The sequence below is a fragment of the Salvia hispanica genome, chromosome 1 (genome assembly GCF_029641045.1).
Source record: "Salvia hispanica isolate PSC_SH4W2 chromosome 1, Shi_PSC_v1, whole genome shotgun sequence".
NCBI classification, from domain to species: domain Eukaryota; kingdom Viridiplantae; phylum Streptophyta; class Magnoliopsida; order Lamiales; family Lamiaceae; genus Salvia; species Salvia hispanica.
Window position 1 is genome coordinate 12,818,445 of NC_142692.1, and position 72,089 is coordinate 12,890,533.

The 72,089-nt window shown below is 33.1% G+C and overlaps 2 protein-coding genes, 3 long non-coding RNA genes and 1 pseudogene across 5 annotated transcripts; 4 read left to right on the top strand and 2 right to left on the bottom strand.

The window, feature by feature from the left end:
* The first annotated feature begins 7,285 nt into the window (after nt 1–7,285).
* Nucleotides 7,286–8,918, top strand: LOC125223128 (arogenate dehydratase 3-like). Its single transcript, XM_048126119.2, has one exon. It carries the CDS (start codon nt 7,389–7,391, stop codon nt 8,637–8,639), a length of 1,251 nt encoding a protein of 416 aa, XP_047982076.1. The 5' UTR covers nt 7,286–7,388; the 3' UTR covers nt 8,640–8,918.
* A 15,935-nt stretch (nt 8,919–24,853) lies between these two features.
* On the top strand, nt 24,854–25,523 carry LOC148933279 (uncharacterized). Its single transcript, XR_016136273.1, has 2 exons — nt 24,854–25,034; nt 25,181–25,523. It is a non-coding gene; the product is annotated as an uncharacterized LOC148933279 (long non-coding RNA).
* A 1,190-nt stretch (nt 25,524–26,713) lies between these two features.
* Nucleotides 26,714–27,483, bottom strand: LOC125218615 (uncharacterized). The gene is made up of 3 exons (XR_016135032.1): nt 27,346–27,483; nt 26,984–27,237; nt 26,714–26,874 (listed from the first exon to the last, which is right to left on the bottom strand). It is a non-coding gene; the product is annotated as an uncharacterized LOC125218615 (long non-coding RNA).
* A 12,399-nt stretch (nt 27,484–39,882) lies between these two features.
* Nucleotides 39,883–41,870, top strand: LOC125224429 (uncharacterized). The gene is made up of 2 exons (XR_007176875.2): nt 39,883–41,385; nt 41,617–41,870. It is a non-coding gene; the product is annotated as an uncharacterized LOC125224429 (long non-coding RNA).
* A 337-nt stretch (nt 41,871–42,207) lies between these two features.
* On the bottom strand, nt 42,208–43,569 carry LOC148933280 (uncharacterized). Its single transcript, XM_089059801.1, has 4 exons — nt 43,287–43,569; nt 42,989–43,188; nt 42,684–42,832; nt 42,208–42,586 (listed from the first exon to the last, which is right to left on the bottom strand). Exons 1-4 carry the CDS (start codon nt 43,567–43,569, stop codon nt 42,208–42,210), a joined length of 1,011 nt encoding a protein of 336 aa, XP_088915927.1.
* A 15,151-nt stretch (nt 43,570–58,720) lies between these two features.
* LOC125221224 (uncharacterized) lies at nt 58,721–63,372 on the top strand (annotated as a pseudogene).
* The last annotated feature ends 8,717 nt before the right edge of the window (nt 63,373–72,089 follow it).

Here is a 72,089-nt window from a genome sequence, read left to right on the forward strand (position 1 = left end):
TGTAATTAGTGCATACTTTAATTCAAAATTTAAAAATAATAGAAAGGAAATTCAAATATAAAAATAAAAAATAAGGTTAAAGGCTAATAAGTCTTTTTAATTTGTCCACTTACTACACTTACTATTTTAATATATAATTAATTCATCAAATTATTAGACCATAAAGTCAATCTTAACTTTAACTATAACGAATTTTGGTTATATATAAATATATAGTACATGTGAACATTCTGCCATGTGAATGACAAGTACAATCTGCGAACTTGGTGTGTCTGCATCATTAAATTAAAAATGTGTGAACTTCAAACCCAACCTACAACACCATAATTCTTTTTGTCTAAACTTGAGAAAGCAGGAATAAGTGCAGCTGAAGACTAACAAATAACAGAATGAATGTAGTATCCGGCCGATTGATTAATTGAAGAATTGCACTCCTGCTTGCAAAGAGAAGCAATAATGATCGTTAGTCATTTTTCTTTATTCATCTACTACACAAGTTTCTTATCTAATGAGTCAATAATCTAACAAGCTATGCAATAACGTTCATGACTAGGTTGAATACCTGGTTTAGACGATTAAGGCATATGTGTTGCTCGTCCAACACACTCACACCCCAATTGCTCTCAAGTCCAACTATAGACAATCATACTTTGATGCATATATTAATTACAGTAGAAAAGGCTAAGCACATTCATGTTTGGCTCCACCCAGAGTAGACAACATAGTAGCAATAGCTGTGGCAACTACAAGTATCGATCAAGGATCTTACTCCCCGTAGTTCCCTCACCGGATACTGTGTTGAAATTTGGTGCAACTATTACCCATTGACGAAATCCTGCACCGTACCTAGCTAGCTTTTACTTCGTTCTTCAATAAGCAACATTAATACTTGATTGTATAGTATATTTCAATCTATACCTACATGCCAAATGAAAAACATCATCAATGCTACTAAGTTGAAATAAGTAAAGATCAATATCCCCCCAAGATGGAGGCAACTCCATATGATATCTGTAGCTCTCTCTCATCTAATTAGCGAGCAGGCTCCAATGTTTAAAGCCACAAATATAAAACTCATACGGACGGATGGACTAAACAGATACAAGAATGCAACCTAACCATCTCCAACCATACACCAAAACTTATTTTGTGTAGAATACTTTTCCAACCATACACCAAACCCAAATCCATTTTGGGTTTTTCTTTGGAACAACCCCAAATATGGTGCTAAAACAAAAAAATTTGTAAGTCAAATACTTAAAAATAGTTTAAAATTTGAATTTGGTGTAAATGATCAGAGTAAAACTACTTTTTGGCCTGACGTCAAAAATAGGTTCGAGTTTGGTCTAAATGGTTGGAAATGACCTTGAATTGTACAGCATCCGTTGGCATTTATTAGATCTCTATTAATCATCTACAACTAATCACAAGAAATGGCCAAAGCTTTTGACAAACAAACAATGTTCTAAGGAAAAAAGTAGCAGCCATAAACCATAAATTATTCGACCAATTTTCTTCATTTCTTGCAATCGGAACATTAATTCAGACAATTATTAGTAACCACTTAAAGAAACAACCATCCACATTAAATATCCAAACCAAACTAACATAAAATAAACCACAATATTAATCCAATAACAATTATTCCACATTGCTGTCTAATAACTGATCAAGTGAAAACACACACACAGTTAAGAGACCTTCAAAAGCGCGATGTCTCGGCCTGAGAATCCACCTTTTTTCTCGAGAAATATTGCGCCTTGCTAAAGACAGATGTATTCTATGCCTTCAGGCGTGAGCCCAGTTCACAATTCACTTTGAGGCCCAAACTGAAGTTAGGCCTACGCATATGGGCCTCATATTAGATACAGTAATAAATATCCAATCATTTTCAAACTCAGGCTCACCTAAAGCCCATCAAAAACCTAGCTCAGGCCCATGACCAGCCTGCCTGCCCAGGATTATTTTAGATAAGCCCGACAATTACTAATCCTATGTTTTAATTCTTTATACTATAATCAAAGCTAGGGGAGTGTTATATTGCTAACTCAATACCTAATTGCTAACTATAATTAAATAATAGCCATTAGATATTCAAATTAAGGGCCTAGATCATCAACCAAGAAATATCAATACGATTAACAAAAAACGTCAATAAAGTCATAGGATTAATTCCATAAAATATCAATAGGGGTATTAATGTCAATTAACTACATGTTTAGTTATAACTAACTTTTAAAAGAAATCCCAAAACTTTAAATTCATATAACATATATCAAATTAAAGATAATTTTGTAAGGATTCCAACGATATCATATATGCATATGTTCCGACGTTGAATTTGAAAAAAAAAGTCGAAAATTTTTCAATTTTTTCGTAAACCAGAAATGTCAACATACTATATAAAATATGTCAATATAATACATGTAGAATGTCAATATAAGCAATGGGTTAACATTCTTAAAGCATCGTGTTGACATTATCAAAGCATTGTGTTGATATTTCCGAAACACTATATTGACATTTTCATCTAAAACCCTAATTTGGCGTTTGTTTTTAATCTTTTTTTATTTTATTAATAAAAACGAAAATTACACGTGGCAAATTGTAGACCACACGTTTTCTAAAATCCTATGGCCTTAAATTAGTTGTAGTTAGCAATTAAATGATGAGTTAGCAATTGATCACTCCCCATCAAAGCTAATGCTATAAAATCTAAACTCTTGTTAAGAGTACTAGCTTATAATTCACACTTCAAAAAGTTGCACGTTAAACCGACAAAATTTACCGATGAATTACTTCTGTCGGTACTAACAGTCAAATGTACGTTGGAAAATTTACCAGCAAATTACCGTCCATTGGAAAATTTACCAGCAAATTACCGTCGGATTTGTTGTGGAATTTGGCAATTCGGTTGCGTGCCAATATTCGCATCGGAATTACTGGCAAATTTTAATCCGCCATTATTATGTCAATTAAATCCACTGTTAAACATTATTTTTCCAATAAAACAAATAAAAATAGTAAATAAATTAAATGCTAAAAGTATATTTCTTTCTGCCACTACTGCTAGAAGACTCTATGGTTCGTATGGTTGCATAATCTGCTACCTAACTTTGCATGAATTACCAAAACACTAATCTTTAGTTTGTGTAGTATAGAATGTGATTTAGAAAACGAACATTTGCTCCTAAATTTTGTCTTCCAAAAATGCTACATTGCTCTATTATTAAGTAGAGTGTGATAATTTAATTTGTTGTCTTTGGAAATGAAATAGTACGATTGTTGATTACAAGTATGTGGTCTCACTTTTGTGCAAGGTACTACTGATCAATCACTATATATGGTCTATGAGAATGATATAAAAAATTGGACTAGTGTAGGATAGGGACTGATAGTTGTCTTGTAGGTCTTTTTTATACTTCATACGTCCACAAAAAATAGTTACATTTCTAGATGACACGAATTTTAATGAGAAATTGATAAAATAAGAGAAAAAGTAGGAAAAGTAAGAGAGATATATAGAAAAAGTAAGTAAAGTATGGGGGAGAGGAAAAAGAGTAGGCAAAATATAAGAGAGAAACTTTCTATTTTTAGAAATAAGACTATTTTTTTATAATCTAAGATGATAGAATAAGACTATTTCTATGGACGGGGAAGTAGTATATTTCTTGTTGCTGATTGCAGTTGTATATTACTCCATAGGGTATTTTTTATGTAAAAAAAGAATTTAGGGCTTAAAGTTAGAATGAAGAGTTAGCTATAAGCCTACAAGGGGGTGAATATTTTGTACCAATTATTTTTCCTTTTTTTTTACCAGGACTCAAATGGTGCTTAAAATTAGAATAAAGAGTAAGGTAGAAGGGTATTCATTTTGTACCAATTTTATTTTTCCATTTTATTACCATAAACCAAATAGTGGCCATTACATTGAGCATGTTGTGCTATATAAGCTTGCTATAGAGTGTATTTGGTTACTAGGCTTCGGGTGGGATGACTAAGAGCTTGCATAAATTTGGAAGTAATAGTCAAATTAGAAACTGTACCGAAGGGTCATGCCTTTATATATAGTCAACTGGACCTGACATTGAATATAATAGAAATTATGAAAGCTCGACATACTTACCATTAGATCTCAGAAGATGATAAGTGTTATATAAGAGTATATTGGAGTGAACTAATATATTTACTCCCTGAGGTTTTGGTTTCTCACACTGATACGATCATGAAAGTCGTGCGTCAAAGTTTACAACTACAGCCAGTTTCAATGAGTGCTCGGCCTATCTAGATGATGTTCAAATGCTCTGAAAAGAGCACCAATGTCTTCATCTTCAAAAGAGTTTCGCGTGAGTATCTTAAACGCTTCAATCAGAGTCCGGTGGAGGGAGTTGTGGCCATTTTATGAAAGCCGCGCATTGCAGAAAAGTTCCACGCGGCCAGGTGAATTTCAAGGGGATAAGTCACCCAGCCGGGTGTTCGAACCCCATTCTGCTTCAGCGGGTCAACCAAGCTATAAATAGTATTTTTTTTTTCCTAATTTTTCCATGAGAGTTGATGATTGAATTATAAGCTTGAGAGATTTGTTTCTCCGTTGAGGGTTTGTATCCAATTCCTAGTTTTCTAGGTTGTTTTTCCCATCAATTGCTAGTTTAAGTATGAAATTTCCATCAATTGCTAGTTCATGCATGGATCAAGTAAATGCATATTTTGAGGCTTATAAATTCCTTGAAGGTTTAGCTATGGATGCATGTTAGTATGATGTGAGTGTCTATTGCTTATTCCATCAATGACATTTATCTTCATGTCCATATTCTTCATCTCTTGATCTTCCATCATTTTAGCTTAGATTCAATATATTTTTGTTGGATCTACTTTATATCTTTTATGTGTTTTTGGAAAACTGAAAATCACCACAAAAATTAGTAAGATTAAACATCAACTTGGATTTTCTTTGGAAAATGGAACTCACAATACTTGATTCTTATCCCTTTTAGCCAAAAAAGGACACAGTTACTCTCTTGCATTTGAAATATTAATGTAGTACTTATGAGATTTTCTTAGGCGAAAATGCCCCTCAGCACATGAATGGCATTTTTTACCATTTATAATCTCATCTCACCTGCTGCCTAACATCCTACAGATTATAGTTATTACTCGTTATTTTTTTTTTTTTATTATTATTATTATTATTATTATTGTTCTAATTATGCATACTTTTGTTAATAGTTTTAGAATATCATCTAATTTCATTTTTTATTCTATAAATAAAATTATTATTTGTGTTTTAATTATAAATTAAAATTAAATTGATATGAGAAATTATAAGAAAGTGTTTTCTTTAAAATTATGTAAAATGAAATGCATAATAATCAAAACAAAGTACCAGTAGATAGAATCGAATCCATACCCCTCTTCTTCCTTCTCCGATATATCTTCCATAATTATACTAGCTTTTTTTCGTCCTTCAAATTATTCTTCACTTAATTTATAGTATATCATTTGTACTTTGTAATCTACTATCACTCCTCATTGTGTAGTATTTTTCAAAACTTGGGGAGTATCGTAACATGCGTAAATGCTTCAACAATCAGCATTGTCCAAACGGCAGAGCAATCTTCAAGAAAGAAATTTGTTGAATTAAGATGATTAATAAATTCTAATTCAAAACTTGAATAAAAATGATTTACAATTTAAAAATGAGTGCTAAATAAATTGATCCGAGGGGACATGAAAAAATCTACAAAATTAATTCGAAGTGTGAAAAGTATTTAGAACTTAATTAGGACGTTAGAGAAAATAAATAAGCGACATATAAAGGGCAAATATATGTAATAAAAAAAAAACTAAAGAAGAGTAATTGATGGAAATAAATACCTTGTCAGAATTCATATAATGACGTAAAAGGAGATGCCCAATGTTTAAATTAGTTTATTTTAAAGAAATTCAATGTGAACTTAAGGAAATTACGATGAGGGCCGGGTTTTAATTTTATTTATTTGGTTGTTGAATATTGTCACAATGTGTTTAAATAGTACTCCTACTACTAGTATTTATTTTAAAGAAATTCAATGTAAGCTTCAGAAAATTACTATGAGGGACCGGTTTTAATTTCATTTAATTGGTTGTTGTTGAATATTACTACTAATATATCTGATTTACATTAATGCTCAATCTATTTTTGATCTCAATATATATAGATAGATAGATAGCAATGTTTTGAAAATAATATTCATAGAGAAGAAAAATATTCTTTGAAACAAATAACATCAAAGATCTTGATTTTGGAAGAGGGAGTATTATTTTTTTTTCCGGGAAAACTAATTACAAAAGGCGAGTTTGTTGTTTATGCAAATTGTAATGATAAATAACCGTTTCTTTAATAGAAAGTGCAAGTGAATTGATTTTTTGGAAATGTGACAAAATCAACTACGTTTAAAAAAAATAAAATTCAAATCAACTAATACTCATTCGACGCGTATTTACGCAGAAGACTTCTGTGCAACTAGTTCCTTTTTCTATGGGAGCAAATTTAAAATTTGGTGGCAACAACATTTTGAAGGGACAAAGTGATGATTAATTTAAATGAAGTTTTCATGATGCTGCTAATTGTTGGATTAAGCACTTAATATAGCAATGAAAATGAAATTACCATTGAGTTAACTTGTAATTAGGAAATAAACCCATCTCACCAAACCCATCTTTACCGACAAATCATTGAAAATTTGAATTCTGGTCAAGTCCTAACAATCAAATCGCAATAAAAAAATATATTAATGAAAATGAAATTACCATTGAGTTAACTTGTAATTAGGAAATAAACCCATCTCACCAAACTCCACGTTTGACAAAAATGGCACTTACTTTCAGCAATAGACGTGTGTTCAATTTTGCTTGCCGTGGCATAAAGCAGGATCTACAAATTGTAAGAATGAATAACTAAAATTATGCTAATCACGAGTCATTAACATAACTAAATCACCTCACAATTATTATAAAGAAAAATCACATTAACCAACAATAGTAGTAGATTCCGAAGCTATATTTTCATCAAAAAATGCATACGACGGGTATCTAATTACGATTATGAAATGACCAGATGAATCACAATCAACCTAATGTAAACTGTAATGTGAATGAGCTTCAACATAAAAAAAATTGCAGTGAATTTCGTAATTTTAAAACAAAATAAAAATAGGAAAGAGTAAAAGGAAAATTGGGCGGGGGTAGGTGTGCGATTTGACCAAACCTACTTGACGCACAATATATAAACCCCATTTCCCAATCCATTTTTCTCAGCTTGGACGTTCCCTTCTCACGGAGAACTACAAGCTTTACAATTAACTCCAATAGCATTTCATTTTCCTATTATTCCACTCTCATCTCTAACAATGCGGTCCCTTAATTCCCCCGCCGCCGTGGACCTCAAATCCCTTATCCGTACAGCGGGCACAACCCGGGTCGGGTCGGGTCATCGGTCCATCCAGTGCAACGTCAATTCCAGCACTAATCAGGCGACCGGCGTTAGCTTCGGGTCGGGCCGGGCCCGATACGAGTGGCAGAGCGCCTGCGCAATCCTGGCCAGCAAAGTGGAATCGCAGCAGCAGGACACTCAGAAGAGCGGCGCCGACGTCGTCAACGGCCACGCCACGCTCGACCTCGTCCCCGTCAAGGACCAATCCACCTTGAAGAAGCCGCTCAGCATCGCCGATTTCTCGCCGGCGCCGCTGCACGGCGCGCAGCTCCGCGTCGCCTACCAAGGCGTCCCCGGCGCCTACAGCGAGGCCGCCGCCGGGAAAGCCTACCCTAACTGCGAGGCCATTCCTTGTGACCAATTCGAGGTGGCTTTCCAAGCCGTGGAGCTCTGGCTCGCCGATCGCGCCGTGCTGCCGGTGGAGAACTCCCTCGGCGGCTCGATCCACCGGAATTACGACCTCCTCCTCCGCCACCGCCTCCACATCGTCGGCGAGGTGCAGCTCCCCGTCCACCACTGCCTCCTCGCCCTCCCCGGCGTCAGGAAGGAGTACCTCACGCGCGTGATTAGCCATCCGCAGGCGCTCTCCCAATGCGAGCACACGCTCACCAAATTGGGGCTGAATGTCGTCCGCGAGGCCGTCGACGACACCGCCGGCGCCGCGGAGTACATCGCCACCAACAACCTCCGCGACACGGCGGCGATCGCGTCGGCGCGCGCGGCGGAGCTGTACGGGATGCAGATCCTCGCCGACGGGATCCAGGACGACAGCGGCAACGTCACCAGATTCGTGATGCTGGCGCGCGAGCCGATCATTCCGCGGACAGATCGGCCGTTCAAAACGAGCATCGTGTTCGCGCACGAGAAGGGGACCAGCGTGCTTTTCAAGGTGCTCTCCGCCTTCGCCTTCCGCAACATCAGCCTCACGAAGATCGAGTCGCGGCCGCACCGCCACCGCCCGATCCGCCTCGTCGACGACGCCAACGTCGGCACCGCCAAGCACTTCGAGTACATGTTCTACATCGATTTCGAGGCCTCCATGGCCGACGTGAGGGCGCAGAATGCCCTCGCCGAGGTACAGGAGTTCACCTCCTTCCTCAGAGTGCTCGGCAGCTACCCTATGGACATGACGCCGTGGTCGCCGTCGTCGTCCGCCGCCGATGATTAGGACATTCCCGATTTGCCCTTCGTGCATCTGTTTTCGTTTTTTTTATTTCTGTGTCATTGTTGATTGGAACTCTTACTTTTGCCAAATTACGGAAATGCCCCTGGAGAAGGACCCAAATTGTTAGATACGTACGTATAAGTCATAACGACCATTCAAATTGCATTGGGTAGGTAAAGATTGTATATTTTGGTTGGCCTGCTGGTTAAATATGTAATTTCGGCCCCTTGAAGTTGTGGGACCTTACTTGTATTAATAATTTTATGAAATTAGTTTGTGTAATCTACCTACCTAGTCCTTTTTTCATGTTGAATGGTAGGTCACGATATTCTTGTAATTTACCTATTTCTTTTCCTTCAATTTCAATACAATGAAAATTCAAGAAATATAGAGTCGGTAAGAATTTGTATTCTTTGTATTTTCTTTTGAAGTTTTTTACTATTTATTTGTGCATGCCATTAAGTTTTTTACTATTTAAAATGAATTTTTTAGTTTTTGTATATATTTCAATAAGTAATCATTTTTATCTGTTACATTTTCATAGTCCATGATTATATAAAAGATTTGGTTAGATATGTCATTACATTTGTCACTGTATTATAAGGTCTAGTTTATTTTAACATAACGGTGTATATGATTAAACATTGTGAAATCGCGCATGATTTATTTTAGTTCCATACAATTTAAATGATTATGGTCCAAGATCCATAATTATTTTAAAATTAGTATTCAAGTATTCAATTATCAAAAAATCAATACAGATCCTCAAAAGTATACAAAATCTAATTGAAAGAATATAGTAGTACTCCATAGCCATATATGTCCAGACCAAGAAGATTAGACAACAATTAATTTAGTCTTTTTTTAGGCAGACTATTAAGTTAGTGATTAGATGCGAAGTTAGTGTTTAACCCTAAAGGGGCCCACCACATTGGATCAGGCATTATTGATGATATCCAACTAAATACCTCTCACCCGCAGACTGTGTACCTTTCTTTTGCATTTATTTGGTATTTTTATTTATATTATTAATGTAACCGCTGTATGAATTCTGTTTTTAACATGTTTTTTTTCTCTTTTTATATACTCCATTGGTTTCATAATAGATGATAAAATTGGATAAATGTACCAGGTTTTAGAAAATACTCTCTCATTTCATGTTAAAAGAATTATTTTTCTATTTTGGGAAGTTCCAAGTTAATTGAGTCATTTCTATTTTTGCAAAAAATGTAATTTCTTCATTTCTCTTACTTTTTTCATCATCCATTTAACACAATATTCTTAAACTCCGTGCTGAAAGGAAATGCATCTATTAACAAAGAATGGAGAGAGTATTGTATTGTGTGTTAAGTGAAGATATTGTTTATATTAATATGAGAGAGAATTTTTTTCCTAAATATGAAATACAATGAAACAAATTAAAAAGGAAAGTGTGACATTTATTATGAGACGAAGAGTATAATTGTAAGCATATGTATACAAAGGGATATTGACATCTAATATCATGAAACTTTCAAAAAGTTGGATTTTTTCCACGAACTTTAAAATTAGCAAATAATATCACGAACTTTACCCCTGGTTTGTTTTTTCCCACGAATAAAAAAATTTCCACAAATAATATTATGATATGGATTTTTTTTTCGTAATTTCTTGACATTAATTTTGAGAGCTTCAAGTTTTTCAATCTTTGAATATAGTTTTTTTTAAGCACACTCTCCAAAATTGTTCCTCAATCAATTAAAATAATATGAATTTTTTCATTCGTGGAAAAAAATAAATCCAAAGTTAAATTCATGATATTATTTGCCAATTTTAAAGTTCGTGAAAATTTAATTTTTTAAAAGTTTTATGATATTAGAACCGAATATCCCAAATTCAAACGACAATGCATTCATGTTGAATGTGCCACATATTACAATGAATATATTACTCTATTCGTAATATATATATGATGTGTTATATGGAGTATATAGACAATCCATTCATCATTCATGTTGAATGTGCCCACTTATATTAACTAGTACTCCCTCCGTCCCGGAGTATTAGACTCACTTCTTTTGGGCACATGATTTAAGGAATTGATATTTAAATAATTAAAGTGGAGAGAGTAAAGTATGAGAGAGGGAAAAAGTAGGGGAGAGAAGAGAGAAAAAAGTAGGTGGAGAATAAAATAAGATAGATGCTTTTTGCTAAAAAAGGAAATGAGTCTAATATGTTGGGACATCCCAAAAAGGAAAGTTGGTCTAATACCTTGGGACGGAGGGAGTATCATCTAGTGCGAGCTATACACGACCCATTCTTTTTTATCTAAACTTATTTTATACTGTAACTAATTTTATAAATTTATAAAAATATCATTATATGAAATCTGAAATCATAAATATATAAAATATAAAACAATTATTAAAAAATATAAAATCAATCAAAGAAAAAAAAATAACACATATGCCGAATAAGAAATGGTATTATTATTTCAAGTTCTAAACTCATATAACCAAATAAGTTTATAAACTAAAAATTGCACACAAATCACAAATCATTTAAATCATTTTCAGATCTATACTACAAAAGATCAATCACGAACACATGTCAATTAAAATAATGTATAAATATATATTAGAAGATAGTCAAATCGATCAAGATCATCGACAAAAATACAGCAAAATAGCATGGAATATACAACCGATATGCATGCATTTAGCCGGAAAAAAAAAACTGGTTGCATATCCTAATAGTATTCCGGCATCGCCTACTTCCCGTGTAGCTGCTACCACCCATATCACATCCAGGAAAGACAAATGAATAAGAGCCGCCACCAACCTAATATTCATATAGAGCACTACATGAAAAAATTATACATTCTACACTTCACAATAGTACATGAAGAAAAGGAAAAAAATCACATAATTAAGCTCGACACTTCAAAATATAAATCACTTCCACCATAAAGACCTGCAAAGAGAACAACATAAACAACACGAAGAAGAATTTGAAAAGGTCGTGTTCTGCACGGCCGCATCAAAGAGGATCACCCCGTTAGCTACAAAGTACGAAATTATTTGCTCTTTCTCTAGCATCTCTAGCACTCAAAACAGTATTTGGGAGCACGGCTGAAGAGTATAAATTGTAACCCTCCAATCTTGAACTCCTACGTCATTATAAAGCATGAAACATATTTAAGAGTTAAAAAGCCAATTAGGTTTTGTTTTCAAGTCTTGCTTTTCTTTGGCTATATATTGTTGTGCAACATTACGACTAACTATACCACTAATCCACTAACTATGGAAATTAAATAACCAACTAACACTTAATCACACGTTTTATATATTTTTAATTTATTTAATATATATTTTAAATGGCCATTTTCCTAAATACCCCTAAAATTCCTCTTATTTTCCTAAACACCTCTAAAACTCCCCTTTTATATATTGTATAGATTACTCCATCCGATGTAAAGAGTATGAATTATTTCATTTTTCGTCCATCCCTAAATAGTATTCGCTCTGTTCCATAGTAGATATCACACTTGAGATATGGCATCGGATTTTAAGAAATGTTATTTTGTGGTTAAGTGGTGAGCAAAAATATAATTTTATAATTGATGTGAGAATGAACTTTTTCCAAAAAGAGGAAATGTAACATCTTTTGTTGGACAAACTAAAAAGGAAAGTGTGACATCTACTATGGGACGTAGGGATTATGAACTTTCTAATTTTAAAAAATTCAAACAACATACTATCCACACATCATTTTATTTACAACTTATATCATTACCATTAACACTTTAGTCTTGTACCTTTATAATAATGTGGACCTCACTCTCCACTAACATTATTTCCACCGCTATTTCTCTCTCTCTCTCTTACTTTTCCCCTTATTTATTAAATCTTGTGCCGAATCCAAAGTTTATACTCTTTGGGGACGGAGGGAGTATATTTTACTTCATCTGCTTCACAATAAAAGTCACATTTGGTATGAGTACGATTTTTAAAAACCATAAAGAATAATGGGCTACAAAAGTTAGTGGAATATGAAATCTATTTGTTATATTGGTTTTATAATAAAATGTGAATGCGGTGATATAGTGGAATATGAGACCTACTTACTATTTATGGTAAAAATAAAATATGACTCTTATTGTGGGACGAATCGAAATGCAAAATGTGACTTTTAGTATGGGTCGAAAGGAGTAAATGATTGAACAAAATAATATTGTACTCCTTCATTGTAGACAGATTCGAAAAAAATGTTCTAATACGCACAAAAATTGTGCCACATTCAAAACTAATTAATTAATCCTCTTTCTAAAAGTTAAATTATTTTTTATTTCTTTAATGTGAAAATTGAATATTTTTTAGTAATAAAATTATGAAATGATTATATGATTAATTTAGGCAAAAGGGGTTTGGTGAGATATGGGGTTTATATGTGGTAGTTGAGGTGAGATAGAGAGGATTAGTTCTTTTGTTTGTGGTGGTTGAACTGAAAGCTACTCCTCTTTTCCTACACATATTCAATGACCTCTTCATGACGTATAATGTTTATTTTTTGGGTTATTAATCTTTAATTCTTTTAATAACTAGTTAATTTAATTAATTAATCAAGGATCCCTCTCCACCAGAATAATGCATACGAGATAATGATTTTAATCATTTGCCATGATTTATAATTCTCCAGTCACATTGATCCCAATGTATCTACACGTATGTGATATATGGTTTACAAAATTGAGAATAATGTGTTTCATTATTTGCAAGATATGACTCCAACTACTTCTGTTCTGTGTATGATAAATTCACTAAGGCTTGATTTAGACTTTTCTTGCACGATAAATTTCGTCATCAACTCTCAAACGAAAGCCATAAGTATATTAGTTCATTACTTAAAAATTTACTTTTTTTTTTATCTTAGAACTTAGAAAAGTAGTATTTCATTAAACTACCATAATATAGCATGAGTTTTACCTTTCTTTTTTGTATAAGCTACCATCTTGAACTTCTTTCTTTAACAACGCATGTGCATGACTTAACTATGATATCAAACATTGTAAATAATGCATTAAATAAAATTTTAAAATTCACCAAATAGTTCGAGCTGTCATAAATAAGGCTTGAAGTGATTAAACAATACCGAACGATTGAAGGTTAATATTTTTTCTAGATTCATGAATCAATGGTCCAACTCCTAATGTTAATGTTATATATGTAATACGACAATATTAGTATTTTAATTTTTAACTATAATAGTATCAAACATTGTAAACGATGTAATAAATGAAATTTTAAAATTCACCAAGTAGTTCGAGCTGTTATAAATAAGGCTTGAAGTGATTAAACAATGCCGAACTATTGAAGATTAATGTTTTTCCTAGATTCATGAATCAATAGTCCAACTCCTAATATTAATGCTATATATGTAATAAGTACAATATTAGTATTTTAATTTTTAACTATAATAGTATCAAACATTGTAAACGATGTAATAAATGAAATTTTAAAATTCACCAAGTAGTTCAAGCTGTCATAAATAAGGCTTGAAGTGATTAAACATTGCCGAACTATTGAAGGTTAATGTTTTTACTAGATTTATGAATCAATGCTCCAACTCCTAATATTAATACTATATATGTAATAAGTACAATATTATATTTTTATTTTTAACTATAATAGTATCAAACATTGTAAACGATGTAATAAATGAAATTTTAAAATTCACCAAGTAGTTCGAGTTGTCATAAATAAGGCATGAAGTGATTAAACAAAGCCGAACTATTGAAGGTTAACGTATTTCCTAGATTCATGAATCAATGGTCCAACTCCTAATATTAATGTTATATATGTAATAAGTACAATATTAGTATTTTTATTTTTAACTATAATAGTATCAAACATTGTAAATTTGTAAACGATGTAATAAATGAAATTTTAAAATTCACCAAGTAGTTCGAGCTGTTATAAATAAGGCTTGAAGTGATTAAACAATGCCGAACTATTGAAGGTTAATGTTTTTCCTCGATTCATGAATCAATGGGCCAACGCCTAATATTAATGCTATATATGTAATAAGTACAATATTAGTATTTTAATTTTTAACTATAATAGTATCAAACATTGTAAACGATGTAATAAATGAAATTTTAAAATTCACCAAGTAGTTCGAGTTGTCATAATTAAGGCTTGAAGTGATTAAACATTGCCAAACTATTGAAGGTTAACGTTTTTCGTAGAGTCATGAATCAATGGTCCAACTCCTAATATTAATGCTATATATGTAATAAGTACAATATTAGTATTTTAATTTTTAACTATAATAGTATCAAACATTGCAAACGATGAAATAAATGATATTTTAAAATTCACCATGTAGTTCGAGTTGTCGTAAATAAGGCTTGAAGTGATTAAACAATGCCGAACTATTGAAGGTTAATGGTTCTCCTATATTCATGAATCAATGGTCCAACTCCTAATATTAATGCTATATATGTAATAAGTACAATATTAGTATTTTAATTTTTAACTATAATAGTATCAAACATTGTAAACGATGTGATAAATGAAATTTTAAAATTCACCATGTAGTTCGAGCTATCATAAATAAGGCTTGAAGTGATTAAACATTGCCGAACTATTGAAGGTTAATGTTGTTACTAGATTTATGAATCAATGGTCCAACTCCTAATATTAATGCTATATATATAATAAGTACAATATTAGTATTTTAATTTTTAACTATAATAGTATCAAATATTGTAAACGATGTAATAAATGAAATTTTAAAATTCACCAAGTGGTTCGAGCTTTCATAAATAAGGCTTGAAGTGATTAAACAATGCCGAACTATTGAAGGTTAATGTTTTTCCTAGATTCATGAATCAATGGGCCAACTCCTAATATTAATGCTATATAGTAATAAGTACAATATTAGTATTTTAATTTTTAACTATAATAGTATCAAACATTGTAAACGATGTAATAAATGAAAATTTTAAAATTCACCAAGTAGTTCAAGCTGTCATAAATAGGCTTGAAGTGATTAAACAGTGACGAACTATTGTAGGTTAATGTTTTTCCTAGATTCATGAATCAATGGTCCAATTCCTAATATTAATGCTATATATGTTATACAGAGGAAGAGAATGGTAGCTAAAGTAGTATTAGTAGATAATAGGACTTATATTATTAAATTGATATAACTTTCTAAAAATGGAATACACATATTTTTATGGGACGGACGAAAATGAAAAGTGGACATATTTTTATTAAACGAATGTAGTATTATTTTTATAAAACAAGTGCACAAAGGTGACTGAGAATGCTAAAGCGGGACGGGGAGCAGTACCTAGGGGTGGGTCGATACGATATATCGTATCGAAAACGTTGTATCGTGTATCGTATCGAAAATATCGATATGAAAGAATTCCATATCGTTACCGTATCGAAAGTTTCGATATATCGAAATTCGATATATCGAACTTTCGATATAAAAAAATTTCATATCGTTATCGTATCGATATTTCGATATATTGTACCGAAATTCGATATATGGTTAAATATCGGAATATATATCGAAAATTTCGATATATATCGATATATATCGAAAATAAAATATCGATATATATCGAAAATATCGATATATCGAAAATTTTCGATATATATCGTATTTTCGATATAAAACGATATATCGCGATATAAGGAAATTCATATCGTTATCGTATCGAAAACTTACGATACAATATCGTATCGTATCGAAAATTCGATAAATTTTCGATATTTTTTAATACGATACGAGCGATATATCATTTTTTCGGTATTTTTCCCCAGCCCTAGCAGTACCTAACAACCAACGTAATAGTTGGTGAAGCTCAAGAACTAGTATTTTCCTAGAAACTAGTTTTTTTAGTTTAGAATTACTATGATAAATGTAAGTAGACCAAGTCACCTGTCTCGTTTGTAGAAGGGTCAAAATAGATATAAAAATGGTAGGTAACCAAGACATTAACTTTCTAGTCTTAATTTGACTTCAGATGCGATGGGGAATATAACCACCCAAATATTCCATACACATTTGTCCAAATACACGATTTAAAATCTAAATATGACACGAAAAATTCGAATAATATTGTCACGTTTAAAACTCTAGATGAATAGTATTGTATTTATACTAAGAAAGTCCAAATCATAGGAAAATGATACAGATAGCTCAGTTTTGATATTTCAGGTCGCATTATAATTTTTCACTTTGATTAAAAGGCCCTAAATTGTATTGGACTAGGCTTTGAAATTGATGAGCCCAGAAATTTCTGACGTATTTTGGGCCCCGATTCCAGCCGCAAAGAGATCCATTCAATTCAAAAGCAGGGAGCAAACATATTTGTATGCTATCTTTCGTATAGTAGTAGTAGTAGTACATTTTATAAAATACTTTGGTAGTAAAAAAAATGAAAATTAATTGATATTTAAAAATAAAATTGAATGGGTAAGATTTTTTTTTTGTTACTTTTATAAAATTAAATGGGTAAGATACGGGGAAATGTATAACCTAATGTAGGAGTCGTGGTATAACGCAGAAATGAAAGAGAATGATAAAATAAATATGGCTAGAAGTATGATGGAAGTAGCCATTGTGAATGGCCTTACAACTTACATGCTTGACTAAAGGATAAAACATGCCGCATGCGTATATCTGAATTGACAACAATACTGAATATGGTTGCTTAAGAAGAATTTGACAAGCCAAATTTCTTTAATAGTATATCAAATGAATTTTGTTCTATGGCTTTACTGTGGAGAATAATTGTATAATTCCTAAACTTAAACTTATGGTAAATTACATTTATAATCAACCGTAACGTTTAATATATGTAATTTTAGAGTAATATTTACCATATGTTAATTTAATTGATTGTGCTATACTAAGATTTTTTGTTATCGGGACTGAACTATTAATGTTGGGCCAAACGGTTTACTGTCAGCCCGTTGCAGCTGTACCGCGCATGGGCTGTCAAGCTGATTTAATATAATCCATCCGTCACATTTTAATGTATAATGCCTCCGGTTCGTTTTAAGTGGAGTATTTTTATTCAATTTAAGATTTTATGTAGTGTTGTTTTATAAGTAATAAAGTACAGAAAATAAAATAGACAGGATGAAGATTCTATGTTAAAAAATGTGTCATTTAGAATAAGACATTTTAAAAGGAAAATATGTCAGTTAGGAATTATACACTTGTTATTTAGAGTGAGATATGCAAGACTTAGGAATTTTATGCTTGTTAGGTGTGTTTTCAGTTGTTGGATCTTGATCTTACAACAAGTGTTTTCTAACTCGTTTTATACGTCACACACATAAGTTTCATTAATTGTTTTGTAGTCGATGTTTTAAGAATGGAAGTTAATGGAGTTTCATTAATTGTTTTGTTTATTAATTTGGAGCCGAAGAAGGGATTTTAAATTGTTAACTATACTTGTTTGTTTGTTAAATCTAAAATATTGTGAAATCTAAAATATGCTTTTCACCTTAAGTACTTGCATTTTATTCTACTTTTTCAATTTTGGGGTTACTTAAGTTAGTTAGTAAAGTAGACCAAGTTAATTTTGGCTTTTGTTTCCTTTTCCGTGTTTGATTGCTGAATGTAATGAGAAAAAATTCCATGGACTTGACATACCAAGGTGGAAATATTATGTGGTGTGTCCTACCACTAATACATTGATACATGGAAATTTAGAGGTCTCAATTTCCAGCTGGGATATTACGTATTCACACTGTCATATAACAAAATTTCTATTATGGAAATTATAAATTATCCCATAATTACCATACGTAACCATATATACACTATGCATAAGGGGTGTGTTAGGATCCTTACAACATCTTAGTGTAAAACACAGCACTAATCACAGCCCTTGGATCATTAGATTGGATGGTTGTGATTAGTTACATTATCATACTAAAAATCTACATTATTAGCCGAGGTACATTATTAGACTAGAAATGTACATTGTAAGACTAAAACTGTACATTATTAAACTAAAATGCTACATTATTATCCGAGCTACATTATTAGTCTAAAATTCTACATCATTAGATGACACGTGGCATTAATCTAACCGTTAGATCATAAGATCCAATGGACTGCAAGTGTTTTGAGTTTTACTTATACTTAGCGTTCTGACCTGAATACATCCCCTATGCATAATATTTAAATCTGCCACAGTCCCACTATATCTTTTACATAACAGAAAAATTATTGCTAAAATTATAAACTAACTATTTCATTATTTACGTATAATATATACTCAATATAAAAACATAATAGAGTATAATCACATTCCATGTTAAACCTTCTTTTTTATTAATGGCATTGAACACAATAAATTATGATTATATAGCTTAATAGTAATTTATATTACTTGTGTATATTAATCACTATTATATAATGTTCTTATGCTATATTAAACTATAATGCTGGTAGCTAATAATATCAAGATGGTAAAAAAATAGTTAATTACTATATTAATTTTTCATCAATAGACCATAAAAAATATAAAACAAAATACAGTAAATTATTGTCATGGTAATAGAAATTGAATTTTAGAGAAACAACCATAGGCAAAGTGACCACCAATCAAAAAGTTTAATCCTATCAAAATTATTCGATAGTTACTACAATTTCTTTTTCGTAAATAAAAGAAACAAAAACTAGTTCAAACTTAAAATGATCACAATACTCTCTTCCAAAGTGCATTCTAAATATTATAGCAACATGATCCAACTCAAATTTCTCCAATTCAAATCACTTTTCTGACTTGAGAAAATCATGACGGGCAATCACTCGGAAACGTATTTTCAGGTACACTTGCCACACTTTGATAGTCCTATAAAACCAAAAAAAGAAAAGAAGGTATATAAAAAGACAAACTAAAATATATAGAATATATCAACCTATAAACACAAAACTATACCTGAGTCATTAATGAAGTAAAGGAGATAGGTTGGGCATAACCAGGTTGAATTGAGGTCATATAAAATGGTGTACCCTATGAAATTATATGACAACAAATCAATAAAAATGTGATGCATACATATACATATTAAGTTGACAAGCATAAACCACGAACATACCGTATATTGGTGGCTTGGATTCATGGTAAAATTCCTATTCCACACGGGTGGATGGTTTGTAGGATTTACACCATGAAATTGTTGCAAAGGTCCTTTACCTTTCAATGATTTGCCCTTCTTTCGCTTCTCTATGGCGCTCTCCATTCTAGAATTTGTCATTCCCTTCGACTTTTTCTTAAGAGGGTCAAGAATCTGTGTTGGACTAACTTGAGGAACATCATTATCCTCAGTTCTCATGGTGTTGTTATCACTTGATGAGACATAATTCCTGATCTCAACATCAAGCTCTTGGAGTCTCTTTTTTGCAATTTTGACGGTTTCAACGTCATGAACACTTAAGCTCATGACATCAAAAGATTGACGCATCAACTCCTTTAGGTGATAAGTTCTTGTCGACGTCAAATCTAAGGAGCATGAACCACTGTCATCATTTTGCACTTTTAGTCTTGCACTTTTCGTCCACCTCTTCAATATGTATTGCACAGGAATAGTAGTCACATTGAGATGATTATTCATTACCGTTAATGCATGACAACATAACTACCCTAATAAATCAAACAACTTGCATGTACACGAGATGGTAGTATTATCTATACTATCAATAAAAGCTCGGTTGGTTTTGGGGGGAAATCAAAGGGAATTCCCCCCTTTTTTCAAATTTGCTATTTGGGGGGAAATTTAGTAATGCCAACCGCCCACACCCACTCCCATGTATTAACCAATAGTTTAATTGAAAGCACACACTTTTTGCATTAAACTCTATGGTCAAAACCATTTTACTGATTAAACCCTATGGTCAAAACCATTTTACTGATTTTTAATATAATTTTTTTACACTTTGAAATTGAGTTTTTTTCCCTAAAAAAAAAAGGGTGGGTTTTTCCCCCAAAAAAAGAGAGGGTTTTCCCCCCCAAAAAAAGAGAGGGTTTTCCCCCATTCATAATAGAAATTCTCTATAAATATCAGTTGTCATTGCTAACAATACTCTTGCTGCAGGTTTTTATTTCTCTCTCTATTCCCTTAGTGTTGCTTTTATGTGTCTTTTATGATTCATATTTTCTTTTAATCTGAATAACGCTGTTTGTTTAAGTATTTCTTTTGTTGCAGATAGCAAAGGTAATGTTTGTGTGTTTTCACGTTTTTGTTTTATTGTTTTCTTATTTTGTTTTAATGCTTCCTTAAACGCTGATGGTTTTTTGTTGGTTTTTTGTTTTGCAGATTATAAAGGTGAAATCATTGTTGTTTCATTGTTTCTGTTTTAGTATCGATTCGTTTTTATTTTTTTTCATTAGTTTGTTATTTTCTGATGGTGTCTTATTTTGCAGATTGTAAAGGTGAAATCTTTGTTGTTTCATCGTTTGTGTTTTAGTATTTTGATTAGTTCATTTTACGCTGATGATATTTTATTTTGCAGATTATAAAGTTGAGATCTTTGTTGTTCCATTGTTTGTATTTTATTATTGTTTCCTCTTCGTTTTTTTTAAAATTTTTATTTTATTGTTGTAACAATATCTTCACTTCTTCTGCAGTAATCGTCTTCAAGTTTGAAAATAGGGGGTTCGCTATTTTTCAGTCTGGTTTTTGTATGAAGAACTGAGAACGATTTTGATGGAGAGACAGTTTGGAGAGTGAAGGTGGAAATGGTTGAAGATGGTGATGGTTGATGGAGATGGTTGAATATTTCAAAAACGTAGTTTGAGTTTGGAAGATGTTTTTGACAGTTGATTGATGTTCAGATATTAAAATAACATTGTTTTTGTCATGCAGATTATTTTAGGGTTTAGTATTGAGTGATTAGTATCTGTGTCTTTGTGTAATAAAGTATTTTGGATAATACTTGGAATGTTGAATAATCAGTGGATGTTCAAATAATATTATTCGAGTAACATAGAAATTGTTATCCATATTTGTGTTTGTGAATAATCAGTGGATGTTCAAATAATATTATTCGAGTAACATAGAAATTGTTATCCATATTTATGTTTGTTAATACATACAAAACTGTGGGGTTTTGTAGTCTTGGATTGTAGTGTGTAGCATCCACTCATTGTTGTGAGTTATAATCTTATGTTAGTGTTTACTAATTGATCGGAGTTAAATCCTTCCCCTAAGGGTTTAGTAATCCATAGGGCTAGGGTCTATCACCTAATTAGCGAATTTTGTTTATAGTTTTATACATTATTTTTTTTATGTAATTTTATGGATATAATATTACATTAACTAATACTTATAATTCAAATGTTATCAGACTTTATTTTGATTGTAGTTATTATGTTTTTTCGTCGATATTTTTATAGTGTTTAATGTTGATCATTTAGAGGTGATTGTATGTATTAAATTGAAATTCCCACAAAACTGTATGGTTTTTTGAGCTTATTTATGTAATGAAATTAGTTATCGTGTTATTTGGGAATGATAAGTTATGTTGGATTTTTGTAATTTTTGTTGTTGTACCTTATTGTTTTGAATTATAACCTTATGATAGTGTTAACTAATTGATCGAAGTTAAATCCTTCCCCTAAGGGTTTAGTAATCTATAGGGGTAGGGTCTAGCACCTAATTAGCTAATGTGGTGTACAGTTTTATACATTATTATTTTTATTTAATTTTATGCATAAAATATACATTAACTAATATTTATAATTAATATGTTATTAAAATTTGTTATATAATTTATATTTATAAAATATACATTAATTAATATTTTTATTTAATTTTATGCATAAAATATGTTATTAAAACCTAATATTTTTATTAGGTTTTCGTGTCGATGTTTTCATAGTGTTTTATGTTAATTAGTTAGATGTATTTTTATGTGTTAGAGTTTAATTTCCCCGATAGTAGATGGAATTACATGTGTGTTGTTTGTTTTTGGAAGTTCATTTATTTAATTTTAATAATTGTTAATTAGTTGTTGATGTATTTCATTTATCGTTGATCGACGTGTTATTCAAGTTTGTATGTATGCAGTGAACATTGACATGTGCGAATTATATTTTTTGTCTCTTAATACATTCAGAACTCTAGGGTTTAGTGTTGCATGGGTGTAGGGTGTAGTACCTACTTTTCATAGTCGTAATCATATCATGGTGTATGTCTATATCCATAGGGTTTGCTAATGCATACGGTTAGTATATAGTAGTATTTTATTCTGATTTGCGATATTTCTTTGATTGATTATACTGCTTCGTCGAGATTTATAATACGTCAAGATTTATAATACAGTAAGTTTGACTATTTATTGCAGTATTAGTTCATAGATAATCTAAATCACGTGGTTTCATTTGTTGTTGATTGACGTGTTGTCCAAGATTTTGCTTAATTTAAAATTTATGATAGAATGTTAGATGTGTATATGCATTCATTAGTTTATCAATAAGTATTGGTTAAATTTGTAATAGTTAGCTTTGCTCAGAAAGTTGATATATGTATTTGTTAAATTTGTAATAATTAGCTTTGCTTAGAAAGTTGATATTGTCAAGATTTTGCATAGATTATCTAAATCATTGTTTTTGAGGTGGATTCATTTATTGTTGATTGACATGTTGTTCAAGATTTGTTATGTGTGTATGTATACATTAGTTTATATGTATATGTTAAATTTGTAATAATTATCTTTGTGCAGAAAAGTTGATATTGCCAATTAATGCAAAACTGATATTCTTTGCAGTAATGGGTATTTGATGTTGGTAGTTTCGATGTAAAAATTGGAATTGTCAATCGGTAGTTGTCTAATAATGATTCGAATATTTGTCATTAAAATTTGTTGATAGATTATATTAGCTATTTTGATGTGTTAATTAAATATTAAAATAATAAATATAGTTAGTTAACAAATTAAAAACAATTTATTAGTCTTTGGCCTCATTTTCAATTTTTTATTTTTATATTTGAATTATTTCTCTATTATTTTTTAAATTTGAATTAAAGTATGCATTAATTACATTTTATGGTTCAAAAAAAAATTAAAAATTATACACAAATACCGTAATATTTTGCACGTTCCCTATACTATATGTATGTCTATACTTTTTAATTAAATGTATATATACATTACTTTTTCTCCCAAATAAACCAATTTTTGGTTGTACAAAATTTGGTTGCATAGACTTATTGTTTATATTTTGTTATGTTTTCAATGTGGTGCAGTTGTTTTATTTTAGAGTAATATATGTATATTTTTGTAGATTTTTGTATGCATTGATTGTTATGAAAAAAAGTTGTATTCTTGCCTACCAAATATCAATTTTTGGTTGATTCTTTAATCAATTGATTTTAGATATGAAAAAAGCTGGTTTTTTGAAACGGTGATGCAGATGGATTGGATGTGATTGTCAATAATGTTATTTGTTGATGTGATGGTTCCGTCATATTCTTTATTGTTTTGTAAATATTGTTTTTGTTATGTGTTTATAATTAATGTTGCAGGAGTATTGCAGAATGATGTAGGTATTTTGTAATCTATTATGTGTTATTAGTGGTAATCTATTATGGTTTATTGGTTAATAGAATACATAGTTATTTTTCAAGATATTTGTATATTTTTCTTGATTATTTTAAACAGTAGTTGTTATCATCAATATGTGATTGTTGGTATAGTTTGGCACATTCTTATTCATCAAATATTCTTGCAAAGAATTGATTGCTTGCGATCAAATTAAAAGTCAAGAAATCTGCATAGTTTAATTTGTGATCGTTGTGGAATTGTTTCCATTGTTCATCCAAGCACTTTATTCCATTTGGATGTAATCGTATCTTACTTTGAATTCCAATGTTGTAAAAAAATATTTAGAATAATAATCTTTAATGAATAACTAATTTTTGTGGAGAAAATTATAAATTAAATTTTCACATGCATAATGATGGCATTTCATGTGCTGAGGAATATTTTCAGCTTTTTCAGTTTGAATTATGGTGAGGAATCTTGGCAGGTTTGTTCATGGTTTTTCAAAAGGCTAAATAATGAGATTACTGACGTTTTTTGGAATACATAAATTAAATGAAAAATTGTTAAATTTTTTGAGAAGGCTGCTTATTTAATGAGCCATGCGTTTGTGGTGAGGACACCAAAAAATACAATTTCTTTAGTGTTGTCTTTCTTTTTCTATTGTAATAAATATTGAACCTACTTATAGTAACAATATTTTTTATTTGCTTCAAACTTTTTATGGTTCAATGTTAGATGGAGATGATACGCACGTATTGTTAGGTATCAGAAGGATGAAATTTCAGATGAGAAACATTCACTTTTCGGAATGTGCGGCATTGGAAATTTTAGGTATTTTTAAAATTAATTTAGGCTTCATTTTAGTTTTGGAAGTGGAGTTGGAGGTGGTGTCTTAGCCTTATTATGTATGTGGTGTGTATTTTTAAAATTTTTTTGTATATTTCATGAGGATGATGAAAAGTGGATTGTTTTTGTAGGTCGAAGTTGGTAGACAAGGTCACATAATATTGCGGTGTTATTTAATGTAATTATGCGTGGGAGTGCATCTCGCATTATTAAGATTTTTACTCCCTATTAAATCCCGTTCCGAAATGTGTTGGGAATCCTATTTGCGGACGGGGGGAGTATTAATATAACGTCATATTGATGTAAATCTAAGCATGTATTTACAAAATCTTGCCTCCCATTGATGTAAATCCAAACATTGGATTATAACACCGTATTTTTTTGATACTCTTGGTATCTTTGTATTTATATAGATTGGAATTGGAATTATTATATCATGTATTAGTTGGATGATGTAAGAAAATATATTTTGAAGTTTGTTATTATTTGTTTGAAAGAGTGTCAATCGGTGACAGAGTCATGATTGATTTTAAAATAATATATATGTATGTACAATAGTTTGTAAGCTATGATTTAAATTATTATAAAATACAGTTACTAAAATATGATGTCATTATAATATAGTTATAATAATCAATAGCAAGTTCGATAGAGTAAAGTTGTACAGTCATTCATACGCAATGTCAAAGATATTTGTCATAAGAAGTTTTTTGTGCTACTTTGTATTCTGCTGATGTAACATTTTTCTTCTTTTTTGTTGTTGGTGTTGCATTGCTGGATCTTTCAATTGTTTTAGTTACTTCATACGTTGTTAGTGTAAACCGTGGAAATACAAAGTTGATATTCTATGTTTTGTAGGGGTGATAATTCATCTAGGGATGAAATTTTGTTAACAGTAGAGCTACCTTTGTATATAGTTTGTATATGAAATATTTTTTGTATATGAAATGGAGTATATAGTTTGTATATGAAATATTTTTTGTATATGAAATGGAATATATAGTTTGTAAAGTAAAGCTTTTATAATATTATGTTTGCATATTTGGCAGTATTGAACGTTTTATGGAAAGTTGGTCTTCATTCGCATATATATTACTACTATTGTTTTAGATGAAATTTTGTTTTGCTATCAATTCCTATGTTGTTTTCAAGCAAAAATTTCTCTCAATTCATTGATACATAATGTTATGAAATGGAGTATATATAGTTTGTATATGAAATGGAATATATAGTTTATAAAGTAAACTTTTTATAGTAGTGAGTATAAAAGGATAGATCTACTTGCAATATAAATTTAACAATTACATACACACATATATCTAAATATTTTTATATCATAAATTCTAGAGTAATATAATCTGAACAAGTACTACTATGAATCAATTCATACAAATAGTAAGATACGAGCAAGTAAAATACAATATTAATCTATACATGTAAATTATTACATACATACATGAATCTCAACATTCTCTCATAAATTGTTAATTAATCAAAATTTAATTTAATATATGTTAATATTTGTAATGAATATCATTTTTTCTATAATAGTGTCATGAACATAATACAAAACAGATATTAATTCATATTGATGAGTACATATTTGATTTCAATATTCATAAATATAATGTAATCGATAATTGCATCATAAATATAATTCAGAATAGAATTAACAAAGTTCATATTTGATACCGCTCCAAATGATAGAGTATTCAAAACATAATCAGTTAAAAATACATATTGTTTGTTTCACAGATGATAGTTTCTAAGATTTACTTATCTGCTCAGCAATTCTTCAAAATACTGCATTTGTCATTCGTCATCACTGCAAAGATATATTGCAAGATTGTATTATTTATTTATCTAGCAATGTAATATCGTGTATTGAATTGAATTAATTCATTAATTATGTACTATACTATTTATTACGTTACCTCATTTTTAAACATTGCGTAACACCATCATATATATCCACGTGGAAAGAATTGGATGAAACCAGATGAAAAAACACCACATCTCCGACTTTAATGTTGTTATCTGTTTGAAATTTCTGCCATCCATCATCGAAGCACTTTAATCCGTCGGCAAGTAGTTTGACTTCTACTGTCCAGATTTTTTGATTGTTTTCAAGTTGGCAAGTTGGGCCTAACTCGCCTTGAAATTCTGCTTGAAGTATGTCTTCAAAGACCTGTTGTATTAATTAATATGAATTTTATAGTTTTGTGAATTTAGATGATACAGGCAATGTATTGCAAAACCAAAAAACTAAATTTAATAAATGAGTTTCAGTACGTACCATTTGTGATTGTTGATCTGATGAAATCACCGTGCCAAACTTTGTTTTGTTTTTTTGTGGGGTTCTTTCATTTAGTTGCATAGCCATTTTTTTTAGCAAATTGAATCTTTGATCTTTACAGAGAGAAATATGGAAGACGGATATGGTTTTAAATATGAGAGAAAATTTACAGGAGTAATTGTGGTTGACTGGTAGATGAGGAAATGTTGTTGCTTTTATTGAATGGTAGGTGAGTAGGGTTTTAATATTTTGAACTCAGGATATGTATTCAATTTTTATTTATAATTGAAGAATTAAATAATACTCCCTCCGTCCATGAAAATTCGTCCCGGTTTGACCGGGCACGGGTTTTAAGAAATGTAATGGAAAGTGAGTTGAAAAAGTTGGTGGGATGTGGGTCCTACTTTTAAAGTATTAGTTTTATAATAAAATGTGAGTAAGAATGAGTTAGTGGAGTATGGGGTCCACTACCAAAAATGGTAAAAGTGAAATGGGACAAATTTTGGGGGACGGACGGAAATGGAAAACTGGGACAAATTTTCGTGGACGGAGGGAGTATTATATTTTAAGTAGATAAATACGTAACTAATTAATAATATGATTATATGAATGTGTAAATATGTTGAGTATAATTTTGCGTTTAATACTTTGATTTTTTTTTTATGTTTCAGCGAATTTATCTGTTAATTCGCATGCTGTTTTATATTCTTTCCCAATAATATTTTATGGGAAAATATAATGACAACTATGAATTAATGCTATTGGTGGAAGAGAACAATATAATGACAACTATGAATTAATGCTATTGGTTTCAAGTTTAAAATTTCTTTTAATCAAAATATATTTCCAAGATTTCAGTTTGTGGTTTCAATAAATAATATTTTCATGTTCTTTTCTATGATTTAAGTTTAGGATTTCAATAAATATAATTATTTTCATTTGTTTAATTTCTTTTTCAAGATTTATGTGTTTGTTTCATTGGGTTAATTGGATTGCCATATATTACTACAATATATATATATACACATACGTATATTGATATCATAATATGATAATATTATGCACATAAAAAATCTGATCATATTGCATTACTTTTCATTGTTCAAGTCAAGGAAAAAAATCATACTATGACAATTCTTTAATAGAATTTAAAAAAACACACACACACACACAAACTTGACAACTATGAATTAATGCTATTAGTAGAAGAGAACAATATAATGACAACTATGAATTAATGCTATTGGTTTCAAGTTTTAAATTTCTTTTAATCAAAATATATTTCCAATATTTCAGTTTGTGGTTTCAATAAATAATATTTTCATGTTCTTTTCTATGATTTAAGTTTAGGATTTCAATAAATATAATTATTTTCATTTGTTTAATTTCTTTTTCAAGATTTATGTGTTTGTTTCATTGGGTTAATTGGATTGTCATATATTACTACAATATATATATATATACACATACGTATATTGATATCATAATATGATAATATTATGCACATAAAAAATCTGATCATATTGCATTACTTTTCATTGTTCAAGTCAAGGAAAAAAATCATACTATGACAATTCTTTAATAGAATTTAAAAAAACACACACACATCTAAATCAAAGCCAGGCCGTAGATGTTTTTGTTTCTGTTAGTTGGGGATTAGCTTTTTTTTGTCAGCTGTCTAATGCTATGGATTTTTTGCTAGATGTGTCTATTCACTAATTTAGAGGAACTACCATTTTCATTTTGGAGGCAACATTTACCTGAAATGGAATATTTAGTTTATGAGTACATGCAAGAGTTAGATTGTGAGTATAGGTTTAATGTGAGTATAGGTTTACATTGTGCGTATCTATATGTTTAAATTTTATTTTAAATAGCATGTTTTCTACTGTGGTATAAAATCAATTAGAAGTTAATAGTATATTGCGTTGTAGGAACACCACTTAAGTAAAAGTTTGTATTTCCCAATGAATAAATATATTGTATATTAGTTGAAGTTTTCAAGGTGTAGAAAACTCAGCTCGGAAATGAAGAAAATCTAGAAATCTATCAAGTTGGTAACTGACAAATTGTGCGAAACCATTAATATTTCAGGTATGTATGTAAAATTAACACGGCATGTAAGAATAATTTTTTTTGTTGTTGTTTTGTTATTTTGTTTAGCTATGTATATTATTGAGATTTTTGTGGTATGGTGAAATATAAATTGTAAATATTCTATGTGTCTCTGAATATAAGTATGGAGATCATTTTGTTTATGAGTACATGCAAGAGTTAGTATTAATACTAAAAGTGGTAAATTTTGTAAGAGTTAGTATTTACTTTTTATTTTTCCGCAGTACTATGTATTTAGTTTAACATGATGCATAATATTTAGTTTAACATGATGCATAATATTTAGTTTAACATGATGCATAATACTAACTTGGATTATTATATTGGAGTATTATAGTGTTACACGTGTTTTAATTTGTTATTTTAGGTATCTTCTCTAAGGTTTATTATTAATTAATTAATATTACTATAAATTCAGTTGAGTTACAATATACATACAGTAAGATTTACTTTTTTAATTTTAATTATTGATATAAATAAGGTTGTAAGTTTAATTATTGATATAAAAAGGGTTCTAGGTTTATTGATATACTAATAATTAAACATATGGTCTTGGTAAATGTTTTTTTCAGAGATAAACATCCACTCAACTTGATTTATGTATTGATTGTTGTTTTCAAGGTCGTGTTTTTTTTTGTTATTTTATTCATTATAGATAAATATATAGATGTGTTATTTTAACTTTTGAGCGTTGTAGAATGTGTATGATGTACACGATATTAAGTTCTTCGGTATCTGTTTTTATTTGAATGTTGAGATGCGTGCATGTATTTATTAATTTATATGTATAGGTAAAAGTTATGATTAGTTTGCTGATGGTGTATTATTTTTGTGTAGATTACAAATTGATAATGATTATGTTACTGTGTAAAAAGAATCTAATGAAATTTGATATTGCGAATTGATACAAAACAGAAATAATTTGCAGTGATTTGTTGTGCATTTATTGCCGATTGATCTAAATTAAAAGTTAGATTGTGAGTATAGGTTTACATTGTTTGTATCCATATGTGTAAATTGTAATTTCTATATTTTGTTTTCAATTTGGAATAAATTGTTGTAGAGTATTATTAAATTCAAATTTACCATAGAAGTAGATGATAATTCCATTCTCTGTAATTTGTAATTTTGCAGAAATTGTGTATTGACCATTGATAGAAATCAGGAGCATTTATTTCTGATTCACATTTAGGTTTACATGTTTTGTTTTTATAGTTTGTTTTGGAAGTAGTGTTAATTTGTATTAGTCATTTTTAAGTAAATATATATAATTTTTTTTTTGTAATTGTATGTTTGATTGAGGTTCAAATTATGCCACTTCGATTGAGGTTTAACAATAGTACTATTCTGTGGACATATTATAGGAGTTGTATTTTTTATTATCCAATTATCGAATTACCTAATCCATTTCAAGTTTTTATTTAGATATATAGTAATAGTTAAGCTTATAGTCTTGGTGAATGTATTTTTCAGTCATAAATATCCACTCAACCTGATTTGTTTATTGATTGTTGTTTTCAAGGTCGTGTATGTTTTGTTATTTTATTAAAAGATAAATATAGAGATGTGTTATTTTAACTTGTGAGTGTTGTTGAATTTGTATGATGTACACGATATCAACTTCTTCGGTATTTATATTTTACATGAATGTTGAGATATGTGCATATATTTATTAATTTATATGTATATTTTAAAATTTTGATTAGCTAGCTGATGGTGTATTGTTTTTGTGTAGATTACAAATTGATAATGATTATTTTGCTGTGCAGCAGGAATCAGCAGAAATTTTGATATTGCGATTTGATACAAAACAGAAATAATTTGCAGTGATTTGTTGTGCATTTATTGCCGATTGATATAAATTAAAAGTTAGATTGCATTGATTTGTTGTGTATTTATTGCTGATTGACATAAATTAAGAGTTACATTGTGGGTATATGTTTAAATTGTTTGTATGTATATGTTTAAATAGTAATCTGTATTTTTCGTCTTTATTTTAGAATAAATTGTTCTAGAGATTGTTATATATTTATGTAACATGAATAAATATTGAAATTCTGTTGGCGATAATCATGATAATAAATAAAATAGTTGTTGTATATGAAATATATAATTTATAGAGTAAACGATTTACCATCATTTTTTCATATTTCTGTTGTAATCCTTTAAAGTTTACTCATGTATTTAAGGTAATTGTTGAGTTTTGGTTGTTAATGTCGTAATATTTGTGTGGAAATTGTAAATTGGCGATTATAATTCTACGTTGTGATAGATATTTCTCTGCAGAAATTGGCAATCGATACATAGCATAAATCATTTTCAGTGATTTGTTGTGCATTTATTGTTGATTGACATAAATTAAAGGGAAATTGGTCTCTAAAACCATGAACTTTGCCTAAAATTTGGTATTTCCCATGAACTTTGAAATTGATATATAATATCACAAACTTTGCATTTTGTTTGGTATTTCCCACGGCATGTTTATTACTATATTTGACTAACTTACGAGGCTTTTATCATACTTGACACAATTAAATCAACGTGGTTTTCAACGTGACTTTTTATGCTACATGTTATGAACTTAAAAAGTGGTTTCAAATATTATAAAACATATCACGGTTGCCTATGTTAAATAAGATTTTGATGAAAATATCTTATTTGAGTGAGTTCGGAAAATACCAAACAAAATGCAAAGTTTGTGATATTATATACCAATTTTAAAGTTCATGGAAAATACCAAATTTTAGGCAAAGTTCATGGTTTTAGAGACCAATTTCCCTAAATTAAAAGTTAAACTGTGAGTGTAGGTTTAAATTGTACTAATTTGTATTTAGGGTTTAAATTATAGAGTGAATTTTGAATAAAATTATTTTTGTCAAGTAGACTAGGTTTTGGTTGTACAAAATTTGGTCACATAGATTTGTTGTTTGTGAAAATCGATACGATAATTCGGCTCATTAATTTATAGTGAAAGTATGATAATTCTATTCTCTGTAATTTGTAATTTTGCAGAAATTGTCTATTGGCCATTGATAGAAATCAGGATTGAGTTGCGTTGAGTTGTATTGCATTTATTGTTGATTGACATATCTTTAAAAGTAATTATATATAAGTTTTTTTAAGTAATTATATATAAGTTTTTTTAAGTAATTATATATAAGTTTTTTTTTCCAATAGCATTGTTCTGTGGACATATTATAGGAGTAGTATTTTTGGTTATCCAATTATCCAATTACCCAATACATTTCAAGTTTTTATTTTGCACGAAGTATGCTCAAACAATGTCACTTCCAAGAAAAATCATTTGATATAGATTTATTTTAGCTATAAATTCCAGTTATTGTTAAAAAAATTAACGTTGGTATTTGCTGTTTGAGTTTTTAATTGTTCATGGAGTATATGTTTGTCTAAGTTGTATCCGAAAATAAATTTTGTTCTACATTTGGAGATGTTGTATATAAATGTTTGTTTGGTGGAAATAAATTTATTGTTTGATTCAGAGCAGGTTTTGTTTTGTCAAATGTAGTGTAGTTATTCTTTTGTTTTATTGATATATTCACACTGCAATCATTATTTTTCTGTTTTCAACTAATAATAAACTTTATGGCGTACGTATTTATTGTACATTGATTATATCTTTAGTTTAATTGTTGTATTTGTTATGTTTCTCATGTAATTAGAACGATTATTGAGTTAGTGGTGAGTGGTTTGTTTGTATGTCTTGAATGTTGTGTTTTTAAACAGACTGTATTATTATTGTTTTATCATTGTGTTTATTTTTGTTTGACAAATTTTTAAAGTTTTGATCTTTTGATCAAATATTGAGGTGCTTGTATACATGTATTAATTTATATGTATATTTTAAATGTTAAATTTTTTGCATTAATATTTCTGATATTTGTGTGAAAATCAAAGGGATAGTTCTATTCCTAAATTGATATGTTAATTGTACTCCCTGAATTTGTATCTGCAGAAATTCTCTCATGTCTATTGATAGGAATACAAATCAGAATTCTTTTGCAGTGAGTTGTAGTTCATTTATTGATGATTGACATAAATTTAAAAGGTCTATTCCGATGTAGATTTACATTGTGTGTATTTATAGGTTTTTTATTAAATTTTATTCGTATATAGATTTACATTGTTTGTTTAATATGGGAAGTTATTCCAGAGTCTTCATTTATCTACAATTTTATTAATTTTATTAATTTGCTTCTTTTTTTCAGTATGTTATATTAAAGCTAAGCAATAAAAAAATATTAACATATACAGTTATAATTGAAGAATATACAGCAATTAAATGTTGATATACTTCAGTTTTGAGATTGACAATGGTTAGTATTTACAGATGAACAGTTTTTGCAGAATGTATTTTAATTATGCTTTATTTTGCTGCCGTATGTATATATTTAATAAAGGGAGTATAAATTTAGAAGTTGATGTGTAATATTTTATTAGTGTTACACCTGTTGTTGATATGTGATTTTATGCATGTAATGTTTAATAAATGAAATTTAATTCAAAAGTTAGAGTATACACACGTGTTTTCTATTTGTTATTTTATGCATATATCTCGATTTGTGTCAGTATTTAGATATTTAGATATCTTCGTTTTAGTTTATCTAGAGGTATTATGGGTATTAGTTTAGATTTGGTTTATAACCACTGTGTAATTTTTTGGAGCCAATTTTTCGATTCAAAATCGTCTTTAAATTTTCTCTATAAATAGGGTCATTTGTGGCTTTGTTAATTGCTAAGTCTGATTTCAGGTTAAAAAAAAATTTGTGTTCTATTTTTTTCTTGTGCTTTGCGATTGCTATATCTAATAATATTTTTTATTATTTAATGATCAGTTTATCTAAGTGAATTCGTAATGGCGCAAGGTGTTACATTGCTAGCAAATTTGACGAGGGCAAGTGTCACACAGCTCATTAAAGTGCGTTGTGTTTATAAGTATAACAATTATTGGGCTGGTAGGGAGGATGTTGTTTCTTCGCTTGAGTGTATAATGCATGATGAGGAGGTATTATTATAATATATTTTATTTGTATAAAAATTGTTTGGCATTTACGAGCATAATTATATATATTCTGACAAATGGTTTTTATTACATGTAGTCAAAATACATGTCACATTTCCTAAGAGTATGATAGAGAGAAAAGGCCGTGTTATCAATGAAGGCGAAATATATTATATCAAGAATTTTTTCGTGAAGGATACTCCCAAAAAATACAAAACCACATCACATGCATTCAAAATCCATATTTATGAAAAGTCTGTTATCACAAAAGTTGAAGCATCTGGGTTTTGCGTTTGCATGTATAATACAATGAGTATCAATGGTATTCGCAGTATTGATGATGTTAATAACTGTGGTTTGTTTGGTATGTTTACGTTAAATTTTTTTGGGGTTTTCACTTAATTTTATTATTATATATTTTTCATTTTAGTTTCATTTTAAATTCCAGATTTGGTGGGAGTTGTTCAAGATTGTGTTAGGGTTTCTAATGAAAAGCATTCTAAATTGCTGGAATTGGTTATTGAGGATGAGCAGTAAAATTCTATTTTTAAGCTTATATTTTAATTATGTGTTTTGAGTACTATAATTTTTAACTAACTTGTATATTTTTTTTATAGTCATGTATCTGTTCATTGCACTCTGTGGGGGCAATACGTTGATTCTTTTTTGAGTCAACGTGATTTTGATCTGAAGATTGTACCAATTGTTTTAGTACAATTTTGCAAGGCTACTACTTTCAATGGTATGTTTTTTTTAATTATTTTTTTATATATGTCTGTTTTACTAATGCTAATATTTATTTGTTTTTTGCTCTTTTAGGTCAAATTCGTTGTGGGACTGTTTATAATGCTTCAAGAGTATTGTTCAACAAAGATATTGAGGAGATCAATCGACTTAGAGAAAGGTGTGATTTTGTAAAATGATCTTCCTTTTTATAAATTTTATTTTATTTTGTGTTTAACATGTTTTTGTTATTTCTATAGGATTAAGGATGATGAGTCATTCTCAGTTGGTTTACCATTGGCGTTAAAGTCTTACGAGCCTAAAGTTGTTGATGAAATTGCCGGAAATTTGAAGTCGATTGAAACATTATTTTGCCTTGAAGTATGAAATAATTTAAATGTTTTCTTATTTTGTTCTGTTATACTTATGATACATTAAAATATTTTATAGTTATTGGATGTACAGGATGGAAGTTATTGGATTTGTGCAAGAGTAGAATCAGTTAGTTGCTATGGCGATCGGTACTATATTTCTTGCAAGAAATGTGGAAAAAAGGTTCTTAAGGATGGTAATCAGTTTTTCTGCTCTGGATGTGGATTGTTTGATGGCTCTGGTTTTATGAGGTATTATAATTTAAATAATTATTTTAATTTTGATATCTTTGGTGTATTTTTTAATATATATAAAGTTGATTTTTATATTGTATTTAATTGTTTTATAGGTATATGTTGAAGATTTCAGTCTTTGATGGTACAAGTACTGCACAATTGGTGGTTTGGGACAAGGAATGTGTCAATATAATGAACAAAAAGGCTTCTGAAGTTGATACCCGGGAGGTATGGTTAGAAAAATAAATACAGTGTATAATTTTTTCGTTTTAGTTTAATTAATTTGATATTTTTTTTTATTTATATTAGGTTGTTCCAGTAAACTGCGTGCCGAAGGATGTTAAAAGTTTTATCACTGGGAAAGTATTCCTCTTCAAGGTTTCTATCAGGAAAGAGGATGATTTCTTAAGCTTGAAACCCTATAATGTCAAAAAAGTTGTTACTAATGAGGATTTGATTCGTCAATATTCTGCAAATATTCTTCCAAATTTGGACATAGGGAATTGTTCGCAATCATTAGATGATCTTTTCTTAGAAGAGTGCGATAGGCTGTCTCCCATTGTGAATTTGGGTGATGATCAAGATTCTCTGCAGGTAGTTTAGAGTAGTATTAATTAATTTTTTGTAGTAATTAATGATAACTATTAGATTTTATTATTAATTAATTAATTAATTAATTTTGCATATTAGGTGTATGGTGAGAAGTTGTTTTCTCCTGGCTCGAGTGGTATAAAAACTGATTTGGAGATTCTTCCCGATGATGGCCTTGTGAGTCTTGATGGCTTGTGCAGAGTTCCTGGAGTGATGAATGAAGATTTTGTCATTGATGTTGATGCTGTAGTTGATGTTTGTCCATCCTTGGATCGCAAGAAAAGTGTTGTTTTGAAGAGTGAAGGTGATGTTACTCCGGGTCTCAAGAGAAAGCTGGTTGAAGAGTTCGATGGATCTATTAAGTATTCCAAGAAGAAGCATAAGCTGGTACCGGTTAAGATTGAGCCCAAGGATTGAAGGTGTTTTTGTTGACAATGTGATAGGCTTATGGGGGTGGTTATTTTGTCGTTTGTCTAAGTATTATTATATTAGTATTATGTTGGTTTGTATGATTGCTCATCTTTAATTTTCATTTTGTTGTTGACTCTGATTCTTTCGGACTCAAGAAAGATGAGCAAATATGTATTTCTACGAATTTCTCCTGCTTTAATCATATAATATTGGCAGTTGAGGTTTAATTATCAGTGTCTCTTTTAATTGTTGTAATGTGTTTAATTATTTCATGTAAATATTTGCAGATGTTATTTGTTTTGATATTTGAATTATTATATTTCTATTTTTAATCTTTAATAGAATAACTTCAAAATTATAAATTGTAAGTCCACAGTGGGTTTGAACTTTTGGATATTGTTTTATGTAATTAGAGAATTAGTTTTGCGTTTCTAAATCATTTATTTATTCGAACTTCAAGAAAATGATTTATTAATGTTTTGATACTTTAAATTGTTGTCATTAGAATGAGTCTGCAGTTATTAACATAAGGAAATTATGAAAACAATTAAAAAGTCTCTCAAGTTTTGAAGAAAAGGTTCTCCATAAGTTGTTATCTTATCATGTGTTTATGTTTTATTATTACTCATTTTAATTTTAAATATTACCATTAGTTTCGAAAATGTACACCCACTCTTATTTTTGTTGTGTTTTTGTTGGTATATTACTATTTTGTGAATTTTTGGTGTTTTCATATGTATATTGAGAAGAAATTTTTGGTATTTAACCTTAAGAATTAGTTGCAGAGTGAATTTTTGGTATTTTGTGAATTTTGTGAATTTTGTGAATTTTTGGTATTTTGTGAATTTTTGGTATTTTGTGAATTTTGTGAATTTTGAGAAATTTTTTTTGGTATTTTGTGAGTTTTTGGTATTTTGATTGTCTGTTTAGATTTTGGAAGTTATTGATTCTTTGTTGTTGTTCTTGTGTATTTTGCATATTTTAGGAGAGCTATATTTTTTTCAGTTATTACTAAGTTCGTAAGAAATATTGTAGTTTTAACATGAGTTACTTTGAATTCAAAAAGGGATTTGTATTTATATATTTTACTTTTCTTTTGTGTATCTATCTTTGAGAGTGTCAAATCGAATTTTGTTGCATTGAATTTTCTTTTTACGGCATTTTGTTGCATTGAATTTTCTTTTTACGGCATTTTGTTGCATTGAATTTTCTTTTTACGGCATTTTGTTGTTAATCTTCTTTGAAGTTAAAAATTGACTTAAAGCATTACAGGGATGGACTCAATGTATATTTAGACGTGGCAAATGTTTTAGTTGAATTTTCCGTTGATATATAGACATATGTAGTATAATTATACTCCTAGATATATATATTTATATTGATTGCTTCTCTTCGTAAATTTAATAAAAAAAAGGTTTGCTTGTCTCTCCTTTGACATTCACAGTGCCATTATTGTAGTTAATAAAATAGGAAAGGCCCAAGGGTCAAATTTATATATACAAACAAATATATAACTCTAGAAAATAAGCAGAGGTTTCAAGGAGGAAGTAGATCATTTATTTTGATTAATTTTATCACTAATAATTGCTGTTCTATGTTATTTTAGGTTTAAAGAATGTTGATTATTAATTTTGGTAGGAAAGAGAGTATATCTTTATGTATTTTACATGATGTGTTCATTTTTGTTTGTGATGGAGAATTTCCTTTTGTTTTGTATCGATGTTTATTATGATTGTCACGACCACAACTCCCTAGTGCTAGTGAGCGCAGCTATTTCGCGACTAAACAATTCTCAACAATCATAGGACAACATAAGAAGGGTGGAACCACTTAAAGCAATAGTCTCAAAGGCATATGGGTACATAGTCAAAACGTGTTCAGAGTATCAAGACTAGGTTCATAGCTTTCTAGCACATAACTCTAGATTGCAGCGGAAGAGTCCAAGACAAAATAGCACGTATGAAGACATGCTACTTTGGGTTACCTAACTACTTATTTAAAAGTCTTGTCCCAACACCTTCACCTCCTCGTACACGTTCAACCTGCACATTAGAAAAGAAACATGCAGGGCTGAGTATTTGATATACTCAGTGGGCACGTTGCCGAAACATAATTTTCGTAAAAGTTTTGTCAGCCAATTGAGTGATCACAGGGTTTTAACTTAAAAGGCCTGAGTCACTAAAAGTATTTTTGTTCGTAAAATTGATTGCGCAATCACTTAACATACATACCATATCTGAAACGTATGTGAACCGGGAATGTGGCCACATTCCACGACGGTCACTGGATCGGCCAACTTAAAAGCTAGCTCACGATCCCCATATGTGTACACTAGTCCGAGTAGGCTTTACTTCCCTACTGGGACCCGAATTCGATTAAACATAATTGGCATAGCCAAGCAGATAGGTAATCCATAAAACATAAAATGGCATGACAAAACATAAATAGCATAATTTTCACATAATCATGCTTGAAGGCAAGTTTACATTTTGAAAGAAATGCCCACCTCAAAAGCTTAATTCCATAGTCGAAAATTCCTTGACTTGATCTTAAACGATGTGTGAGGACGTCCCTTTAGAAATAAGGTAATACTTTAATTAGACTTTAAGAAGTCAAATAACTTAAACATGAATGCATCCTATGCGTGGTCATTTTATTCTTCTTCTTAGTCTTCTAGAAAAGTTTTAGAAATCTTGAAACATTAATTAAATCGGGAGATTTAATTTATTAGAGAAGCTTAAGACATTATTCATTTAACCTTGAGAGTATTACTTTCCATGTATCTCGTTCGAAATTAAATTATCATCTCGGGATTTAATTAGCGAACCTTCACATAAAAATTTGATCGAGCAACTTAGGAGGGCTCGTGATTTAATTAGGCACAACAAGCCCAACTCCTACTTTATTTAATTAGTGGCCCAAGTTCCATAATAAATTCAATTAACAGGTAGCCCACCTTCTCTATTTAATTTCTTAGTCCATACTTTTAATTAAAGAGGCCCATCAAAACAAAGTAGAATTGGCCCAACACTAATACTCCTAACTCCATCGGTCCTTCTCTCAATTCCCAATTCACACAAAATCCCCAAATTGAAGAAATAAGTCCCTAGATCGTCTCCCTCCTTCCTCTCGGCGAAATCGCCGCTTCACCTGGTCGCCGGAGCACCATAGCCGTCGCGATTCATAATCTCATCCACTAGCTCCATTTCTCGGCGACCTCACGCAATGTCGCCAGCCCCCAGCTCTGGACCGACGACAAGCCGGTGTCGCCGCTATCACGCGGCGAGCTCCGCCGCCACCTCTGCTCCAGCTCTCTCTCCGTTCTTGGACTTCTCAACACAGCGATTCGCCGCCGTCGAGCCCATCTACCGCCCGCTCAGCTGTCGCCGCGTGGGGTGTGGCCTGTCAGCGCGAAGCCAGCGCCGCCGACTTCGTTACGGCGCAGCACCTATCTCTGCCCCCTTTCGGTTAGAGACCTAGGCCGCCGTTACCTCACGCTGCTGCTCCAGCAGCGCCGCCGCTACAGTCAGTTCCCCAGGGCTCCGTCGTCATTCGGCCCTCGCCGAACAGCCCCGTTTGGTCCCACTTCTCGACCCCGAAGCTAAGTTCTATTACTTCCTCTTTACTTTGTTAATTTGAGTCCGGAACTTAAGTGTTCACTCACTGGAATGGGCTTAGTGTTTGGGGCTAGAGTGTTGATCCTTAAATTATTAAAGCTTGCTACTGCTGTGAGGTTCCTAAAGCCATGATTCTATGTTCTTGAGCCTTGCATGATGTCTTGAAACAAAAGCAGAGGGTGTGCTAGTGTTTTTACTGATTTCATTTAGGATTTAGGATTTAGCATGCTATTTAAGATTTCTAAGTTGAGGTGCTTCTACACATGCTTCTGCTTGGTTTCCTACTATTTCTGTGTTGTAGATTTGCTAAGTGATATCCTTGTGCTTAAGCATGATTGTGTAGTGGTGTTCTACATGGATGAAAAGGAGTGACATGGAGGGTGTTGATGATTTACCTGTTGTGGTGAAAGGGACCAAAAGGAGAGAGATGGAGTGCTTTTGATCTTAGCTCGCTCACTGCCCTCTTTCTCTATTGCTGGTTGAAAAGTTGAGTAAAGGGGTGAGGTCAAGGGAAGGCATATATATAGGAGTCTTGAAATTCTGAAATCTGCAGGGTAGATAATGTGCAGGAGTGTATCTACTATTTTGAGCTATGTGTTGGCTTCTCTTTCATAGTCTACTTTAACTTCTATTGTTCATATTGTGTATGGAGTCTTGTCTCATTTATGGGCTGATTGGCAGCTTGTGTGAGGTTGTACATAGGGTGTATCGTGAAAGGTGAACGGGCTGAGCTCATCCTTTGTTTTCTTATTGCAGCAAAATCCTCTTTGATGATTCTTCACCACCTTTAATTTAAGAAAGCTTGGTGTTTTGCCTGTGCATAAGTACTCTTGCATTAATACACTTTGTTTGATTTTTGCAGGTACAAGAGAGAGAATCCAGGGGCTGTTGGGAGTAGAGGAGTTCAATCTGACCTTGCTTCCTTTGGCAAGTCTTTTGGTCTACTCTAAGAAAGGTATTACTGCCATTTTTCCTTAAGTGCAGGCTGCTGACTGTCTTAGTACTTTTAGGTGTTCAAAGTTTTTGTTCTCATATAGCTATTGTCGTGAAAGGGGTATTAGGGAGCTGACTTTGCCATCCTCTAATTTCCTCTTTAATAAAGTCTTGTTGTTTCATTTCTCTTAAAAGGATGTTCCTTTAATTCCTCTTGTCATTAGGAATTTAATGTCTTGTTTGCACATTGCAGACCTTGGAAAAAGAATTGGGCTGCCAAGTGGGCCTACCAAGGCATGGGTCTGCTGCCCTTGGCCCATCGGGCTACTTCTTCAAAACATCGGGCCATGAGACCCTTGGGCTCGAAAGAGAGGCCCAACATTCACATATTTGTATTCTTAAATTCTTTCTCGTCGACTTGTGTGTAATTTATTTTGTAACTAGAGAGTAGCTTGATATGTATTCGGACATTCAAATTCTGAAATGTAACCTCATATTATTTCTTGATATTTATTGTATTTAATACATATAAAAGTAATTGTTTTTTTTCCGGCCGACACCCTTCAATTTAGCAAACAAGCATTGTCATCGACTAATATTTCTGGTTCGAAAATAATTAGAAGAAACGAACGTTTCTCTGGTTTGACCTTAAATGTTAAGAAAAGGTAAATAAAAGAGCGGGTATTACATTCTACCCTCCTTAGCAAAAATTTCGTCCCGAAATTTGCTTGCTGCTTGCCACTCAAATAGTTCTGTGTACTTTTCCTTCATCTTGTCTTCCAACTCCCACGTAGCTTTTGCGTGGCCGTGATGCTTCCAAAGAACTTTCATCATTTTAATAGATTTATTCCTCAACTCTTTCTTTCCGATCCAAGATTGCTTCAGGCTTTTCTTCATGGCTTAAATCTGGTTCTAACATCATTTCTACTTGGTGGACTATGTGTTTGGGGTCGAACACATATTTCTTCAATTGTGACACATGAAAAACATTGTGTACATTCTCGAAACTCGATGGGAGTGCGAATCTGTACGCCATAGGACCGACTTCTTCTAGAATTTTATAGGATCCGGTGAAATGTGGTCTTAGCTTGCCCTTGACGCCGAATCTCGTAATCCCTTTAGACGGGGATACTTTCAGAAACACTTTGTCTCCCGCCTTGAACTGCAGATCGGTTCGGCAAGCATCTGCGTAAGACTTTTGCCTATCTTGAGCTTCCTTGATTCTTCCATGGACATGTCATACCATCTCTATAATCTAATCCACAGAATCCGGTCCAAGAATCTTTCTCTCACCGACTTCATCCCAGAAATGCTTCATACGGGGCCATGTTCATGGTCGCCTGATAACTGTTGTTGTAGGTAAACTCTATAAGTGGTAGTACTAGCTCCCAGTTTCCTCCACGGTCGAGCACTACGGCTCTCAGCATATATTCCAAGGTCTCGATCGTTCTTTCAGTCTGCCCATCAGTCTGTGGGTGGAATGCTTACTGAAATTCAATCTAGTGCCCAGCTCTTGTTATAGGCTTATCCAAAATCTAGAAGTAAATTTTGAATCACGGTCTGAAGTGATCGTCACTAGTATTCCATGTAGGCGTATGATCTCTTGTACATATATCTGAGCTAACTTGTCTGATCCGTAAGTGATACGAATCGGTATAAAGTGAGCGCTTCTGGTGAGGCGATCTATAATCACCCAAATAGCAGTGTTTCCTCGTTGCGACTTTGGAAATCCTGTCACGAAATCCATCGCAATGTGCTTTCATTTCCACTCTGGGATCTCGAGGGATTGCAACTTTCCATTGGGTCGTTGATGCACAGCCTTTACCTGCTGACATGCTAGGTATCTTTCTACAAAAGACGCTATGCCCCTCTTCATGCCATCCCACCAAAACTGTTTCTTCATATCTTGATACATTTTCGTACTCCCTGGGTGAGCAGTGTAAGGTGTCTCATGCGCTTCACTCATGATCTCATTTCTGAGTGCCTCGTCATTGGGCACACACAATCTTCCTTCAAACGTGATGGCGTTATCCGCCTCCTCGCAGTAACTCTCTTCTTTTCCCGTCCTCACTTTTAGAAGAATTTTCTCTAATGCTTCATCATTCTTTTGAGTCTCAACAATTTTGGCCCTTAAGTCTGGCTCAATCACCAAGGTGGTGATCCTACTTTCCACCGTCTCCGTTGCTCTTACTACTTCCAGTCGCATCTTAGCAAACTCACGTAGGAGCTCCTCATTCTGCGTGAGGAAGGTGGCCAATTGGGGTGTAGCCTTTCTGCTTAAGGCATCTGCCACTATATTCGTCTTGCCTGGATGGTAATTTATACCACAGTCATAATCCTTTACTAATTCGAGCCATCGGCGTTGTCGCATGTTCAAATCTTTCTGCTCGAAAAAGTATTTGAGGCTCTTGTGGTCCGTGAAGATCTCACATCGATCTCCGTAGAGGTGATGTCTCCAAATCTTCAAGGCATATACCACTGCCGCTAGTTCCAGATCATGAGTGGGGTAGTTTAACTCGTACGCCTGAGTTGGTAGGAATTTAATGTCTTGTTTGCACATTGCAGACCTTGGAAAAAGAATTGGGCTGCCAAGTGGGCCTACCAAGGCATGGGTCTGCTGCCTGAAGCTTCTCGGGCTACTTCTTCAAAACATCGGGCCATGAGACCCTTGGGCTCGAAAGAGAGGCCCAACATTCACATATTTGTATTCTTATATTCTTTCTCGTCGACTTGTGTGTAATTTATTTTGTAACTAGAGAGTAGCTTGATATGTATTCGGACATTCAAATTCTGAAATGTAACCTCATATTATTTCTTGACATTTATTGTATTTAATACATATAAAAGTAATTGTTTTTTTTCCGGCCGACACCCTTCAATTCGTCTTCTACAACCAAATTCGCATAAAACTTCTTGAGAAAACACATAAGCAAATAAAAAACAGGGCTACTAACTTGAAATCGAATCTATGCATAAATAACGGAGAACTTAACAGATCTGCATACCTAGACGAAGTGAAATAGAAAACAAAGGAAATTAAACAAGTCTATCAACTACTGTTTCTTTCACACGCCAAAACCAACTTCAGACGCTAAATCCACTCCGGATCCAAGCGTCCGACACGGACTCCAAACAGAAGAAATTCTCCATCACGTCAGATTTTCAAATTTAAGCTCCGAACACTCAATCAACCACAGATCTGTCACCCAATTACACATCAAACACCTCAATAACGAAATAAGCAGAGATCGACATAGCAATTTTAAGAATTACGCTAACAGCAGAGAGATCTAAGCAAAATGACTTGAAATTAAACAGCTAAACTCAGATCCATGAGCGATAAGCAGTTAAACATCATCAACATCAAAGTCGACTCCCAAAAGTGAAGTTCGACGGTGGAAACTAGCAAAAAAAACAGCTGAAAGTAAAACAATTGTATGTTCGCCCTCACTAGGACAGCGTTACCAAACTCGAGATCTTTAGAAAATACCCCCCTTATCCCGATTATCCCCAGAATTTTTCCCAAGTGTGTGTGTAAATGTATGAGCTAAGAAGAGTCAAAACTCTCCCTTCTGCGTTGCATGCTCTTCTCTATATATAGGCGTTTTAGGTGGGCCCAGCGAGGTATTGATAATGACTTTGTTGCCCTCAGCTGTAGACTCCTCTGTCACGCCACTTTTCTTTGTAAATTCTGCTCATTTTCACTCCTTTCTCTCGCTAGACCATCTCCTTCCTTACTTCCTTGATCTAGCGCTTTTCTTCACACACCTGGCTTAGGAAACGTGTTAGACCCAGCAAATTATAACATTTTTTTTGCGCATACCGATGCATGAAATTAGCCTTATCAAACTGCTCACACTTAAACCATACTTTTCCTCAAGTATAAAGACAAGAAAAGAAAAAGATTAAGGCAAATTTCAAGCGAGGTTATCTCTGGACCGACTCCTAAACCTAGACACAAGAAAAACTAAGAAATATAAGAAAACCACACAAACACGCAAAACACATATATACATGAGCTAGTTTCAATTTTTAGGCATCTGTCCCCACAAGATTAAGGTCATTCCAATAGTTTGCACTCCTCCAAATAGGCCATTTCCCTTCCTTTACCTAGCCAATCTGTCAGCTTGTCAAGATAGCTCTCTACTTACCCAATTGTTAGGTTCACTCGATCACTCATTCCTTACCAGGGATGTTAGGATCGATTCTCTCTTAAGTTAATGCTACACCACTGAAGCGTTGGGTTATGAGAGTTTTCTCCTTCCTGGGTCAGGCTATCACTATTCCTGTTTTAGATCATTCCCCCCTCTGGACTTCGTCCAGCTTATTCCTCCTCTTTTTTTTTTTTTTTTTTTTTTCTTTATCTGGACTTTGTCCAGCTTGTTCCTCCATTTTTTTCTCCTGGACTTCGTCCAGCTTATACCGCCTTACCCTGGACTTCGTCCAGCTTATGCCTTCATAACCCAATTCCCCCTTTTTTTCTTTCTCCTTCATAGCTCTTCTTCCCTAAGCATTCAGTGGTGGCCCTTAAACATTTGTTAGCTCAAAGTTATCTGAGGTTTATAACTCACTATATAGTAGGGCCTCACAACTAAGTAAGTAGAGGCATTCTCCGTCATTCTCGCTTCATTCAAATTAACTAGGCTCATTTAAGGAAAAAGCTTCTAAGTTGAAATGCCTCCTATCTTCAATTACTTTCACTAAGGGAATCATGCCGTATTAAATCCACTGGCTCATGTGACAATACTTAAAACTAACAGACTCTTAACATGTAATACGGGTAATGCATTGACTCCTCTCCCCCTCCCACTTCACTCAAGCTTGTCCCTAAGCCATCGTCGTGAAGGGGGGAACAGAGAGATCAATACAAAACTAAAATCATAAAACTTCTCACACTTAGACCAAGCAATGGGCTAAGTGGAAGAAAGACACAGAAAAACATAGAAAAACAAATAAAACAACAGAAAACACGAACTTCTCACACTTAGACCACGCAGTGGGCTAAGTGGGAGAAGATATAACAAGCGATAAACACATATATAACAGGTAGACAATAAAAAAAAGAAAAGAACGAAAAATAAAAGTTACTTGGTCAAGAGATGTTTGATCATTTCTGGGGCTGGCTCCCTCGGGAGCCAGACTGGGGTGGGACTCCGGGGCGGGTCACTTTCACCTTCTTCCTAGCTGGCTGCTCCAGCTCTTCTTCCTTCTGCTCTGGGATTTCCGGTACTGACTTTCTCACGATCAATTTTGATTTTGGTGGGGCTGGAACTTGCACGGGAATGGTCGGGGAGATCATCTGAAGCGACTGTTGTGGTCGCTTGACGGAGGGACTGCTACGGGTGGGCTGCCTGACTTCACTGCTGGACCCAGGAGTTGTCCTCAACTGGGTCAAGGGGAGCGTCTGCTGCATCCACTTCAACATTTTCATTGAAAGCTCCACCGCTTCCGTCATCCTATCATTCTGTTTGGCACATTTCACTGCCAAATCAGCAATATTTCCCCTCAGGGTCTGCACTGCCTCCCGATTTCCCATCAATTCGTTCCTTATCCCACCGAGTTCCTTCATCATATCCTTCCGCATTATCTGCATCTCCTTTTTCATGTCCTGGACTTCCTTCCGCAGCTCCTCGATCTCTTCACTTGGCATGGCCTCTTCTACTTCCTCCGGCTCCGCCTTTACCTTGTCTCCTAAAGAATAGAAGAGAGTTTTGGTGCCTTGAGTCTGCAGCAACCCCTTGTTGAAGAAATAATCAACACTGAACACCTCTGGGGGGTCGCACATGACTACAAGTGGAGCAGCCTTGGCAATTCTCATTTCTATATTCCTCTGGAGGTAAGCGCCGATGAGGTGGCAGGTGTACATATGACGTCCTGGGTTGCTTGTCATCTGGTGGCACGCCTGCGCCATCCAATATCCGAGGTGCACCTTAACACCCTCTGCCATGCACCAAGTGAAGTAGAGATCGGTAGTAGTGAGGGCTAAATTCGCACTGCCCATCAAATTGTAACTGATAAATGTTTGAGCAAAACGGAGGATCCGATCTTCGATGTGGGAAGCCTTGGAGTAGCTGGATTTAAACGCCCCTGATTTAGAGTGCGTGACCAGTTCCCATGCTGTCTGGACTTTGAACCCAGGTGTGTTCTTTGGCATCCCCACCATCCTATCGTTCCAAGCCCCATCTTCATCTTCTTCCTTAGTGAACAACCCCATCCGTAGGGACCACTCCCTAATGCTCAACTCGTGTTCCTGATTGAAGAGTCTGAATGTGATGGAATCCGCATCCAGGTCTGAGGTATTCTTCAAACGAAAAGTGGAGAAAAACTCCCTTGCCAAATCCACTGGTACCCTCTCTTGGCTGTGCTGCAACAGCCACTCAAACCCTATTGCCTGGATATAGGCGCGAAATTCTTTGTCACATGCAATCATCTTGAGCTCCCTCTTGCTATACTGTTTTCCCGACATGGCCATCTTTCCTGCGCTGCATCGTTCCTTGTACACCGCGATTCTTTTCTGGTCATCAAACTGTCTCATCTCCTCCAGCAAGCTCTTAGTTAGCCAAATCACGGGGCGTCCGGGAATTGGCTCTTCCTCAACCTCCTCAGAGTTATAGCTTGGCTCAGGGATGGGCTCCTCGTGCTCGTCGACAAGGGTTTCCTCGGTCTCAGGGGAAAGGGTCTCGTCGACCTCCTGGACGGAGGGAGCTTTCCTTGACCGGGTGGATGCAGTCGCCGGCGCCTTTCCTTTTCTTGCTTTCTCCTTGGCCAAGCGCGCCTCTGTCTCTGTCGCTTCAGGCATGAAGTCATCAACTTCGTCAAGGAGGCTTCTCCTGGTGCGCCTCCTTTCGGCCCTTTCATCAATCTTGGGCTCACTTGTTTCCTGGTCATCAACCAGGTCCACGATCAATTTTAGCCCTTCCTCGGGCTCCGGTTCCGCCGTCGAATGTAGATCTGACTCTGCCAACAGCTTTTCTGGGGTTTCCCCCTCTTCAACCATCATCAGGGTTGCCCCCTCGATATAGATGGGGTTCTCCCCCCTGACATCTCCTGGAATAGGGGTTTCCCCCTCAGTAGTTGTTTCAAACATAGGGGTTTCCCCCTCAACAGCCTTCTCAAACACAGGGGTCTCCCCCTCAGCAATTTCAACAGAAACTGGGGTTTCCCCCTCACGAACTTCAAACACAATAGGGGTTTCCCCCTCACATATCTCAACAGCAATAGGGGTTTCCCCCTCTAGAATTTAATCAGCAGTAGGGGTTTCCCCCTCATACATTTCCCTACCCTCAAGATTAGGGTTCAACGGTACATTACCTTTTGTCTCTTTCAAGGTCTCGTCATGCGTCTGTTCACCGTCCTCAGACTCCGCCAATTGCGAAACGCCCCTTGCATGAGGTAGTTCCGCGACTTGCGATCTTGTTTCAGAGAGATTTGCCGGTGTTGCGGCCGAATCCGCCGGAATTGGCAGTGATGGTACAGTCGGCGCAGACGGCATCAGACTGGCGGTGAATAGGGCGTACACCTCCTTCGCTTTCTCTATGCTTCCCACCTTCTGTGTTAATTCGGCCAACAAAGTGGGGTCATACTCAGTTCCCTTGGTCGAATCCATCGGTATAGATCTTTTCTGGTGAAAAGATGGTGCGGTTGCAGGCGTGATGTAAGCAACCGTACGTCTCCCATAATTATCGGCCAGAATTTGAAATTCAAAATATCCTTCCCCTCCTTGACTCCTTCCTTCAGGCTCTCTCCTGACGAATCCCCTCGACCATGCCCTACAAAATAAAATTTGAAGATTCCAGACCCCTGGGTCAAGGTTAGGGCATAAAATACGGGTTCCCCTAGGAGTCTGGTGCTTCGAAATTATATATACATAAGGCGCATTATTTTTATTTTTATTTTTTTTTATTTTTTTCATTTATTATTTTCTTTTTTTTAGAGAAAAAATTAAACTATTTACATGTTGTATTTCCGAGATTCCCTGGTTTAGTTGTGAATTTTCAAAATTATCAGCTTACCCCTTGACCCAGGAATTCATCGGAAATTACCCTCGTCCTTTTAGGCAATAATAGGGAGTGTGTGCAGTGGAATCTCGTCCAAAACACACAACTCAGAATTATCCCTATAGACTTTCACTCTATGACCGTTTACAAGGAAAGGAACAGAGTTTGGAGCACTTCCCTGGATCTCTACTGCTCCATTTGCTCGGATGCCAACGATGGTGTATGGGCCAATCCATTTAGACTTCAGTTTCCCTGGCATGAGCTTAAGCCGAGACTGAAAAAGGAGCACTTTCTGTCCCACATGAAGTTCCTTGACCCGGAGGTTTTTATCGTGCCATAACTTCGTTCTTTCTTTGTACCACATGGCAGATTCAAACGACTCCAGCCGAAGTTCCTCCAACTCTTGCAATTGCAACTTCCTCTCTTCTTCGCATGCTATCGGCTTCATGTTCATTTCCTTCACTGCCCAGTATGCCTTGTATTCAATTCCTACAGGCAAGTGACACATCTTACCAAACACAAGTCTGTAGGGTGACATTCCAATAGGTGTTTTAAAAGCAGTTCTGTAGGCCCACAATGCGTCCCCGAGTCTTTTGCTCCAGTCTTTCCTTGACGGATTAACTGTTTTCTCCAATATCGCCTTGATCTCGCGATTAGAAATCTCTGCCTGGCCATTAGACTGAGGATGGTAAGGAGATGACACTCGATGGTGTACATCATATTTCTTCATTAAAGCCTCGATGGTGCGATTACAGAAATGTGTTCCTTGGTCTGAGATGATGGCTCTAGGAACTCCGTATCTGTTGAAAATGTTATCCTTGAGAAATTTCGCCACCTCCTTTGATTCGCAAGTTGTGGTGGCCTTGGCTTCTATCCACTTAGATACATAATCCACTGCAACCAATATGTAGGTATTCCCACAGGATGACGGAAACGGTCCCATAAAGTCCATTCCCCACACATCAAAAATTTCGCACACGATCACTGGGATCAGAGGCATCTCATCTCTCCTTGAAATTCCCCCTGTCTGTTGGCATCTCTCACAACACTGGCAGAATTCGAAAGCATCCTTATTCAATGTTGGCCAATAAAATCCGCTGTCTAGAACCTTCCTCGCTGTTTTCCTTGGCCCAAAATGGCCTCCACATGCTAACGCGTGGCAATGATTTAACACATCTCTTTGTTCCCATTCGGGAATGCAGCGCCTAATCACTTGATCTGAGCACATTTTCCACAGGTAAGGATCATCCCAAAAATAAAATTTGGATTCGCTTCTAATCTTCATCCTCTGGGCCCGGGAAACTTCTTCTGAAACCGGCATTTCTCCTGTGACCAAGTAGTTGGCTAGATCAGCAAACCATGGTTCTGCATTCAGCGTGCGCTTCCCTTTATCCGATTCCCCTAGACCGGTCAGAGCCAAAACTGCTTCCCAGTCAGGTGGTCTAGGAAATTTCTCCAAAAGGTACAAATGTTCCTCGGGAAAGGCATCGAGTATAGCCTCTTCTGTTTCTCCTTGGAAGATTCTGCTCAAATGATCTGCTACCCTATTCTCCGTTCCTCTTTTATCTCGTACTTCCCAATCAAATTCTTGTAAAAGTAACACCCAACGGATTAACCTTGGCTTCGACTCCTTCTTAGACAGTAAGTACTTTATTGCTGCGTGATCCGTGAAGACTATAACCTTTGACCCAAGAAGGTAGGGTCGGAATTTTTCAAAGGCATACACGATGGCTAACATTTCCTTCTCCGTGGTGTCATAATTCTTCTGAGCTTGATTTAGTGTTTTGGAAGCATAGAAGATCACATAGCTTTTTCCATCAATTTTTTGTCCTAAGACAGCTCCCACAGCGAAATCGCTCGCATCACACATTATCTCGAAAGGATGGTTCCAGTCTGGTGCCCTGATTATTGGTGCTGATACTAACCTGTACTTAAGCAGCTGGAACGCCCTCTCACATCATTCATCAAAGACGAATTCAACATCATTTTGTAACAACCGAGTGAGTGGTTGCGCGATTTTTGCAAAATCCCTTATGAACCTCCTATAGAACCCTGCATGGCCTAGGAAACCTCTCACCTCTTTTTGATTCGTAGGGTATGGTAATTTTGATATCACATCCACCTTTGCCTTGTCTACCTGGATACCCCTCTCAGAAACCACGTGACCTAGGACAATGCCTTCAGTCACCATGAAGTGGCACTTCTCGAAGTTCAACACTAAATGCTTTTCCTGACATCTTTGCAACACTAGATCCAGGCTGGCTAAACAAGCATCAAATGAGTTCCCATAGACGGTGAAATCGTCCATGAATATCTCAATGCATACTTCCAACAGATCCGAAAAAATGCTCATCATACATCGTTGAAAAGTCCCCGGTGCATTACACAATCCAAACGGCATTCTTCGGTATGCATATGTACCAAAAGGGCACGTGAAAGTGGTCTTCTCTTGATCCTCCGGATTAACGTAGATTTGGAAATATCCGCTGTATCCGTCAAGGAAACAAAAATCTGGTGCATGCAAAGATCTGGACTTATTCCCACCAAATCTGAGAGAGTCCATCCTATTGCCTTCTTGTTCCTTTTGATGACCTCTAACAACTCCTTCTCCTGTTCCTTGGTCAAGTTGCTGTTGACTATTACTGGAAATGTCTCGTCCTTCTCCAAGTAAGCGTACTTAAGGCCTGGTGGGAGTGTTTCCAGCTCTTTTTTCGTTTCATTCGTCTCCTGGGGCAAGGGATTTTTTTCTGAATTTTCTGGTGAAGTCTCTTTCCCTAACCCAGGAGATTTTTCCAAACTGGCCACATAAGCCGATCCCTTGGACCTAGCTGATTCCGGGTTCCTGCAGAATTCCATAATGGCCTCCATGAGCTCTTCATCTGTCAATTCCTCTGTGTTCACTGCTGCACACCATCCCACAACTTCTTTGTCAATCGAATGGCTCAACTCCGAGTAATCAATCTGTTCCTGTATCAATTCTGTCTCAAGATATTCTTGGACTAAAGGGTTAATAACATCAATAGCATAGAGATTCTCAACATCTAAAGGTCTTTTCATCCCCTCATCTATGCTAAAGGTATATTTTTCCCCATTATAGTCCAAGCAAATTGTTCCATCAAACACATCGATAATGGTCTTAGCCGTACGCAAAAATGGCCTCCCCAAAAGTACCCCACTGGACTCAGCAGACTCATTATCATTCATCTTGATCACGTAAAAGTCAGCAGGATATAGAAACTCATGCACCTTGACTATAATATTTTCCAACACTCCTTCAGGGCAAATGCAAGTTCTATCTGCTAACTGGATTACTACTTTGGTATCAACCATTCTTACCCCAGTTAACCTTTTATAGATTGAAAGAGGCAAAACATTTATTGACGCCCCTAGATCACACATGGCATGCTCAACCTTGATATCCCCTAAAGAAATGGGTAATGTAAACATACCTGGGTCCGTGCATTTCGAGGGCATCCTTCTTTTTTGTATCACAGCAGACACAGTTTCTCCAATCACAATCTTCCCATCTAGTTTGGTTTTCCCTGCAATAAACTCCTTGATGAACTTACTGAAGGTGGGCATTTTCAAGGCTTGCAAGAATGGCAAGTTGATTTCCAACTTGCTGAAAATCTCCATGAGATCCTCTGTGTCATCCTTTATCTTCTTTGCCTCCCCTCGATATGGAAATGGTTTTGTTCGCTTTACTGCATTTGTGGAAGTACCAGCCTGGGTTTCATCAACTGCTTTGTTTCCTTCCCTGCTTACTTCCTTGGGTTCGGGGTCTAGGAAGAACGGGTCCCTTGGTCGACGTAGAGATCCCCCTAAATCTTCCTTCTGGGGGTCTCTCTGAACAATGATCTCCCTTGGTTCAGCGCCTCCTTCTTGCTGTTTCTGACTCTGTTTCCCTTCTTTGGCTTGCATAGGCGCTTCCTCATCAGCTCCCAACGTTGGCCCTTCGTAACCCCGCCCAGATCTCAAAGTGATTTGACTAATATTTGCCCGGTCTGGCGGTTTGACGGTAGCAGGAAGTTTACCTTCATTCCCTCGCATCTCGTTCAAAGATACTGCGATCTGGGAAAGTTGTTTTGACATCATGTCCATGGCGGCTTTTTGCTCTGACTGAGCATCTTGTAACTTGTGCACCATGTCATTGTTGGAATGTTGGTTACCTTGCATGAACTGCTGTGAATTTACCAAATCATGGACCATGTCATCCAAACTCCGTTGTGGTCTGAAGTTGAATTGACCAAAATTTTGTCCTTGACCTTGGTTCTGTCGAAAATTTCCTTGATGATTGTTGTACTGGCCACCAGACCCTTGATTCCCTTGATGGTTCTGTTGGGTATTCTGAAAATTGCCTTGGTTATTCCTTTGGTGAGGTGGCACATAAGAGTTTCCTGGGTTGTTTTGATTTTTGTTTCCCCAATTAGCTTGATCCTGATTCCTGTATCCCAGCTGCAATTGTCCTTCTTGTCCCTTCCCTGGCCAATTGGACTGCCTCTCCGGAGGGTGTGCAAAATTCGTGAGCTGCAAAGGAGGTGGCTGGCTTTGATCATGGTCAGTCCATCTGAAGTTTGGGTGAGTCCTCCATGGAGCGTCCCTCTGTCTCCCTTGATTCCAACTTCCATCGGGATTCCAACTTCCCATCGAACTTGCTTGAGCGTGGCACTCTCCTTCGTAGGGTTGACTGTAGTATGGTTGCAGTTGCCTTTCCTCTTGACCAAGGGATTTCTCATTCTCCACTGGAGCATGCGGATTGCATTTCTCGATCGCACTTAGCAAGGCCTTTTCCAGTTTATCGATCCTATCTTCCACCTTCTTGTCTTCTTGATCCATCACTGCATTAGCTGATCCTCTCCTCAATATGCTTCGCGGGTTATCATAGGCCTTCTTTGCCTCAATCAATCTCCCTAGCGTTTCCCTGGCTTCACTTGCTTTGTTCTTAGTAAAATTTCCCCCGCTCGAGGAGTTCATCAAGTCCTTTGATTCAGGGTTTGCACCTTCATAGAACAAATAGTAAGTCTCCGCTTCTATCATCCTGTGGTTTGGACAAGCATCCAGCAGCCCCTTGAAGCGGGACCAATAAGAACTTAGGGACTCATCGTATTCTTGTTTGCACTCCTGAATCTCCTTCTTCAAGGCATTCGTCTTATTAGATGGAAAAAAGTAATCCAAAAATTCCAGTTTAAAATCCTTCCACGTGTTGATCGAGTCCGGTGGAAGCCTCAGCAGCCAAGTGTTCGCCTCCCCTTTGAGAGCAAACGGAATTGCTCGAAGACGGTAGTCCTCTTCTGTTGCCTCGTTGGGTCGCTTCTGAATGCTGCATAGTTTACTGAACTCGTTCAGAAATTCATAAGGGCATTCATTCCTACGCCCAGAGAAAGTAGGTAGAACTCCAAGCACATTTGTCTTGATGTCGATCGACCTCCGTCGTGGATTCGAGACTATAGCATGAGCGGGTTCACCGTCAAGATGTGCGGTGAGCGACCCTATTTCCGGATCGGGGTCTAGTAGATGAGCCATATCTGGGTCCTTCTCCTCCTCGGTCTCGGAATGCTCTGGTTCGGTTGATGTCCCTGGATTCTCCTCTGTCGATGAATTCCACTCCTTTTCACTTTCTGACTCGAACGGGAATGGATCTTCCGTTCTCAATCCTGATCTAGTAGTGATGGTAGATGTAGATTGCTTGATTTGCCACTCGTACTGGCCACTCCCTGATCCAGATGAACTTGCCCAACTTCCAGATTGGAAGCCCGCTTTTATAAACTGTCAGGGAGAAAGAAAATAACAAAAATTAGAATATTTACACCAAATCCTTAATACAGCAAACGCCATCCATCCCCGGCAACGGCGCCACTTGAAGCTTCTCGGGATGTGATAGTACAAGTGTAGTGTGTGTGCAGTGTTGCGATATTCAAATAAGGCAGGTTCCCCAGATCCAGCAAGTCCACTAGATCACTTGGTCTAGGAACTCGTAGGTTGTGCGGAATCCCGGTCGTCGGACACACAAGTACTTCCCCGCTTCAAAAACCCCCAACCACTTTACTAAACCTAGTATAGGGAAGTAGGGATCGATCCCACAGAGAAGGATGCGTAAGACTCGTAATCAAGGATTTGGGAGTATTTTTGGTGTTGGCTGCTGCCACGCATTTTCTTGGGTTGAGGAAAATTAAAATTAACTTGACTTGGGAATATTAGAAAGAAACTTAACCTAACAACTAGACCTAGGAGATAATTCTACGGTGGGACCACATCTAAGAAAAAGCAGAGTACGACTGGAAAGTGGCAGAATAACTAACTCTCGTACTAACTGACAGTGACATCGTCTTCTACAACCAAATTCGCATAAAACTTCTTGAGAAAACACATAAGCAAATCAAAAACAGGGCTACTAACTTGAAATCAAATCTATGCATAAATAACGAAGAACTTAACAGATCTGCATACCTAGACGAAGTGAAATAGAAAACAAAGGAAATTAAACAAGTCTATCAACTACTGTTTCTTTCACACGCCAAAACCAACTTCAGACGCTAAATCCACTCCGGATCCAAGCGTCCGACACGGACTCCAAACAGAAGAAATTCTCCATCACGTCAGATTTTCAAATTTAAGCTCCGAACACTCAATCAACCACAGATCTGTCACCCAATTCCACATCAAACACCTCAATAACGAAATAAGCAGAGATCGACATAGCAATTTTAAGAATTACGCTAACAGCAGAGAGATCTAAGCAAAATGACTTGAAATTAAACAGCTAAACTCAGATCCATGAGCGATAAGCAGTTAAACATCATCAACATCAAAGTCGACTCCCAAAAGTGAAGTTCGACGGTGGAAACTAGCAAAAAAAACAGCTGAAAGTAAAACAATTGTATCTTCGCCCTCACTAGGACGGCGTTACCAAACTCGAGATCTTTAGAAAATACCCCCCCCCCCCATCACGATTATCCCCAGAATTTTTCCCAAGTGTGTGTGTAAATGTATGAGCTAAGAAGAGTCAAAACTCTCCCTTATGCGTTGCATGCTCTTCTCTATATATAGGCGTTTTAGGTGGGCCCAGCGAGGTATTGATAATGACTTTGTTGCCCTCAGCTGTAGACTCCTCTGTCACGCCACTTTTCTTTGTAAATTCTGCTCATTTTCACTCCTTTCTCTCACTAGACCATCTCCTTCCTTACTTCCTTGATCTAGCGCTTTTCTTCACACACCTGGCTTAGGAAACGTGTTAGACCCAGCAAATTATAACATTTTTTTGCGCATACCGATGCATGAAATTAGCCTTATCACTGCCCTTGGCCCATCGGGCTACTTCTTCAAAACATCGGGCCATGAGACCCTTGGGCTCGAAAGAGAGGCCCAACATTCACATATTTGTATTCTTAAATTCTTTCTCGTCGACTTGTGTGTAATTTATTTTGTAACTAGAGAGTAGCTTGATATGTATTCGGACATTCAAATTCTGAAATGTAACCTCATATTATTTCTTGACATTTATTGTATTTAATACATATAAAAGTAATTGTTTTTTTCCGGCCGACACCCTTCAATTTAGCAAACAAGCATTGTCATCGACTAATATTTCTGGTTCGAAAATAATTAGAAGAAACGAACGTTTCTCTGGTTTGACCTTAAATGTTAAGAAAAGGTAAATAAAAGAGCGGGTATTACAATGATATATTTTGTTATTTTAATATTTTCACAAGTGTACTTTTTAGTATTATTATATTGAAATCAAATGATATGGATTGTTGTCTTTTGTTGAATAATTACATCTTTTGGCCAAATATTAGTTGTCATTTACAAATGACAGTGTTCTCAATATGTAATATTGATTTTACTATTTCTTATAGATTATATATATTTTGTTGTAGGAATACCTCCTAAGTGAGTGGTTTGTAGTTCCCAATGAATTATATTATTTTAAAAATCATTGGTTTTACTGTAGTATAAAATCAATCAGAAGTTATTAGTACATTGTATATTGCGGTGTAGGAACACCAGTTAAGTAGAAGATTGTATTTTCCAATGAATAAATATATTGTATATTAGTTCAGCTTATCAAAGCGTAGAAAACTCAGCTCGGAAATGAAGAAAATCGAGAAATCTATCAAGTTGGTAACTAACAAATTGTGCGAAACAATTGATATTTCAGGTATGTATGTAAAATTAACACGGTATGTGAGAATTTTTTTTTGTTGTTTTGTTATTTTGTTTAGCTATGTAGATTATTGAGATTTTCGGGATATGATGAAATATAAATTGTAAATATTCTATTTGTGTCTGAATATAATTTGTGAATTGAATTGATTTGAATATTTTTTTTCTTTTGGTGGGAATTTTATTTTGATATTTTGTTTTGTTTTAATCGAAATTATATTTTGTATTTACGGAGATCATTTGTTTAATATATTTAAAATAGTTTTATGTTAGCTTTTGATATTTATGTATTATTCATACTTGACTATTTACTAATTAGATTTTTGATAATATATTTGTAGGTAAATCTTCGTTATTGTCTAAAGGTGTTAATATTTGGGAAGGTACTCCCATTCGAAAATTTAAATTATTTGAACATTATCTGAAGTTCACAGCGGATTCTTGGAATGGTGCTGTTATACATGGTATTTTCTGATCTTATGATTTGTTAAGTTAATTTAGATATTTTCATTGTAGTTGTTATTCATTGTGTTGTTGGCATTATTTCATTATTGTCTTGTAGGTGTTAACATTTGTGGTTTGATTGAAGTTGATCAACGATCATTTTTTAAAAGTTGTAATGACAATGAGTTTACTTTTGAAGGTAATATTTACATTATTTGTTTTATTCTTTTTGTTCATTTTGTTGTGTTTTACATAGCAATTAATTTTGACAGGTGTATCTTCGTTAGTATTTAAAGGTTTGGATGTTTGTGAAGGAAGACCTAATAAAAGATTTAAATTGTTTGATAGTGATCTTAACATTACAATGCTGTCTATAAATGGTATGTTCTATATATATCAAATTAGTTGTATAGTTTAGTTTTTAAATTTGTTCTTTGAAATTACTGAATTTTTATTTATTAATTAATTATAGGTTCTTCAATACCTTTGTCGAAAGAGATGGATCAAGGTTTATTGGGTGGAGCACATATTGATATTGTTATTAAGAGATCTAACTTTTTAAATTATTTTTTGTTTGTTTTTGTATATTCGTTTTATTGTATATATGTAAAGTTAACTTTTGTATATTTTTTTTTTGGGTGATAAAAATATAATATAGCATCTACGAGTGCGATTTTAAAAGATGGTGTTTATCGTGATGTAAGAAGTAGTGTGCTTCCATCTACTTCAAAAGATATTAATAGGAGTTGTGACATGTTGGAACACAACATTTTTCCTGTTGAAGGTAAGCGTTTATATCTATTTGTTGTGTAAGTTTTTATCTTTGTAAGTTCAAGATTCTTTATTTTATTTTCTTCTTAGTTTTTATTGTTCTTTGTAAATTAATAAATTTATTGTATATAATGCAGGGTATCTCGACGTTGGTGATCCAACTTATGTTTGTTCACATTGTAGTGCTATGTTTTGGTATGATGAAAGATTGAAAAGGTCTGCTAAAGATAAAAATCCAAAGTTTTCTAGGTATTGTGCCAATGGTAAAGTACAACTACCGAGTTTTGAGGATCCACCTATACTTCTCAAGGAGTTGTTTTTTGGAAATGATAGAAAGTGTAAGCATTTTCAGAAGAACATTCGTACTTACAATAGTATGTTTGGATTTACTTCTATGGGTGGAAAAGTTGATAATAGCATTAATGATGGGCATGGTCCTCCAATTTTTCGTTTGCATGGTCAAAACTAACATCTTATTGGTAGTATGATGCCCGTAGTAGGTTGTCGGCCTAAATTTGCTCAGTTGTATATTTATGATACGGAGAATGAAGTTCTTAATAGAATGTTGGCTGTAAGGTATGAGTTTTTTGTTTTTGGTTGATTTTATTTTATATCTTATTTCTATTACATTAATTTGATTTAATTAACATTATTTTTGTTAGGTCTGAGAAAGATTTGAAATCTTTGCATGATGATTTAGTTTTGGAAATTCAACAAATGCTTGATGAGCATAATCAATTAGTGAAAACTTTTCGGATGGTTAGAGAAAAGTTACATGAAACTGATGAAGTTGTGAAATTGAGGTTGATTGGAAAAAGGGGGAAAGATGGCAGGAGATATAATTTGCCAGTTGTATCTGAAGTAGCTGCATTGATTGTTGGTGATATCGATGAAAATACAAGTGATAGGGCTATCATAGTTGAACTTCGCACAGGACATCTGAAAAGGATTCATGAGTTACATCCAACATATCTTCCTTTACAATATCCATTGTTGTATGTATATGGTGAAGATAGTTATAGGGATGATATTTGTTTTTCAGAATCTGTTGTGGGTTTGGGTTATTCTCGCAGAAAAATAAGTGCAAAAGAATATTTTGCATACTATTTGCATGACAGAATGAATTGTTTGTCATTAATTTTGTCGTCTCGATGATTGTTTCAACAATTTATTGTGGATGCATACACGATGGTTGAAGCTGGCAGATTGAAGTATATCCGTTCTCATCAAAAGAGTTTGCGATGTGATTTGTATAAAGGTCTGTCAGATGCGTTGTTAAGTGGTGAAACAGATGGTACTAAATGTGGCATGCGAGTTATTTTGCCTTCAAGTTTTACAGGTGGTGCCCATATATTCAAAGTTATCATGATGCAATGGCTATTTGCAAGTGGGCTGGATATCCAAATTTGTTTATTACATTCACTTGCAATCCTAAATGGCCTGAAATTTTAAGGTTTGTTGATAGCAGGGGGCTAAAATATGAAGATCGTCCTGATGTTGTTTCGAGAATATTTAAGTTGAAGTTAAATAGTATGATCAAAGATTTTCGTTGTAATAAAGTTTTTGGTGATGTAGTAGCAGGTCAGATTTATTGTATATTTATTTTAGTTGTTTTTAATCTGTTCTTAATTTTTTACTTTTTATTGTTTATAATATGTTTTTTTTTATGTTGCAGTTGTTTATACTGTGGAATTTCAAAAACGTGGTTTGTCTCACGCTCATATTCTTCTGTTTTTAGCCAAGAAGAAAAAACATCCTGAGCCTGCAGATATTGATGAAATTATTTCTGCTGAAATTCCAGATTCTGAACTTGATGAAGATTATTATAAACTTGTCTCTGAATTTATGGTGCATGGCCCTTGTGGTGTAGCTAGGCGTGATTCTCCTTGCATGTTTGAAGGTAAATGCAGTAAATATTTTCCAAAAAAAATTTTAGATGCTACAAGAGTTGATGATGAGGGTTATCCAGTTTATAGAAGGAGGAATAATGGTCGAACTATTTGGAAGAGTGGGATACCTTTAGATAATCGTTATGTTGTTCCTCATAACCGTTATTTGTTGATGAAGTATGGAGCTCATGTCAATGTTGAATGGTGTAATCAATCTCGGTCTATTAAATATTTATTTAAGTATGTTAACAAAGGTAATGATCGTGTGACTGCGTCATTTTATAATACTGCAAGAGATGCTGATTCAATGAAAGAAGTTGATGAAGTCAGTATGTATTATGATTGTAGATATATTTCGCCTTGTGAAGCTGCATGGAGGTTGTTTGGATTTGAAATACAGTATAGAGATCCTGCAGTGGAAAGATTAAGTTTCCATTTACCAAATGAGCAAACTATTATATATGACGAGTCAACTGGTTTAGATGATGTGATGACTCGGAATAGTGTTAATGAAAGTATGTTTTTAGGTTGGTTTGAGGCGAATAAGAAATATCCTTATGCTAGAGCGCTGATATACTCAGATTTTCCAAATAAGTTTGTTTGGAGATCTGCTAGCAGAGAGTGGACACCTCGAAAATAAGGTTTTGTGATTGGAAGGTTGAGATTTATTCCACTATGTTCTGGTGAGTTATATTATTTGAGATTGCTCTTGAATATTATTCCTGGTGCTACTTGCTTTGAAGATTTAAGAAGTGTCAAGGGTGTTCAATATTGTACGTTTAGGGATGCATGTTACGCCTTAGGATTGTTGGATGATGATAAGGAATATATTAATGGTATTATGGAGGCAAGTGAATGGGCTTCTGCTTCTGCATTAAGAGATTTGTTTGTAACGTTATTATCCTCTGACTCTATTTGTCGTCCTGAGGTTGTGTGGGACAGTTGTTGGAGTGTATTGTCAGATGATATTATTTATAGACAGCGAAGAGTGCTAAGGCATCCAGGTAATGTAAATTATTATTATATTAATTTTTTGAGTTTTGTTTATTTGATTTTGTTTATGTCATGTTGTATTTGTTTTTCAGATTTGTTACTCACTGAAGAGGATAAACGAAATTATGCATTAGCAGATATTGAAAAGGCCTTGGTGAAGGTGGGAAGGAGTTTAAATGAATTTCAATCAATGCCATTTCCATCAGAAGATTATTTTCAGCCTTGTCAGAATAGGTTGATAATGGAGGAGTTGTCATATGACCGAGAAGGATTAGCTAGAGATCATGTTGTGTATGTCTCTAAATTTAACGATGAACAACGGCATGTGTATGATTCTATAATTCAGTCAGTTGATTCTGGAGGTGGGGAAGTATTTTTTTGTATGGATCTGGTGGTACATGGAAAACTTTTATGTGGTCATCTTTGTCTGCTGCTATTCGGTGTAGAGGTGAAATTGTGTTAAATGTTGCCTCAAGTGGAATTGCATCGTTATTGTTACCTGGTGGGAGAACAGCTCATTCTCGGTTTAAGATTCCAATTAATGTAACTGAGGATTCATTCTGCTGTATTAAACAAGGAAGTGCACTTGCTGAGCTTATTGTTAGAACAAAATTGATTATTTGGGATGAAGCTCCAATGATGCATAAACATTGCTTTGAAGCTTTGGATAGAACCCTTCGTGATATAATACGTTGTTCAAATCAAAGCAGGGCAGATTTACCATTTGGTAGTATAACAACTGTTTTTGGTGGTGATTTTCGGCAGATTTTACCTGTTATTCCTAAAGGTAGTAGGCAAGATGTTGTAAATGGCAGTATCAATTCTTCTTATATTTGGGATTATTGCAAAGTTTTGAGGTTGACAAAGAATATGAGATTATTGAATGTTGATAATGGTATTGAAAGCTTGGAATTAATTGAATTTTCTAAGTGGTTGATAGATGTTGGTGATGGTGTTGTTGGAGATTGTACAGATGGGTATGGTAAAGTAGTTATTCCAAGAGATTTGTTGCTGGAGTATACTACTGATCCTTAGCAAAGTATTGTTTCTTCGACCTATCCAAGATTTGGACAAAATGTTGAAGATTTGAGTTGTTTACAAGATCGTGCTATTTTAGCTCCAACTTTAGAAGTTGTTGAAATGGTTAATCAGTATATGATGTCTCATAATTGTTTGCAAGACTATACTTATTTAAGTGCTGACAGTGTAGTTGGATCTGATTCACGTCCGGGTGTTTTTGAGGAGGTTCACACTCCAGAACTATTGAATGGTATACGTTGTTCTGGTTTACCAAATCATAAATTACATCTTAAGATTGGTACTCCTGTGATGTTATTGAGAAATATTGATCATGATTCTGGATTGTGCAACGGTACTAGATTGGGGATTACTAGACTTGGAAGTCATGTTTTGGAAGCAAAAGTGCTCTCTGGTCGTTCTGCAGGCCATTTAGTGTTGTTACCACGGTTGTCTCTCAGTTCTTCTGATTTAAAGTTGCCTTTTAAGTTTCAACGTCGACAATTTCCATTGATTGTATCTTATGCAATGACAATTAATAAAAGTCAGGGACAGTCTTTATCTCATGTTGGACTGCTTTTGAAAAATCCTGTATTTACTCATGGGCAATTTTATGTTGCTATCTCAAGAGTTACAAGTCGCAGTGGGTTAAAAATATTAATAGTTGGAAGAGAAGAGGAGCATTCTGATGTTACCGACAATGTTGTATACAAAGAAGTATTTCGTAATGTATAATATATTTGTATCTATTTTGTCTTTGTTGATAATTAATGATTTTGTTAGAGTGATATATATCATTAGTTTGGTGGTTATCCTTAACATTTACATATGTATCGATTGCTGTGTTTATTTATTTGGTTTCTATATTGTTGAAAACCATGTGTCATGGATATAATTTTGTGGAGATATATCATATCATTAAAGTATTTTGTTTGATTTTAGTACAAGTTGATTATTGCGTTTGTTTGTTATAAGTGTGATTCATAATTTAAATATAGATTTGTTGAAAGATATTTTACTGCTAAAGATTTCTTTTGTTGAATTGAGAGATATGTTACTATTAAAATATTGTGATTTTATAAACTAATGTTAATAATTAATTTTGAATATCAAAGGTATATGTAAAAAATGTTGGATATATTGAAATAATATATTCAACTTTGATTTATAGTATAATATTTGATTATATATTCAACTTAAAGTTAAATTTTAGTAGTTCAAAATGACTGAAAGCTTTGATGTTGCATGGACGTGTTTATCATCATCATAGATACATATGATAAAGTAGAGGTGCTCAAAATAATTTGTTTCAATTTAATGTTTACTGATACAAAATATGATTAAAATATTTTGTTTGATTTTAGTATGAGTTGATTATTGCGTGTGTCGATTATTTGTCTTATTCATAATTGAAATGTAGATTTGTTGAGAGTTACGGTACTGCTAAATATTTCTTACTATGAATTCAAAGATATGTTACTATTAAAATATTTTGATTTTATAAATTAATATTAATAATTAATTTTGAATATCAAATGTATATGTAAAAGATGTTGGATATATTGAAATAATATACTAATATTGATTTATAGTATAATATTTGATTATATTTTCAACTTAGAGTTAAATTTCAGTAGTCCAAAATGATTGAAAGCTTAGATGCTGCATGGATGTGTTTATCATCATATATACATATGATAAAGTAGAGCTGCGCAAAATAAATTGCTTCAATTTAATGTTTACTATTACAAAATATTTAATCAAATTAACCAAAAAGAGAAGCAAAGGTGTTGATTTTAGGAGTAGGTACCTGAATGCAAAAGAAAAATACAATGTTAATAATTTGTTAAAGAATGATGATAACTTTAGCATCATGGTGGAATATCATGTATTTTTATATAAATGTATAAAAAAATTTGCTACCTGTCCTTATGGTTGAATAGCAACTCTGAGAACAATGCATGGATCTTCCAATAGCCAAAAAGTGACAACTTTGCCCATTCTCAATTTATTTTCTTTGTAAAAGATTCTCCATCCATTAGTGAAAAACATGCGGCATCCAATTTTTCTTAGCCTCATTGCATAATGATGTCCATTGATTGTGAGAAATACCTTTTGGTTTTCTTCTTGGCTGAGTTGTTTTGTCCAGAATGAGTACAGAAGTTCCTTCAATAAATAAATTTAATAATATTATATAAAATTGAGTGAGTATATTTAAAAAATAATATTTCTGTAGATTTAACTCGGTTAATAAATAATACTATTAGAAATATAAGGTTAGGAAGTTACCAATTTATATTTGTTGTTTTCCTGAATTATCACACTGAAAGAAGGTCTTCCTTGGTAATTCAAATAGTAATCTTCATACAGCAATATACCTGAAAATTTTCAATATAAATCAAATATTTGTTAACTTATTAGAAATAATATTTCTTTAATAAAATTTTTGTTTAGTTTTAGTTTAAGAATATATTACCTGGGATGGTGGGTGGACTCTTGATACTTCCACTTTTGTCAAAGATATCAACTTTGAACACTCCATTGTCGTTGTATTCTAGAACTAAACTATCTTCTTCTCTAACTTTATTATCATCAAGAAATTCTTTTCAACCATTTGTTAAGACGTAATGATTGTGATTATAATGGGCTTCGATTTCCCATTGAATTGGAGTTGAATCCATTGCTATTTTGCTGTCGGTTGGAATGTTGCAGTCTGCAAATTCCGTAGGTAGTTTCTGTACAAGTTTAACAAATTTGTTTTAGTTAATTAAGAAAGTAATGAATTGGTGTTTACAGTTTAATAGAACAATAGAAACTGGTTTTGAATATTACCATGGTATTTCGTTCGAGTGTCGTGTGTCTATGTATGCAGAATTTTCGTTTTACTCCCAAGCTTGTGTTTGTTGATGATGTTTGGCTTGAAGTAGACATTTTGAATCTGTAGTTGTTTTCTTTCAGAGAAGTTTTAAGAGGGGAATGAGATTTGTGTAATTTGAAACGATTGGTTGGTAATATAAATAGTTTGATTGGTTGGGACTTGGGAATGTTAATAGATTAACAGGGATGATGTAATGAGTATTTGAATATTCTGAATTTTGAAAATAGGGTTTTTATTTTCAAATCTTATTTAATATAGGATTGCAAATATATGTAATTATATTTTGTAAATTCATTTGATGTTAGTATTAGTAAATATCTTGAAATTGTTTAGTAAGTTATATTTTTGACAAAATAAAAGAATTACCTTAATTTACGTAGTGCTTTTTAAAAGTTATTCATATTCTGTTAATATGTGATTGTAAAAGTTATTCACGTTCCAAAATAAAAGAATTACCTTAGTAGATTACCTTACTATATGGTTTCAATTCACATTCCATTAAAAGTTAGTTTCCTTTTTAAAATAAAGGAATAAAACATCCAGTTATTTTTACGTAATGTTCTTTGTATGTCGTACAATAATTGTCACTCTCATTATTGTCCTTTAAGAAATATAACGAGAAGTTAGTTAGAAAAGTTAGTGTACTGTGTGACCTATTTATTACTCTCGATGTTCCATTAAAAATGAAACGTTTCCTAAAACAACAAATCAGGAAACAACTGTGTCTCTACTTTTTCATCTTTCTTGCTTTACTCTCTCCTCATCAACTCACAAAACAACACTACATAAAATTCTGTGCCGATTCGCAAATGTTTCATTTTAAGTGGGATGGAGGGAGTATTTATGGTAAAAACTGTGACAATAATTTTGGGATGAACTGAAATGGAAAAGATTGACAATTATTCTGGGATGGATAGAGACGTGGAGTGATTCCTAGGAGTACTTTTTTCTCTATGTTATTAACTTTTCAGTTCCTATATTTGTTTAACTTAGAATCAGAGTTTTGTTTTATCCAGAGATATTTTAACTCAGGTTTTGTTATTTTTGTTTTGTTTTTCATGTCTGATATTATTTAGTTTTGTTTTTTTGTTTTTTTCAGAGATATTTTAACTCAGATTTTTGAATCAAGAGTAAATGCTTGTATATTTTGGTTTTATGAATGATTAAATTTATAGTATATACTGTATATTTTTCGTAGTATGCATTGATGTTATTTTACATACATAGGTACAAATCAATTTTGACAATGCATGTATTTTGGGAAGATGTGTTTTCTTGGGGTTGTAGATTGTGTATATCACCGATTAGCAATGAAAATATATTTTGGATTTTGTCAATATTGATGTGAAAGTGTAGTCAGTATGTCGTAGGGTCATAATGGATTTGTGTAGTAGGTGTCATCATTATACGTAGATTTGTTTTATATTTGGTTAATTTTCAATATTGAATGGATTTGTATTGTTTAAAGTTACGGAACATAAATTTTGGTTTAAAGGTAATATATATGTATTTGCAAAATTTTAAATATGTAGTACTCCATATATGATTTGTAATGGTGGTAATAATTTTATTATGAAAAATAATAATATTTTAAACAATATATATAAATTTAATTCATATTTTATTTAGCAAATCATATGCTACTACTAAAATAACTAGCAAAATATCCAATGCAACAAGTTAAATATATATACATAATATAGTTACAATAATTTGAAGCGATAATGATTTTTTGTATTTTGTTAAATTTTATTTTGATTGGATGAATGAATAAATTTATACTAATAAGTATTTGATATCGTAGTATGTATTGATAATATTTTATATAGATATATGTTAGTTTTGACTATGCGTGAATTCAGGGCAGATTTGTTTTATCGAGATTGAACACATTTTATTATATCCGATGAGATATGAATTTTTTTTTTTTGGATTTTATCAGTAATGATCAATTGCCGACAAAGTCATAATTGATTTCAATAGTAGAGGAATTGTCATCATTATGTGTATTTATTTTAGGCAAGAATAATTAGCAAAATAGGCAATGTAACAAGTTAAATATAAATCCATAGTATAGTTACAATAATCCGAAGAAAGTTTAATATACTGAAGTTGTTGAATCATTCATACGTAATCTGCAAGATGTTTGGGACGAGATGTTTTCCGAGGTACTCTAGACTGTGATGATGGAACAATGTCTTTCTCTTTTGTTGTTGTGGTGCCATTGTTGGATTTTCCAATGTTTTCAGTTACTTCATTCGATGGTTGTGTAAAATCTGCAGCAAGATAGTTTATGTTAGTATATATACAATCATAAGTAAGATTATCATTAATTAATTTGATAAGGATATAGAATAGAACAATGATTAAAAAGAATCGCACCTTTAGGGAAATCAACCTTCATTCGAATACCATTGTTTTCAGAGAAATGTATTATGAATGTATCCTCACCAACATATATGAAAGTCAATAAAGTAGGAATTCCAATGTTGTTATCAACCAAAAACTTCTTCCAACCCATTGATAGATAAGTTCTGGTATGGTGGCGTTTTTTCACTTTTTCTAAGTGAATTTTCCATTCTGAATTTGAAGAAATTTTTAGGATGCATTCCCTTTCTGGTATTATATTTCCGTACATATCCTCAAACTGTTGTGGAAATGCCTGTGATATACAAGTGACATATAAAAGTTATATAAGTAATTAAACCACTATTTCAATTACCTATAACAATAATATAACGATTATTGACAATGCAGATATCATTCTAAATTAAACGATGATTATTTAGATCAAATGTATGATTAAAGTTAATGTAACGCTTAAGTAATAGTTTGGTTACATTAAAAGTTGAAAAAAAAATTAGAAAATTATTCTGGAATATAATTATAGATATTTTTTAGTAAAAGCTGATATTTTGTATGATGTCACAAATAATATTACTAATAAAATTACAGATTCTATTTTATTATTGTAAATTTAAAAAGGATTGAATTCTTGTGATGATATGCATAATATTCAGTGTCATATTAAATAATAAAATATATGTTCATCTACTATATAAATTATCTGCTACATGTAAAACAGGTTTAGTGTCAACTAGAGATTGTTATATGTTTATGTAACATGAATGAATATTAAAGTTTTACTTGCGATAATCATGACATTAATTAAAATATTTGTTGCAGATGAAATGTATAAATTGTAAAAGCAAACAATTCTTACCATCATTTTTGCATGTCTAGAAGGGTTGTACACTTTTTGGAAAGTTGGTCTCCATTTGCATAGTATTGCTATTGTTTCAGAAGAAACTTTTGTTGTGCTATAATATTCAAAATAACAAATACAAGTTTTATATGTTGATATAAAATTTTGAATATATTTAAACAGATGATGTTATACATGAATGAAGTAATATAGTAATAAATTTTTTTCTTAAATATTTAAATTCTTACCGTGTTATCTCTTCAGAATACTCATCTTCATCTTCATATACTGCCTTCATTTTATTTTTTTCTTGTGATTTTTGGTTTGACTTTTGTTCCCATTTGCTTGATTGTGGTGTTAGAGTAATGAAGTCTTCAGGATTGTATGTGGCTCCATCTTCAATCCAGCCATAGCACGGGCGATTAGCTCTCGAAATGTCTGGGTGTGTATAATTTGACATTGTATGTTGAACAAATATTATTTTGGTAGCAATATGAAGTATAAGTAGTGTGTTACTATTAAATAGTAGGAGTTCTTTTTATACGATGTGATTAGTTGTGAAATGACATGCGGTCAGTTTTTGCCAGCATTGTAAATATTTTATCTATTCAATATCTTTTACAAGAGCTAGCAGTCTTTTTATTTTAGTTTGATTGTTTTCAATATGGAGTACTATATATTTAAGAACTTGGTCAAGAATTAGATTTGTGTAAAATTTAAATTTTGAGTTAAACTTTATTTGAGCTTAAAGTTGAACTGAGATTACGTATTATTTAGTTGAGGTTCAAATTATAAAAAAAAATTGTATAATTCATGTTTTGCACCTATAATTTTATTTATGTACTATAAAGTAGAAAACTGAAATTTATGATTTAATTAGTTGATTTTAATCTTTGTGGGATAAGTCATATTTTGATCAAAGTTAATTATTTATTGGTTGTTTACCCTTAATTTAATACTAATGTAATTTTATTTTTGATTACGAGATGCATACAATAAGATTTGCATTTATAATTTTAATTTAATGTTATTAGTAGTACTTCTGTCGTTTCAAGTAATTTAATTTCTACTACCAGAGGTGCCTATAATATTTATTGGATTGAACGTGTCATCATTGAGTAAATAGAGTGTAAGGGTGATAATACATAGGGTTCTATATTTATAGATATAATAATTAACTGTTATTTTCTTTTGTAGGTTCAGTAATTATTCGTTGTTTTCAAGACAAAATTGTGCGTGTATGCTAAGTATTATTAATTGCAAAGATATATAGAGATACTTGTATACTGAATTGTACGAAGAAATATACGTTTTATGCTACCCTAGACATAATTTATTGTGTGGACATTTAAGATTGATTTTCAAATTTATATTAAATGTAAATTACTTATAATCCATCGGTGTAAAAATACTTTAACTAAATATTTGTTGTAAAATATTCTTCTTTATTGTATTTTGTCTTTGTTTGTTTTAATTTATTGATTTATTCTCTCTATTGATTTCATGTGTGTTATTTAAAATTATTGGTAACTGTGTCTACTTTAAAAAGTATAGTTGTGCTCTTGCCGATTTATTTTCTCCTTTTCCTTTCTCTGTTAATAGTGAAAAACATTTCTTAAGAAGATTTTCAGTTACGACGCAAAGAAAAGCAAACAGAGGTAAAAATTTGTATTGTTTTGCTTGAGGAAGAAAATTTTGTATTCTTTACAAAAATTGGTAGTATTTCAAAGTGATTTGTTATAATAAATTTTATATGAAAAAACCCTTATATATTTGAAGTACTCATACTTTTAATGGATATTGTAGTAGTTCTATTTTAAGTTTGTAATTGTTTGGATAATAAAGTCTGATTTTTTGTAGTATAAAATGTCAACTTCTGATGGGGAATCTTCTTCAAGTCCTACCTTTGATGTGCAGCCGAAGATCTGCCTTCATGTGAACAGGAATTTCAATTTAAATACATTAGTAAGATCTTAAAGTTAGGATTTCATTATTTGATTATAATGCCACTTATCAAAATATTGTTTATTGAAACAATTATTTGATTTTTTTTTTTTTTTTAATAGGTACTGCCTCCTAATTTTCTAAGAAGTGATTCGTGCTTAATACCTAGAGAGTGTAAAATAATGATGTTTTCTACTCAATTTCAATGGGAAGTTGAAGTTTATTTTCGTCACAGATGTTATTTTTTGTTATATGGATGGAAGAATTTTATTACTGAGAATAACGTTGTAGTGGATGACACAATAACTTTGGAGTATAAAGGTGGTGGGTTGTTCATGGCTGATATCTACGCGAGTCATGGCTTGATCAAACCTGCACCAAGATTACCAAGTAATTGTTTTAACTACTTATAAGTTGATTTCAATTTAAATATGTATAATGTTTAATTATATTTAATAATTGAATCTTATTGTGTAATTTTAGGTATTTTACAAAGTTCAGCATTCCTTCAGAGCCGTTTGCATGGACCTTCTTTTAGTATTGTCATACAAGAAGAAAAGCGTTATGAGTTGGTAATTTTTGATGTTGTATGATACTCTTTATTACTATAATATATTACTGTTTATTAGTAATAATATTATTTATGAGTAAGGTATGTTTCTAATAGTTTATTAATAATATATTTCGTTTTATATATTTGTTTATAAAAGATATGTTTTTTTATCAAAGTAAATCTCTTAGATTAACATATTTTGGTTGTTTCGATTGTTTTATGTATGATTAAAAATTTTAATTTGAATATGATATCGATATTTTGTTTTTCAAATGTAGGAACTACCATTTTCATTTTGGAGACAACATCTACCTGAAAGCGATGAAGAAATTCATCAAGTTGTTCTTACGTGTGGTTTGCGATATTTTTCTATGAAAGTAACAGAATGTGATGATGATTTGATAATTTTGCATAGTGGTTGGAGAATTTTCTATGATGAAAATGGTTTGGAAATTGGCAGCACAGTTACTTTTATGCTCTTACCAGATCCATACATCATTTTCAAGGTTACTATTGAACCATGATATTTCAAACTTTGATGATGTAAATTATTTTCATTGTTTGTGTAATTTTTGTTTGTTATAATTCTAAGATGTTTGTGTTTAATAGTATGAATGTTTAACTAATTATTAATTATGTCGTATGATTATATGTTTAGCTCTATGGTTTTGAGATGTTGTAGAGGTTGGATTATCATTGTGGTCTAACATGGAAGTTTTGGCGTTATGGCTCATATAGTATGTTTATATGTAAAAAAAAGTTATAACAGATTCGATGATAATACATTTATATCAGTCATTTATACTCTAATATTTATTGCAGTTATTGAATCTATGATATATTGTACTATTGTTTTATGCGTGTATGTATGA

What these genes read in the sequence shown, in the direction of transcription:
- LOC125223128 (XM_048126119.2), top strand. Translation starts at nt 7,389, where the DNA reads ATGCGGTCCCTTAATTCCCCCGCCGCCGTGGACCTCAAATCCCTTATC.
- LOC148933280 (XM_089059801.1), bottom strand. Translation starts at nt 43,569, where the DNA reads ATGCGACTGGAAGTAGTAAGAGCAACGGAGACGGTGGAAAGTAGGATC. An exon ending in TTACACTGCTCACCCAGGGA is followed by an intron (nt 43,189 to 43,286) that starts GTACGAAAATGT and finishes GCATGTCAGCAG; the next exon opens with GTAAAGGCTGTGCATCAACG. An exon ending in ATCACTTACGGATCAGACAA is followed by an intron (nt 42,833 to 42,988) that starts GTTAGCTCAGAT and finishes TTCCACCCACAG; the next exon opens with ACTGATGGGCAGACTGAAAG.